This window comes from Girardinichthys multiradiatus, chromosome 12, assembly GCF_021462225.1.
Source record: "Girardinichthys multiradiatus isolate DD_20200921_A chromosome 12, DD_fGirMul_XY1, whole genome shotgun sequence".
In the NCBI taxonomy this organism is placed as follows: Eukaryota; Metazoa; Chordata; class Actinopteri; order Cyprinodontiformes; family Goodeidae; genus Girardinichthys; species Girardinichthys multiradiatus.
The window spans coordinates 25,118,821-25,171,165 of record NC_061805.1 but is presented as its reverse complement, the minus strand read 5'-3'; the positions used below and the strand labels follow the sequence as shown (position 1 = coordinate 25,171,165).

Here is a 52,345-nt window from a genome sequence, read left to right as displayed (position 1 = left end):
TTAGCTGGTTTATTTTTTCAGTCATCCATCTCATGAACATTTTAAGTGCTTAAACTGGAGGTAACAAGACTTCTATCATTTCTAGAAGATGTTTTACTTTTCTCACAAAGGGCTGCTTCAGTTCTGAACATAGTCGAAGAATCAGGCTTATAAGTTGCAGTCAGAAAAATTACACTATAGTTACATTAGTCACATTAGTTCATTGTAAGCAGACCGGAGCAGATTCACTGTCACCCAGGACATGACAATCTGAGAGGATTTTTCAAGTGTCAACAAGTATGGGAAGATATAAAGTAGTTTCTGAAATATTCAAGACAGTAACACCTGAAAACTCTTGAACATTAAATTAAATGAGTAGACGTTATTTTAAAAAGGTTTTTTTTACCTAGTAGTCTCCAGTTTGTATTCCGCACAGATATTTCTGCACACCATACTGGCTACTTGGTTATGGTGTTGCATGAATTCCTTTCCTGCCAGTATCTCACATCCTGTTGTGAGATGCTGGATAGTTTCTGGGGCCTCTTTGCTAAGCCAGCACCTGGGATCCGCCTGGTGTGGTAGATATGGGCCTCTATTGTTCTGGTGCACAAAGCCTGCTCCTGCACTGCCATGATCAGTGCTTCCTTGCTGTCCTTCAGACCTGTCTTCTGTAGCTATTGGTAGTATTTAATCATGTCAGCCACTCATCATCTATCTGTAGTACATTCCATGGAGGGGATTTTTCTCCCAAGGTGGTTCCTCCAGCTCCTTCTCTTCCAGTTTCCATTGTTTGAGAAATTCACTGATAGCTTCATTCCTTGGGGCCATCTTCCTAATGTATTCTTGGAGCATGGATGTTTTATGTTGGATAGGAGCTCTGATGGTCACTAGTCTTCTGCCTCCTTTTATGCCCTTAGTGTATACCCTCTGGATACTAGGTTTGGGGTGGAATAAACCATACATGGTGAGAAGCTTTCATGTTTAAACATTGGTAGTGTGAATTTCTTCCTGTGGTCAACTTATTATCCCAGCAGGGTATCTGATTACTATTGAGCCATTTAGGTGTTGATTGCCTGAACCTTGTTGTTATCAATGAGCCAACTTCTAAGAACTTGCCTTAATCGTTGTATGTATTTGGCTGTTGCTGCTGTCCTTGTAGCTTCTTCATAGTTGCTATTTTCCTGTGGTAATTCAAGGTACCTTCAGCTCTCCTCAACACAATCTATTACCTCATCTGGGAGCGCAATTCCATCCACATAGATAACCTTCCTTCTCTTTGCCACCATACGGCTACATTTCTCCAGCCCGAATAACATTTCAGCTTCCCTTCTGTAGATCCTGGTTTTGTGGATCAGTGAGTCGAGGTCTCACTCTCTCTAAGCATACAGATTGATGTCATACATGTGGAGAAGGTGACCGATGGTGGCCCCATGTCTGAGTTGGTATTCATAGCAAATCTTGTTGATCAGTTGGCTGAGGGGGTTCAGGCCTATTCAGAAAAGCAGTGGGGACAGAACACCTTCTTGGTATATGCCACATTTGACAGAGATTTGCGGAAGTAGCTTGAAGTTAGCTTCAAGGGTGGTTTTCCACAGCTTCATGGAGTTTGTGTAGACTCTTAGAGTAATGTTGAACTTGTACAGCTTCAGGGGTTCCACGTGTGTGGCATTGAATTGTAGGCTTTCTTGTAATCAATCCAGGCAGTGTACAGATTTGTTTTTCTGTTTTGGCAGTCTAAGGCAAATCGTTTGTGAACCAGCAGCCAGTGCTTTTCTGGCATTTTTACCTATGCATTCTTGTGCTTTTGCTATGTATTGATATATGTACCTATGATGCCAGACAAGAGCTTCAGTGTTGTTATTGTCCAATAGTTGTATGGGATTGTTCAGTAGTTGGTTGGTCAGCTTCTTGAGCCAGTAGATGTACGGGTCTGGTGCTGTCTAGTTTTTTATACCTGAGACTCTTTGTTGGATGTCTGCCACTCTGATGTTCACTGGACTTTGTTCACGGAGATTAGTGTGGTCTGCTCTTAGGTCTATTAGCCACTGTGAATTGTTGTTGTGTGATACTTATCTTCCCAGTACTGTTAAGTCTACAGCCTTGGTGGATTCCCTCATGTCTTATTACCCTGCCATTGGAAGTACACTTTAGCTGGTTTGGTGGAAAATGGGCAGTAAAATGTATTTCTCAATATATAAACTTTACTCAAGTCAAGTCAAGTTTATTTATATAGCGCTTTTCAGCAACAAGGCATTCAAAGCGCTGTACATGAGGAAAATCATTACAATGGTACAGAGAAAAACAAATCAAATGACATTAATAATCCTTGGGAGTTTACTGGTAAGAGCTGGTTCTAATCCAGTCTTTCTAATAGAGGTAATTAGCTCATTAAGTCCTCTGTGGTAAGCAATTCATCCTGTGCTAGAAGAAAAATGATAATATTCATTGCTTTGTTAATGAATATAACAAAGCAACATCCAGCTGTTTGTATTGTAACATCTCAATTCAATTCAATTCAGTTTTATTTATATAGCGCCAATTCACAACACGTTGTCTCAAGGCACTTCACAACAGTCAGGTACATACATTCCAATTAATCCTAACAATTGAACAGTGCAGTCGAAGTTAGCTTTTTATTCAAATTGGATAAAAAAGTTTTTCTATCTAAGGAAACCCAGCAGATTGCATCCAGTCAATGACTTGCAGCATTACCTCCTCCCGGATGAGCATGTAGAGACAGTGGACAGTCACTGGCGTTGACTTTGCAGCAATCCCTCATACTGAGCATGCATGTAGCGACAGCGGAGAGGAAAAACTCCCTTTTAACAGGAAGAAACCTCCCGCAGAACCAGGCTCAGTGTGAGCGGCCATCTGCCACAACCGACTGGGGGTTTGAGAGAACAGAGCAGAGACACAAAGAGAACAAAGAAGCACTGATCCAGGAGTACTTTCTATGGGAAGGAAAAGTAAATGTTAATGGATGTTGATCCTTTAGTCGTTCCACCTAGAAAGAAAGAACAGATAAACTCTGAGCCAGTTTTCAAGGTTAGAGTCTGAAAGAGAGCACATATAATTAGTTACAGTAAAAGCTCAGTCAATTTCCATTTCTAGGAGAGAGAAAGGGTTAAACACTAAAAGACAGGGCTATGTGGATCATCTGTAGAGGGTGAGCATTAAGTTGTTGCCAGCAGAAGCTTGGACAATTCCCTTCTCCAGAAAGGTGTCACAGGCAGACACAGAGCCAGGCCAGGTGTAGCTTCTAGGAAGAGAATAGAGAGAACAAGGTTAAAAGCTGAAATAACAGCAAACAATGCAAAATTGGAGAGTAGTGTGAGAATGTAGCGAAGAGGGTGAAAGTGGTCGTTATGTCCTCCAGCAGCCTAAGCCTATAGCAGCATAACTACACAGATAGTTTCAGTTCGGATTATTTAGTTAAACGGCGCTTATTTACAACAATGTCGTCTCAAGGCACCTCACAAAGGTTCCCACTGATGGTCATTGTTATACTAAAAACCACAAGGATTGGGATACCTCCCTCTGTCACACTGATTATAACAATTGGAAAAGAGAAGGGGTCATACAGGTAGCAGAAATGGAGGGTGTGTTTGCACCTCAACCATAACTGAGCCGGTTTATGCTAAACCTGCCTCCCCCTTACTCCAACCAACAGGGAGGGAAGAAGACGGAGGTAAAAAATAAGGAAGATAGCTCAGGATAAACTAAGCCACTCTAACTATAAGCTTTATCAAAAAGGAAGGTTTTAAGTCTAGCCAGTTGTTTCAAACATTTCTTCAACATAAAAATGTTTAACTGACTCTCCGGTGTAATGCACAAATTAAAACCCAGCCATGTTGTTAGCTGCAAAAGACAAGCCCCTAACAGGCCCAGATGCTTCCTCACATTAGAAGTATTCCCACCGCTGGTCTTGCACTTCGCGTCACAAATATTGCAGTGAGCATAATCAGCATCACATTTTAAAAAGCGGAGCCATACTTTCGAGTGCATTCTATCAGCCATGCTTTGTTGACTGTAGCTACTGATGTCATTACGTTCTTGTGGGTGCAATGCTGTGTTCATGTCCGGCATGGCAAATCACCCACTCTTCCACTCCCTCAGTGTCACAATGATACATTTAGGTACCAAAACATAGTACCCTTTGATTTTACGTGAATCGGTACTCGGTAGTACTGACAGAATTCGGTACTTTTATAGGTACCGACCAAATTCTGTATACCATCCCTAATGGCCAGTCTGTGATCTTGTTGAAGGCATTGTACTTAGTGCTGTATTCACATCATCTAGGAGACCCTCTGGAGGTACTTCAACTTTGCTAGACTGTGTTGAAACGGGTACTAAACTTAGCCATGATCTTGTCTCTCAGGTAAGTTGCTCTCACAACCATTTCTGTCATTGTTGATTGGTACCCAATTGAGAGTTGTTGATGTTAGGTACCCTATCTGACCCAGTGTCCTGGCTCCCCCTTGGCGTAGCATTAATTTGTTGTCCTGAATTTCAAGTTCTGAAAGCAACTACAGTTTGTGGATGTTAAAACATGGGTTGCTAAGGGTTGCTATTTTAAAAAGGTACTTTTCATCAGACAAATAGGTCTTGTCGGAACATATATTTTAATTCCATATGACTGTATATTATTGGATAGGAATTAGACCTGTTTGTCTTGTAAAGGGCCTTTAGATTAAATTAAATGTATATATTTCGGAGTGTTACTAGTCTACACAATATACAAGAAGTTTACAAGTATAATTTACCAGTGACATTGCAGGTTAAACAGTTCCTCAAAAAAATTTTTAGCATTCCAAAAAGGATTACCATAGGGTGTATTCACCCCTGCCACTTTTGGTCCACTTTAAATGGACAAGTAGAGTAGACTTTCCTCCAAGTATCTGTGCTGGTTGGGAATTTGTTGGACACAAGGAATGTGTAAGTTGCAGCCAATGTCCAGGACATGCCTGTGTGTGGTAATCCTTGCAGCACTGAGTGGAGTCCATGCCAAGCAGTGCTGTGTACTTGGGAATCAGAGCTCATAGCTGGGAATGACATTGCACCCTCTGGTTGCATGTCAGAAAACAGCAGGACTTCCGGTTTGTTGTGGTGGTAACTAACATTTTTTTGTTTAAACACAAGTGAAATATGTTCACAAATGGATCACAGCACAATATGCACCACTGGTTTGAAGAGATACAGACATAATGCTTATAATTAAATTATATTGGCCTCCTTCATTGCATTTTATATGGGTAGGGTTGGGGTGGGCAGCCATATTGAAAACCAAACTTGAGGTTGCTTGGCTAGTTCCAACACTCAAGTTAGAACTGTAACTTCAACTAGCCTTATTGCTGCATTTCTCACAGGGAACTTGGAAAATCTGACTTTTGAGAGCAAGGAGAATGCATAATAAAGGCTCCCACAGTCTGTGTGTGTACGGTGAGCAGCGCGGACTCCGCGCACACTGTCTGTGGACGTTTGAGATTTCATTGTCGAGCATACCAATTTCCTACATTTCTCATGACAAATTTCTACATTTCCCATACTTTCTGCCATGGCGTCCTCGAACAAGGAGGAAGTGATAATTTGCCTTGTGAAAAACAAAAGAAAAGAAGGTAGTATATAAGGCCATTAAATAAGGACCAAAAAAGGGAATACAAAACAATTGGGCTTCGGACATGTCTGGCAGATTCAATTATTCCTGACTCTGTGCAAGCCTTAGGTCTCCCCTGAACGCTTAAATGGGTTTTTCATGACAATTTCAAGGATTTGATTATTTCTCTTACTTGTGCACATTCTATCACTTTTTCCTTCCACTCAATTTTCCAGTCACCCTGATCAGCAATATACATCTGTTGTTTACCCTGCCTATAGAGGATGTCAGTGACTTTCTATATGATATAAAACTTTTGATGATATTCCGATATACTGAGCTGCACCTGTATATAGGATAAGATAAGATAAGACTTTCTTTTTCTCCAAGGGAATTGTCACAGCAGGAAGACAGAGTAAAAGGTGCATATTTAGGAAGATAATTTAAAGAAAATGATTAATAAAAACAAATAGTGCAAGCAAAGCACCAAAAAAAAATTTATAAACACTAAATATAAAAAAAAATGCTATATCCAAAATAAAGTTACGATATACATATACATATATATATATATATATATATATAGAGAGAGAGAGAGAGAGAGAGAGAGAGAGAAAGAGAGAGCACAGCACAATAAGTAAATCTCGGTTCAATTTAAAAGTTTAAAGTGCTACAGTTTAATCCTCACAGACTTGGAGTCATTTTGATTGGGCAATAGTCTAGTCTTTTTAGAGTTTCCTTTAGGGGTCTGGCTTGATGGGCCCTATTAGTATTCCCGTCCCACGGGTGCGCAGTGTTGCCAACCACAGAGCCACGTCAGGCCTGTAGCAAATGCTCGTCTTCTTTCTGCCTCGCCAAGGTTAGAGATAGGCCCGCCCGACAGGCAGGAAACACTAAAAGAAAAAGAAAAAGATACTCAGAGCCGGACTGAAACTCCCGACGCCAGGGATCAGCTTCAGATTTTTTCTCCTAAAAGTGTAGGCTGCGACTTATTTTCTCGGCGCACATACACACATACGGCGTTATTTTGTCCGCATAGAACAGGAGCTGTACAGGAGGAAAATATTTTTTATCGCCCAGTACTTGATGGAAACGCACAATCATAAAAAATGGTTGCATTTGGAGACCGTCTGTGAATGCGATCTGACATCTGTACGTGAGAAAGAACACTTCTGCAAGCTGGACTCCTTTCGGGCGTGAAAAGTCCTCGCTGTACACCTTTATAGCGGCTCGGGATTGAAGGTGACTTGAGCCCCGACGCAGTCAAGGCAATGCGGAGAGGAGCCACAGGCGCTCATCCTCTACCTTTCCTTTGCCCTCAGGCTCGTCTGGGATTTTTTTTCTCCCCCTCCCACAATGAATAAAGGTAGCGACAAAGAGCAATAAGAATTAACCGAGCTTCAGTTGGCGAAGGTGAACCTAGTCTGTAAGGACAGAATAAGGTGAACGGTAAAGGGTGCAGGGTGGTCAGGTAGGAGGAGAACAGCGGTGGAGGAGTTTTTTGTTGTATTTGTTATATTAGTGCCTGGGATCGGACAGAATCGTTCCGTCTTGGGGCTGTTTTAATAGTGGATGTGTATGCATGAGTTCTGCATCGAATGGGCGCAAAAACCGCCCCAGATCCGCCGGGAACATCTTCCAGATCGGCAAACCTCCGTACCGAGACCAGCAGCGGAGGGAGAGCACCGAGAGTACCCGCAAAGCCCAGCGCGCCGTGGCCGACTGCAGAATGGTAGGTCTGCGGCACCTCGGGGTCTGCGCGGTGCCTCTAATAAAAGAGTGCCAATATTTCCTTGTTGTTAGACGATTGAATATCCTGTGTATGAAGCACGCAAAAAGAGTGACTCTACCCAGGTCTGCATAGAAATAGCCCTATGCATTGACATTGAAGCCAAACAGAACACCTCGGCGAGCAGACGGGCTGTGTGATTTGTATTTAGTGAGGAAGAAAGAAAGGGGCTTATTATTTAAGGCTGATTTGTAGAAAATAAAAATACTTGAACTACACAAACATGTTTGAAGATGTTCGTAATTATGGCACGGTCGTCCTGTGTTTTACCAGAAATCATAAAGCATTTCATACATCACTAATCGTCATGCACTCTGTTCGTTTGCAGGCAGGATGGCATGCAGAGCACGAGCAAAAACACGTTTCCCAATGCGCTTAGGCTCTTATTTTTGCAGACAACTAAATTAAATTCATAGATGAGCTTTACATGCTTTTCTAAGGTAACGATGCGTCACTTTGTCTTCAGTCACGTTTTCCTGACTTTGTAACTGCAGGTGTTCAATTCTGCCCATTTTTTGTTTCCTTATTGTAGCTGCCGTTGCTGGGTGTCGTTGCTCATCATTTTCCACCATATGGAACATCTCAGACTTTTCTGCTGCAGTGACAGGACAGAAGCAGGGGAAATACACTGGGTTTAGTTAAGTTAAGGTGGAGTTGACCCATGAGCATAAGGCAGTTTTAGTGCCCTCCTCTCATAATTTTATTTTATTCATGCTAATTACAGATTATTAGTAAGAAGCACGTCAACCTCAAGGTTTATAGGCATTATCCAATATATATATATATATATATATATATATATATATATATATATATATATATTTTACAAATCATCTTTATATTTGTCCTTTTTTAAAAGTTACTTATAAACACAGCATATTTTTCTTTGGATGTCTTCATTCATACAGAAACACCAAATGTGTAGTAACTATTACAGGCCTGTATGTAGTGCTGTAATATAGTCACTAAAATGTATATAAAAAAGAAGAAGGCGTGGAATAGCTTGCTGTCTTTCGTCTGTGCTTAGGGTGGAGGGTTTGGTTAGAGGCGGGACTATGATATAGTGGTCAAATTGTTGCGTATTGGAATAAAAGTCCAAATATTTAGAACATGTAATCTTGATCTTGCTTTTTAAAATTTCCAGCACTTCCCCCTGCAAGGTTGATGCTAGTCTCCAGTGGTCATTGGGCAGGAGGCAGTGTACACCTAGGACCAGTTGCCAGTCCATTATAGGAGGGCACAGAGATAAACATGACAAACAACCATGCACGCAGTCCCAAGGAAAATTTAGAGAGACCAGTTAACCTGACACACATTATTTTGGACTGCAGGAGGAAGTTAGAGTACACTATAGTTGTGTGAAGCCATTATATAAAAAAAGTTTGTTTGCAAAACATCTATTTGTTAAAAAAACAAAAAAAAGTTTATTTTGGTGTCCCAAAAACCTTAAAGGTGACATATCATGCAAAATCCACTTTTTTAGCCTTTAAATACAATTAGTTGTGTACTTGGAGTCTGTAGGAGTGCAGAAAAGTTGAATTTAGTCTCTCCAGGTGTTGCAAAGATATCTTTATATTCTTTTTGGGTCATATTTTTCAGTCCGTTCAGTTTTCTCTATCAGCTGTTACGTTTTTCCAACTGTTATGTCACAGTATTTTCTGTGGAACAGCTAAATAAGGTCATGGACTTCCAGCAATTTCACATATCTGCCATATTTATTTCTCACTGTGATTTTATAGTTCAAGCTCAAGTATGCCGTGCCTGGTTAAATTTTATTTTTCATGGAAACGTACCCAAATCACTTCAAGGACAAGTTCTTCAGCAACCTCTGCCAGTATCAAGAAGAATTTCCTGAAAGACTTCATCCAATTAGGGGTCAGTACCTTCTGTCTATGGAAACAACGGACACAGCAAAGCAGTAAGCTGCAAATAACACTAAAATGACAACAAACTTTATTTTAGACATGAAGTTATTGGGTGTTGATCTGACGTCCTGGCCATTGTTTTGATAGAAGTAGCATCTGCTTATGTAAGCGCTCTGTGCTGCTATTAGCTCCTTGAGGACATAACTGTACTGCATGTTTTGAATATTATTATTACACAAACAATTTGGCATGATTTTTGTTGTTTTTGTCTTGTTTCTGCGGCGCTAGACAATTGTTATCAAACTACAAAAATGGCGGAACAAGTTAAAGTGGAGCGTTCTTTGAACTGGAGGGGAGCGGGGTGTGAAGTGCCTCAGTAGCATTTAAATAGACGGTACCAAAACGAGTTGTTCTCAGATGTACTCAGAAGAGGGGGTAAAAGAGGAGCCTGTAGAGCAACAATAACAAGAAATTCAAACCAAAGCATTGCCGTTCCACTTTATATAGACCATCACTGAATGAAGTGTGAAAAGAATGAATTTAAAAGCATAATATGTCCCCTTTAAGGATCTAGACTACTGCCCTGGTTAACCCCTGCTACAGTTCGTCCTGGGGTTGTAAATCAAAAGTAAACATAACAGAATTTTAGGAGTTTAAAGTAGGATGTTGATGTGGTGGAACTTGAAATATCTATTAAAAAACAAAAAAAAAAAAAAATCCTGATCCTCCTTGATATTATTTTAATTGCACAAAAAAGTCTGTTTTCAAATACCTATATATCAGATATATGGTGTGTCAGAAAGCCCCTGGAAATTGAATGTCCATAATTTTCAAATACTGTAAATCTTAATTTTTTATCTAAATATGTAATCCTGATATCATGTGAGGGTGAGGCCAGGTGACAAACGAAAAACGCTGAAGGACTAATCACATTATTATAAATATTTGCCGCAATTTATGTAAGCTGGCCTCTTCTTTTACATTCCTGCATATAACAGTTTGACTGTTATATTGTCTGGATGGTGGGGGGTGTGGGCATTGCCTCCTCTGCTCACCCCCCAGGTTCCACCACTGGAAAGGAGATCTCAATCGAACAAAGGTTTTCTCTTACAGTACAGGTGTGCTGCCTTTTAACATGGGACTTCATGCTCAGATTATGTTTTGTGATCCTTTTTGTCTCATTTTTAACTCAGATTGTTCAAGAATTCAACACACTTGTGGCTTTGTACCGTGAGCTGGTCATCTCCATCGGTGAAATCACTGTTGACTGTCCTTCTTTGCGAGCCGAAATGTTGAAGACCCGAACCAAAGGCTGTGAAATGGCGAGAGCAGCACACCAGAGTCTCTCCTTGATTTCTGGGTGAGTGGGCTGTCCGTGGTGCTGAAAATGATTGCATTGAGCACTGCTGCCCTGCTGGAATTTGGAGTGTGATTTTCTTTTTTTCTTTAAAGTAAATCTCTCATTTGCTTAAGTATCAATATATGTGGCTGGTGTGTTTTGTTTATCTAAGCCCCTGTAACAGAGACAGCAGCTGTTTATGGCCCAGAGGCCCAAAATGTACTAGACTTCTCACAAAGACTACAGATAAAACTTAAAATTTGTTGTCGTGTTTCTAAAACATGAACACACATTTAAATCAGTTTGAGAATGTAAGAATAGAAAATTATTAAAATATGTTTAAGATTTAAAAGAACTGATATATGTACTTGGTGTACAAATGTATAACATATATTTGCATATAATTGCAGCTATTTAAAATGAAAAGCAATAATTACTCTTACTGCTGCTACAATTATATGATATATTGTTTTTACAATTATAAAATTTATATCAGTAGCATTTATTTACCGTTATTTTAATTTTGAAACATAGACTTAAGCAAAAATATAAAATTAAAGGCTGCTAAATTTAGTTATGAATTCAAAATCTTATTGCATAGAGTAGTTTACCCTTTTGCCATTCTGCCCTTTAGAGAATAACACTGGGATCATGCAAGCTGATGTTAGTTGGTTAAATAGTCGGGGTAGAGCCTGCTGTTGGCAGCTGAACAGAAATGCTGCTTGTAACTTGCTAACTGTAGTCTTAAAACTGCATTACTGTAATGAGCATGAGAGGGGGCATTTCTTTATTTTCCACACCTTCACTGTCTTTGTTTTCCAGCCAAAAATATTCCCATAATGCTGAATTTATTGTTCAGGTAATCAAGGAAAAGGTGCATTAGCCTTCTATCAGCCATCTAATGAGCTGAGCACCAGGCGAGGAAAGGGCAACACTGAGTTGTTCATTGTTTCAAACAACAGGGAAAACTTCCACTCACTCCGGCACTTTTTCTGACATGGCTTTAAAAGAATTTTAGACCACAGGAAGGGGAGGACGAAATATTTTGCAGTTTTAAAAACCCTAATATACTCTGATATCGGAATTGGTCCATGCCAAGTTACCTACTAGGAAGGCTTTACGTGTTTGTAGTGATAGATCTATGGCCAAAAAGACTGATAATTTTTGCTCTTACAGTCATTTCAATAAATACCACCAAATGATGTGATTGAAATTCAATCACATCATTTGGTGTGATTGAATATAGTAAATATATTGTATACCTATTGGATTTAATTCTATTAAAAGTCATTATTTAATTTGCTCATCCTTTGCAATCATATCTGCTGCTTGTATCTGTACTGGAGTCACATTTTATGTACAATGTAACAGCAGAGTAATCAGCAAGTAAAGTTTCATGTATGCCTATAAGCATTATTAATTAGGTTGTTCCCTGTTTCTTAACTGCTACCATTAAATGTTGCACTCTGGACATGAAGGCCAGAACAAATACATAATGCCTTAGACTTTACAATGTATTTACTGCTACTCATTTAATAACTAATGTAAAGTGAACAAGATAAAGGCAAACAAACACATTCTGTTATTAAGTCAGTTTACCTGTTGGCTTAATGGTAAACCATTAAATTGAAGGGTGTTGACACACAAATAATCAAGCTTGCAAAAGCTAAAATATATTTTATTTCTGCGGTATTGGCTGGTGGATAACTGGCTTAAGTTGGAGTGGGGCCTCAACAAAAATTCTGCTCAGGACCCCATGCCTTCTTGAGATTGTTAATATCTTTACTCTGTTCTGGAAAGATACAAGCATTAGCCCACTCCATTAAACATACTAAGATGGGGGAAAAACAGAACATGAGATCAGCTTTTAAAAATCATGACATCTCTAATTTGCAAGCGGAAGAGCGATCACCAACACCATGCTGTAAATAATCTCTTCCATTTAGCTGTAGTTAATGCACAAAGTGGAGTGGCAGTGGATTGCTTCCCTGGATGAATATGTGAGATGATATTATCAATGGTGTGTAACCAATTTTTTTTTTATGCTTTTAATACATTGTAAGTGTGCTCTGTGATTTCTGTTAGGAAATAACCACTTAAGTGCCTAATTTCCTAGCACTTAAGTGGTCATTATAATACAAAACTTCGGTATCTTTTGTTCTAGCATGATGATAATAATGGAAACATCAATGCTAATTGGTCAGATTTTACATTAGTTTTCTTTTTGTTGATTCAAACACATTTTTATTCTATATGTACATTTTTAAATAAATCTAGAGAAACTGTTGGGGATAGGAGGCTAGAAAGACCTGGCCGGGACCAAAGAATCTCGATACTACCGCACTTCTGCCAGTGAACAGGGGGATTTTTCAGATCCTCTGTGGGGCTAAGATGCCAGTTAACTTGGCACTATCCAACTTACTTAAACAACAACTGGACAGATTGCAGCCAGTAGTCGGTAAGAGAAGAGATATTTGGAGGATGTCTGCAGTGGGGGCTCCTTGCCAAAGCCCAGTCAATGTTGGAATAGCCCCAGTATTAAGTTTATTGTTTTAATACAGCCCGTATTCCTGCCTCCCTGTGTTTGGCATGCACGTACACAAACTGTTTTTGGAGGTCTGTCAAATTAGTGAACTTTCATTATAGTTAGTATCTTACTTTACAAATTACAAACTAAACTTGTCATTTGGATATTTTAAATCAGGGCTGCACAGTGGAGTAGTTTTTAGTTTGTTAGCTTTGTTACAGGAAGGTTGCAGGTGCAAACTTTTTTCTGTGAGACCTTTGTATTTTCTCAGTATGCATGTAAGCATGTATTTTCTAATAATAACTCGGTTGCTTCAAATAGGGCAAAATTAAGTTCCGTGTTATTGGTCCCTCTAAATTGCCCTTAGTGTACATGTATGGTTGGTTGCCCTGTGATGAATTTGCAAACTTTCCAGGGTGTTCACCACCTCTTGTCCACTGACCACAGGATACAGCAGGTATAGGAAATGGGTTAATGGGTATTTTGATCATACAAAAAGTGCATTGGCATACTTTTATAATCATCTTCTAAAAACCCAGAATTAAATCATTAGCTATATAATGCAGAAAATGTACACTATTTTCAGAAAGTGGTATATTTGTAAATAATAAACCTTTAAATGAATAGAACTAACTATTATACAGTAGTTTTTAATTTCCTGTTGTTAGATTTTCTGAATAGAGAGGACATGTCAGCTTTTTGGAGGGAACTTCTTGCTGACATCAGCATTAACCTTTTCTTTCTGTAAATATCCTTTGATACAAGTGTGTTTGGAAAATATGTAGGTAATTTCTGTCCCATGTCTATTTGTATCTCAAATACACAGAGTTACGTTAGACCCCAAAGATTGTTTTCCTCCCTGCAATAGTGGTACAGAGTGGCACTGTCCAAAGTACCAAAGGAAGGCTGACAGGCATGAAGGAGAAAGTTATTATCAGTTGAAAGGCATATTACGATTTTCTTTGTTTTAAAAGAAATTATTTTGCAAGGTTACACTGAGTAAATATTAAATCATTTCAAGTCCCCTTGAAAATCATATTTGTTTAGTTGTGATAGTGCCATTATTCACAAGCTCTGGTGGTTAGCTCAAGCTAAACAAAGAATCATGAGATCAGCTAAGATATTGTTAGCTGGGTACATACAGTACTGATCCAGTCTACATACTGATCCAGTCACATAAATCCGCTCAGATATATTGAATAATTAGTTGATCATTGCCTTTTTCAAACCTTTTATAAGTTGTGTAACAAATTGCAAAAAATCTCTCTGATCAACTAATTCCTTTAATAAATGCATTGAAAGTCTAAAACAGCTCTGCTAAACTTTATACTTGTGGCCATTAACAATTTCAGTTACTTTATATAGTTTTCATAAAGTTTGCATGTTCTCCTTGTAAATCTTGTGTTCTCTCCGGATTCTCCGGCTTCCACCAGCAGTCCAAAAACATGCAGGTTAATTCTCAATTCAGGCAACAGCCCAGTGCAATTCTTCAAAAATACGGGGGGTCTAGACAATGGATGGACGGATGACATAGAGACCCATTTCTCTTAGTCACAATATTGGAAGGACAAACAAATTAGGCAGATGTTTGTTCATCTTCATTAATCAGAAAATCACTACAAGAAAGTATTTGCTTAAACTTCAGCCAGAACAATAATTAAAACTGGAACTATCACAAACCAGGTTGGACAATAACCCTGGTTTATCTTGCCACCACACAGAGTGAGGATGATAATAACAAAGGTAACAAAATCTCAGAATTAAAAGACACTAAAGTATATCATTGTAAACTTTTGCACCTCAGGAACAAGAATGGACTCAGAAAATCACAGATAACTGATGTGATTAAATGATGATGAATATTTACTTCCAGCTTAAACCAAGCTGTGCATCAGAAGCACAGTCTGAATGGCTCGGAGAGGCAGTTGAAAGATGGATTGAGATGAGTAATTGTTTAAGGCAATAAAATTTAATGTTCAGCAGATCGAAGGGATATATAAAAAGCTAATTCTGCTTAACAGAATTAGGGCATAAAACATCTAATAGGAAAAAAAAAGCAACAAGTGACACTCAAAGACACTCATAATGTAGCGAAGAGGCACCAGATGCATGAGCAGAACTCCATCAAACATAGAACAAATAATTATAATTTAATTAGGAAATCTGGTTGGTTCTATAACTAAATCTGTCAGGATCTGGGTTGTGTTTGTGTGTTTTGTGCTTGCAACTTGTGTCTCAGTGTTTCCAGACTGTGCTGAAGTTCTCAGATGTCCTGGGTGACAGGTGCGACTTATCCTGCTGATTGCTTGGTGGAGTATTTAAGCAGGAGGCTGCCAGTACTTCGACGCCAGAGTGTTTGCCTTCTGTGGTAACAAGCTCAGCCAATGCAAAGTCTATGCTTCGTCTCTCGTTTTTGGATTAACTTTGTTCATGTGTTTTTGCAGACCAAGTACCAGGACCTTTTGGAATTATGTCTTTGAACCACGGACTCTGTGAGTTAAGTGTTTCCTGGTTAAACTTCGTTTTGTGGATTTCGTTCTCTACTTCGTTTTCGTCTGGATCTTCGACCAAGCTGGCAGTTTTCTGCAACCTTCATCTCCTGGACCAAGAACTAAGGGTAACCTGTCCACCCTCCACCGCAAGTATCAGCACAAGGAAACAACCTCACCTTTTCACCAAGCACAATTAAATCACAACCAAGTAATCAACTAAGTAGACTGGACTTCAACAACCCGAATCCCTCTATCCCTGGTGACCTGACCACATCCATTCAGTAAGCCATTTATGTTTCCTTCCCGAAATTTCTTGTTTATTGCCATCTACGTCTGTTCCCTGTATTTACCAGTTCTCTTCACCTCTTCCCCAACAGTTGGAGTTTCGCCTGTTTTCGTTCCATATTCATTTTGTTCCCAAATAAACAACCTTTATTACTTTTCATTCTTTCTCTGGAGTGTTCTCTGTATGTGGGTCAGAGCTATTTTGAAAATAATGACAAAATCAGCTTCTGAGGTAATTAACAATTCAGATCAATGACAAAGGTATTACTTTTCTCTACATTTTTTAAATTTAAGCAGAGCTTAATTTAGACCCTGTTATCTTTTGTATAATCATATAATGAGATATGGTGACTTACTGGGTGGAAATCTAATCACTGTGCAAGGGTCTGAGACCTGGGCACAAAGCCAGGGGCATGCCACCATTAGCAGCTCATGCTGGTTCCTTCTCCAGTACCACAGATATGCTCAGAATACCATCACAGCAGGCTCCCGCCATACAATAACACACCCTTCTTTGGCTTTTGTAGATGCAGGAACTGAGAGTGCTGGTTCACCAGCTCAGTTCTTGTTCTTAGGCAGCACTCAGGTCATTAAGCCATGCACGGAAAAAATCAGTGCCCAGAGAAAGTTGAAGAGGTTTTCAATTCTCCTGGCATATTCAGGCAAAAGAGTTTTGGTTTAAAAATTATTTAAAGATTAATTCTGGAGTTTTAAGAACAAGGATTTGTGAAAAGTAAGAGAGTTAGAGTTGGGAGACGGGACACCACATAGGGCTTGATCCGGGACACGTGGAAGGTAGGGTGAACTTTCATGGCATGAGGCAGACGTAAACGAACAGCTACAGGATTGATGATGTTGGATATGGGAAAGGGTCCCACAACGAGGTGCCAGCTTACGGGAGTCAACCAGAAGTGGGAGGTCCTTGGTGGACAGCCAAACCTTCTGTCCTACCTGGTAGCTTGGAGCAGGGATTCTCTGACGATTTGCTGTGCGTACCTGCACCTCCGACATTCTGATCATAGACCTTCTTGCCTTCCTCCAGATGCGCTGACATCTTAGGGCCGTGGCCTGAGCAGACGGAACCTCAGCTTCTTTCTCCTGGACTGTGAACAAGGGTGGCTGAAAACCAAACACAACTTGGAAAGGGGATAACCCCGTGGCACTAGCCGGGAGGGTGTTGAAAGCATATTCAACCCAGGGTAAATTTTGAGACCATTTAGTTGCGTCTGACTCACAGTGCGCGAAGTTTGGTCTCCACTTCCTGGTTGGCCCTCTCCGTCTGTCCATCCGACTGTGGGTGAAATCCTGAAGACAAACTAACAGTAATCCCCAGCAAGGAACAAAACTCTTTCCAGAAACGTGACACAAACTGGGGCCCTCTGTCTGAGGGCGAAAAACCTCACGTGCCAGAATGTCCCCCGTTTCCTTGGCTGAAGGCAGCTTCTTGAGAGGAACTAGGTGAACCATCTTTGAAAATCTGTCGATGACAGTTAACAGAACTGTGAAGCCATTAGAAACTGGCAAACCTGTGACAAAGTCCATGGCTATGTGTGACCAGGGACGAGGAGGAATGGGTACGGGATGCAAGAGTCCAGCAGGAGGGCGACGAGAAGACTTGGCTTGGGAACATTGAGAATCAGAATCAGAATCAGAAAAGCTTTATTGCCAAGTACGTTTTTGGACATACAAGGAATTTGTTTTGGCGTAGTCGGTGCAATACAGTACAAATTAAACAGTATAAACATATCTACAATATAATATAATATACAGGCCATCTTTGACAAGAGATGGCCATCAAAACTGAGTCCGGACCATCTGCAACGTCCTGCTGATACCAGGATGACAGAACAGACGTGAATTATGGCATGAATTAAGTACCTTGGGTACAAGACACTCCGGGACAAAACACTGGTGGGCATGAAGTTGGGATAGGGAGGTCTTTGGTGGCATCTCTAACCTCTCCCTCCAACTCCAACATGGTGACAGAGAGTCTCACTGATTCCGGGAGAATAAATTAATCCTGCCCAGAGGCTTGTGACTCGGAGGGTTCCTGTATTCTGGACAGGGAATCCGGTTTGCCATTTTTGACTCCAGGTCTGAAAGACAGAGAGAAGTTGAATCTTCCAAAGAATAAAGCCCACCTTGCCTGCTTGGGATTAAGGCGCTTTGCTGATCTCAGGTACTCCAGGTTCTTATGATCTGTCCATACAAGAAACGGTTCCTTAGCCCCCTTTAGCCAATGCCTCCACTCCTCGAGAGCCAACTTGACTGCTAACAGTTCTCGGTCCCCCACATCATAATTGCGCTCTGCTTGGGACCATAGAACAGGAGCAGATGTAAATAATCCTTTGAGCTTGACAAATGCTCTTTTTGCTGTCTCGTTCCAAACAAACCTTGTCTTACACGATGTGAGAGCATTAAGAGGGGCTGCTACGAGGCTATAATTCCTGATGAATCATCTGTAACAATTAGCAAACCCCAGAAACCTTTGAAGCTGTTTGCGGTCTGTAGGAGAAGGCTATTCCAAGACCGCCTTGACTTTGGAGGGGTCCACTGTGACTTGGTGTGGAGAAATTATGAATCCAAGGAATGAAGTGGTAGTGGTGTGAAACTCACACTTTTCAGCTTTGACAAACAGATGATTTTGAAGAAGACGGAGGAGAACGGTCCGAACATGACTTCTGTGAGTTTCCAGATCCTGGGAATAAATCAGAATGTTGTCAAGGTAAACAAAAACAAACTGTCCAACCATGTCCCTCAGGACATCATTCACCAATGCCTGAAAAACTGCAGGGGCATTGGTTAAAACAAAAGGCATTACACAGTACTCATAGTGACCAGAAGGGAGTGTTAAATGCCGTCTTCCATTCATCCCCCTCCTTGATATGAACAAGGTGGTAAGCGTTTCTCAAATCCAACTTAGAGAAGATCTTGGCGCCTTGAATCTAGTCAAAAGCAGTGTTCATAAGTGGTAGAGGGTATCGGTTCTTGATGGTGATGTTGTTTAAACCCCTGTAGTCGATACATGGTCTCAAGGAATCATCCTATTTTCCCACAAAGAGGAAGCCTGCCCCTGCTTGAGAAGAAGAAAGTCTGATAATACCAGCTTTTAGTGACTCATCAACATACTTCCTCATGGCTTGGTTCTCTGGTCCTGATAATGAATACAATTGACCCCTAGGGGGAGAAGTGCCTGGTAGGAGCTCAATGGCGCAGTCATAGGGTCTATGAGGTGGAAGTGTCGTGGCCCTGGACCTGTTCAAAACCTCCTTAAATGCATGATATTCGGGAAGCACCTTAGACAGATTGGGGTATGTCTCCTCAATGTCATTTTCCGGAATAATATCTGTAGAGGCAGAAGACAGACAAGTGGCCAAGCAGGACTTATCCCAGCCCAATATCTCTTTGGCTTGCCAGTCAATGTGGTGGTTGTGCTTTTGTAGCCAGGAGGCCCCTAAAACAATGGGTAGTTTAGGCGAGTTGATGATCCTGAATGTGACTTCGTCCTGATGTTTGCCCCCCAGTGTGAGTCTTATTACCTCTGTTTTGTAGTGTGAACTGTTGATACTATGCCCATCCAATGCCAGAACATTACGGTTGTCAGCCGTGGGAAGGAGCTTGATGTCATGGTCCCTGGCGAACGACTCATCCATAAACTCTGTGTCCGCCTCCGAGTTAATGAACACTGACACCTGATGAGAAGTAGAAGACACTTGAATGGTTGCAGGAAATGAGCATGAGGAGACAGACAGTTGACTTCGGCTCAGTAGAGTTCTCCTCACCTCTACTGAGCCTAGGCTTTTAACGGACACTTGAAGACAACATGACCCTGTCCACCACAATAAAAACACAAGTTATTCTTCCTTCATCGATCACGCTCCCTCGCAGAAATCTTTGAACTGCATGGGCTCCGTGTCACAATGGTGATCAGAAGGGGGTGGAAGACCCTTGGGTTCTAAGTGGGGAACAGGACTGTGAGCTGAAGAAGGTTTAACCCCCCTAGGAAGCCTCTCCCTCCTCCTTTCTGTGAGCCGCAAATTGATGCGGGTTGCCAGGTCCTGAAGTTGGTGAAGGGGAGGCAGGGTAGTCCCAGGTAGCCAGTTTGTCCTTGATGTTCTCACGAAGACCTTGCATGAAAGCATCCATTTTAGCATGCTCATTCCGAGAACTGTCTGCTGCCAATAAATGAAAGTCAATGATATAAGATGTGACGCTTCTCTCTCCCTGTTTAATAGAGAGTACACCTTTGGCAGCTTCACGACTAGGAAGAACTGGATCAAAAACCTTGATGAGCTCCTTGGAGAATGCAGAATAAGAAGCACACGTGACCGAACCCTTTTGCCACTCAGCAGTGCCCCATTGCTTAGCCTTTTCAGAGAGCAGGGAAATAACAAACGCTACCTTAGAGCGCTCAGAAGGAAACAAAGATGGCTGAAGCTCAAAATGAATCTCACACTAAGTAAGAAAAGCACGGCACTGGTCAGGATCTCCCTTAAACAGCTCAGGAGGTGTGAGTCTAGGTTCTCTTACCACAGCGGAAAGATCAGGAACTCTGGGGGCAACAGGCTGTGAGGGCGCTGACGTGGAGGCAGGAAACATGGAGCGCAGCATAGAAATTATTTCCTTCATGCCAGAATCTAGACGGGCAATAGAGTGATCAACATTAGTGCGCCACTGCTGTGGTGGCGATGGGTCCATCTTTTGGCCAGATTTTACTATCACGACCAGAGACAGAGAACCCAAATTCAGCCAAACACAAAGTGATAAGTTAAAAGGTTTATTCAGAAACTCAGGATCAGAAAGCAGGAGAACAGCAGACAGCTTCCAGGAACCACTGAGAACAGAGAGACTAGTTAGTGGCTGAATAAAACTCAGGATTTGCAAGGAGTTAGATAAAGCCACTAACCTTTTCAGTCTGGGTATGAGGCACAGAATCCAGAGGAGGAAGTGATCCAGACAGTTAATGAGAAAGCGTCCAACAGACTGAAGTCAGATTGCCGACTGATCCAAATCCTCCGGGGAATCAGCTGAAACTGTGACAGGAACACAGAGCTGTGATTGTCCTCTTGACAGTAATTCCAGGCGGACTTGAGAGCCAGACGGGCTCAGGCTGAATAAACCAGTGGCTAGGCTGAGGCGTAAATCCAGGGACAGAAACAGGGTCGAATTCCAGGGCTAGAGGCGTCAGACAAGGGGCAGGCAGAGGCATAAAACCAGAGTCCAGAAATCCAATCCGTCAGACAAGGGGCAGGCAAGAAGGCAAAATCCGTGAGGCAAGGCAAGGTCAGAGAACAAGATCAGTCAGGAAGGAACACTGGATAACTACTCACAAATGTTTTCGAAAATCTGGCACCGTCTGCCTGTCAGATGGCTGCATATAACTACAGTTCCACAGGTGTGTGGCAGGACGGTGATTGCGCAGCAGCGCAGCAGCAGAGAGTTGAAGCAGATGAGTTGATTGCATGAGTGAGAGCAGAGAAGGCAGACGGGCCAGAATCATAACAATTATGACACTCCCACCACTCGAAAGATTTGTTAAATTGACATCCGAACAGATGAGTAGAAACACATGTTCAACTTCCAGCAGGCAGTGTTTCATTCCAAAAAGAAAATGAAATAAAATTAGATATTTTTGCTGCCACTTAGTGGCATTTAAATAAATTAAATAGCTACTAGGAATATTATTCTTAGCATATTTAGAAGATATTTCAAAAATGAAATTGCCATTTGTCAATTGTCTTCGTCTTGTCTGTGATGCAGCATGGAAGGTACGCAACATGGATTCTTTACGCATCTCTTCAACATGTTATACACTGACACTTTAATACTGCCATGTTCAGCAGTCAGCTCTCTAAATGTGAGAGCATTTAGCATTTTCCTTTCCCTACTCTTTCTTTATGTGACTTAATGCCACATGGTGCCCATAAACATATTGATCTAGGACCATTAAGTTGACATAATGTCAGCTTTAGCCAGTAATTCTCCTTCGCTTTCACTATTTGCCTTCATAGGCCAGAGGACGGGGAAATCCACCCTGAGATCTGCAGGCTCTTCATCCAGCTGCAGTGCTGTCTGGAGATGTACATCACAGAGATGCTGAAATCTATTTGCCTGCTGGGATCCCTGCAGCTCCATAGAAAAGGTATATACACACATTGGCTGCATGGCAGTTTATGGGTCGCATGCTTTGTTTTATTAAAATGAAATGATTAAGCATGAAACATATAAATGGCTGTAGATATGCAGATCAGATGATTTTGCAACTTTCTTTTTCATGTTTGTACCAATAAACATCTTTAACTTCTGTTACATTAACTTAATGTTTACCTGTAAATTATAGTAATTAAGTGATCAGATTGCTAACTTTTGATCACCTGATGTCTCGTGACATTTTACATTTTGGGTATTAAATACACAGTTTATTGTCTTTGTATTTTAGGTAAAGATTCATGTTGTCCTCCTGGAGTGGACATCAAGACTGAGGACTCTGACATCCCCATCCTGGAGGACACCTCTTCCTCACCCACTGATTGTCCTCAGGTGTGCTGGCTGGTGGCCACTGACATAGAAAACATTGAAAAGTAGGTAAAAGAAATATTATCTGACACAAACCTATTTTTCTTATTAATATTTTTTATTATTTCCCTATGAGTACTGTACGGTAATTTTTATAATATATTGGTGTTACAATGAACTGTGACAGTCTGAATAGTTTTGTGTGAAAGAACCAGAATGTAGTTGGCAGAACAGATAAAAATATGTCATCTAAGGTTAATTTTTTCTATTACTACAAGACTTTACTCTTCCACAGCTATGCTTTCACAAGTTACTTTAAAAAAACAAAAAACAAAGCTGCAATAGTCCCAGTGTCTCATGCAGGGGCAGGGTGTTTGTTGCTATAGAATCTGAAATTACTTTAGTTAAGCTAATATGGGCTCATTTTAGATGCCGTAAATGTGAGGAACGTGTCTAAAACTGTAGGTATGAGCTGTTTGTTAAGTTTTAACTGGATCTATGCGTGTTGATGTTAATTGCACAATCCCAACATATAACATTGCTTAAATGTTTAACCCTGTGAACTTTTTATGCTTTTTTACAAATGTATTCCAAAATATTTCAATATTTAGACCCTAAAAGTGAAGAAATAATGTGAATTTTTAGCTTAACCATTTTATTTAAATGTAGAGGGAGAAAAAGCTTTCAAAGACACTATGTAAAGGTGTTTGTTGGAGACCAGTTTTATTTAAAGAGAGTTCTGATAAAGTCTAAGCTCTGAAAAGCATCATCAGAGTAACATAAAAGAACAACGAATATTTGTTTGGATAAAATAAGGGATAAACAATAAAAACTGACGAAAATACTTTTTTTTTAAACTTTTCTGTAAAATATAAGGGCTTGCAATTTATGTTAGGGAATAAATTACAACATCCACCCATTACTCATGGGCATATCATACCAGGTACACATGATGAGAACATAATTATTCAGTATTTTGAAGGTGGTTCACTCTATTCTAACCTCGGACATGTAGTGTGGTGAGCTCCTGGCTGTTGAAGTGAAACTGGACACCATGATAAGATCAAAAGAGCTGTCAGAGGCCTTCAGGAATACAATTGTAGTAGCTTATCGGTCTGGTAAAGGATTTAAATGGTCCCTAAAGAATATGAAATCAGCTTTTCCGATGAACAAAAAAATATTTACAAGTGGAGCACATTCAAAGTTACTCCCAACATGCCTATTTCTGGTGGTACAAGCAAAATGCTAAAAGTAGACTCCAAAAAACCTGAAATATCACACATGACAGGGTGGTGCTACTGTTGATATGAAAGTAAATGCACCTTAGCAACTAAATGAAACATACGTTGTTGCATTAAGGGCCATTAGAGACAATTCAGCTGGGCAAATATATATAATTGGGTTCCAGACTGTAAATCCATTCCACATGAAATATATTTCACATGAAATAGAGTAGAATATATACATGAAGACCAGACCATAACTTTGGAGAGAGAATGTGGTCAAAAACCAGGACTTTTAGAAAAATGTTCTTTGGACAAATTAGTCTAAAATTTAGTTAACAAGTCACCAGAACAGAGGACATGTTTGGCATAGACCAAATACAGGATTTTAGGAAAAGAACCTCATCCCAAGTAAGAAGCATGGAGGTAGATGTTTCATGATTTGGGGATTCTTTGCTGCAGTAGGACCTGCTCACCATGATAGAATCCACCATTATTTCTGCTGTCAGAGGGTGCTTAAAGAGAGTGTAAAAAAAACTTAAGCAGAACTGGCCCCTGCAACATGACGATGACCCAAAACATACCAGTAAATCCTGCAAAGACTAGCTGGGAATTAAGAAATACAAAATCCTGGACAGAGTCAAAGGTCAGATCTTGACTTAGCTAAGATGCTGTGGGGTGACTTGGAATAGGAAGAAGAAACCCTTCAAACATCCAACAGCTAAAAGTGCGGAGTGGGGTAAACTTTCCTAAGATCAGTATCAGAGACTGGTAGATGGCTACATGAAGCATCTCACTTTTAGCCAGTGAAAGTAACACTAGCTATTAAGGCGTATGGTGACATTGCATTTTTTATAGTTAGAATAACATTTTTTAATAAAACAAGGTGAATTTTGGTATTTACCTGCAGTTCAGTTGATTTTCCAGAGATAAATAGGAAATAGGATTAGAAATTGATACGTGAACATTTCTTTTGTAACAACCCAATAGTTAATGAATTTTCCTATGTTTTTACATGATTGTAAAGACAGACTGCGTACCAAGGAAAGGAAATTCAGTACTGTTGTTACCCTCGCAAGGAGAAATCAGCCAATAAATTACTCCATGTGTAAGGTCTGTCGTAGTCTTTGATGTGTCTAAAGTACCAAACGGGAATCACCAAAGCAACTAAAGGGCACATTCACTGTGGAGTGTAGCTTTCAGGTGTATGGCTGCATCAAGAGGCACTGAACAGCAATAATGTTCATAAAATAGGCTCCAAGTGTCATAATCTTACTGTGTTAGGTGTTTTGAGTTTGTGTTCTGTCTGCTTTCTTAGCACTGCCATGTTCTTCATTATGCGTTATTTCAGTTCATTCATGTTGATTAAATTAATCATTCATTCCTGTGTTTAGATTACTTTCTTGGATTCCTGCATTAGATATTTTTGTTTGTATATCATTTTAGATCTGTTCCTCCGTGATGAAGTTAGTTCCATTGTTTACTTATTTCTGTTCACGTAGATGTTTTGGTTATTGCCATGCATTCCTGCTCATTTGTGTCAATTAGCCTCCCTCCTCCAGTTGCCTGCATATTCTCTCCCACCAGCTGCTCCTGATTCCTCTATGATTAGCTCCCGTTGTTCATTGGTCCATTGTCTACCCTACCTCAGTACCTACCTCTAGTTTTTATTGTTCTCCACTGGTTCCTCCTGTTTGCTGCCTGCTCCATGCCCCTTGACTCCACAATCCTGTTTTCTTCCTGCTTCATGTTCCTCACCATGCCTGTGCTGCGAGTTCTGTATCAGCCTTGTAAGTCTGATGATTATTATTATTAAATCCAATCTTACTCACCTTGTGGCTCCCCCGCCATTGTCTGCATATTGGTCCAACAATCAACTCATGACACCAAGAGGAGAACCTCAGTTCTCCAACAAGAATACCTCTATGTGGGTAGGACTGAGGTCTTTTGGAAAATCTCTCCACTAACTTAACGTCAAGAGAAGCCACCCAAAGAATTTCAGAAATTAATGTGTTAAATTAGGCAGTATTAGACAGACCAGAGGGCATGCATTTGATGAGAAATGTTTATTTCAATCAATAGAGATTTGACACTTAATTTGGACTTGGGGCAAAAACATTTGAGACTTGTCCTTGTCTTTAGAAAAATGATTTGTAAACATTTCTGGTGTTTGCAGGGATTCAAAATCTGTATCAGCCTGGCAGGGTCAATTCAGTGCTTAGTCAAAGGCTGAAGCTGTCAATTTGTTATTAAATTAATACTTCCACTCTTACCCATGATCATGTGCTGAGAACCTCAGCTATTCAAGTAGGCTTCTGAGTAAAGTTGCAAATTCTGTAAATACACAACTTCAAAGTGGTTCAGACCTTTGGTGTAAGGCACTTTATTGATAAAAGGAGACTGGGTGGAGGGATTATTTACTTTTTGGTGCCCCCTTTGGAAGACCTGGACAAAGTAGCTTCTCCACTGGCTGGCTGGCTGGCTGAGATTGCACAAAGTGTTTAAAACCTCAAAGAAAACCAGAGAGTGTTTTAAGTTGCATGTTTTACTTACTTAGACCTTTGTATTTTTACAGAGATATGAGAGATATGAAGAACCTTCTAAGTAAACTCAGGGAGACAATGCCTTTACCACTGAAGAACCAAGGTAAGGAAAAAAAGATGCCCTAGGCATATGGACATCAAGTTCATGGAGTAGAAAACAGTATAAAAACATAAACAAAATACAGAATCCATCCAATCTTGAAAAGTCTCGACAAGCATTGGAGGCTTTACCAGGTGTTAAAAGCATTGCATTTAGCCTGGTTATATGCTTCAAGATGTCAATGATCCTCTTTGGTACGCTGCTTGTAATAGCATAACTGCACATTAAAAAAAAGCCAATTGACTTTCAATTTGATACTTGAAACCAGAAAAATGGCAATATTTAAAACACTGAATAAAAAACAGAAAACAAGAAAAAGTTAAACTGAGCCAGACAATTGAAGAAATGATAAGTAAAAGGAACTTACAAACACATTTACACTTGTCACATCTTTTGATACCCCTGGTAAAATGTGTAAAACACCCTAAAATAAATTATTCTTTATTCAGTTAAAGAATTAACTTCCATATTCAATAAATTATAATATGAATTCCAATGAGTCACATTTGTCAGATTAAACGTACTTTTTTACAAATGACAACCTTTAAGCAGGTGTTACACATACTTTTAATTAAGCCAACATTTTTGTATTAAACATTTTGTTCATTTTTGGTCTGAAGCAATATTTTTATCTTAAATGTTTTGTTTTTATGAGCTATAATCTGAAAGCATCATAGTTACCAGAAATAAAGGCCTGGAAACATCAGTATGTGGTTAATTCATGTATATAATGTGTTTCAGTTAGTGAATTGAGTTACTGAAATATTGACAATATTCTGATTTATTGAATGGGTCTATATACACACTGCTCAAAAAATTAAATAAACAACATTTAAATAGAGTTTAATATCAAATCAGTTAAACATCTGAAATATTGATCTGGTCAGTTAACTAGTTGAGGGGGTTAATCAGGATTAACAGTTTGAATGTTAATGAATTTACCAACAGGTGCACTAAATGGGGCAACAATGAGATGACCTCAAAAACAGAAATGGTTTTGCAAGTGAAGGCCACAGAGATCTTTTATTCCTCATTTCTTTTGACTGTTTTGCATTTGACCAGGGTCAGTGTGTCATGGAGTGACATTTTGGACTTTGTGGGTTCTTGTGATGGTTTATTTTGTAATTTAGATTTTCCTTATGGCTCTTTGTTTATTTCTTAGGTTATTGTTTCTATGTTCCCCTCTAGTTTCTCTGTTTACTTTAGTTCATAGTTATTCTAGTTCTTTATTTCCTCCTCTGATTTATTCTCCTGCTTAGTTTGTGTTTTCTGTTGTTTATTTAGTCCTTTCACTCTTCCTCAGCCTTTGTATTTGTTTCACCTGTTCCTGCTGCTTCCCTGCCTCCTTGTCGCACCTGTTCTCAGTTCCCTTGATTACCTGCCTTTGTCTTTCCCCAGCATATTAGTTGGTTTGGTGTCTCTGTTCGTCGCTGGTTCCTTGTGTCTGTTACTACCCCGTTCCCTACCACGTCTATGCTTTGTTCATGCTTCGCTTGGATTTTATGCTACGTTTTGCCATTAGTACCTGCAGAGTTTTGTATTTTGGACTCTGATTCATATCTGTAGTGTTTTTATTACGTTTTTGCCTTTGAGGAATAAACTATGATGCGGCTACCAAGCTCTTGTCTGCACTTTGGTCCAACCCAAGATCCTCCCCCGAAATAGTGTCACTACTGGTAGCATGAGGCAATACATGGACCCTACAGAGGTTGCATGTTAGACTGTCCAGGGGCTCAGTAATGCCCTGGTCAGGTTCTGGGAGGAGATCCTCCAGGACACCATCGTTCATCTCATAAGGAGCATGCATATCAGCACGTGGGGGCCATACAAACTACTGAGTACCATTTTGAGTTGCTGCTAGGACATTTCAGTAATATTTTTTTTCAGTTTAAATTTCTCAATGACTTCGGATTAAACCATTTGTGGGTTGATAATTTTCATTTTTATCAGTGATGTGGCATCCTCTTGTTTCTAGAACACTACCCATTCCATGCCAATATGAATGTCAAGCATGATTTTTGGTTTCCTCTCCAAAGGTCCCGGTAATGTTTTTAGAGTTAATAGCATCTGTTGGAGCTTGGTTCTGCTGGAGGTTTCTTCCTGTTAAAATGGAGTTTTTCCTCTCCACTGTCATGCATGCTCAGTATGAGGGATTTCTGCATAGTCAAAGCCAGTGACAGTCCACTGTCGCTACATGCTCATCCAGGAGGAGTGACTGCTACAAGTCACTGACTCGATGCAATCTGCTGGGTTTCCTTAGATAGAAAAACGTTTTAACCAATTTGAATAAATAACTGAATCTGGCTGCACTGTTTGATAGTTAGAATTAATTGGAATGTATGTACCTGACTTGAAACCTATATGATTTGATGGAATTGACTTTGTGAAGTGCCTTGTGACATGTGTTGTGAATTGGCCCTATATAAATAAAACTGAAATGAATTGAATTGAACTATAATCAAAAGTTCACATGAAACAAAATAAACCTTCTTCTTTCAGGGTCATATAAGTTTCCAGATCTAAACCCTGTAGAAAACCTATGCATTGAGTTAAGAAATGAAGAGCATAGAAAAGGACCCAGGATTCAGAGCTACAAAAGATACAATTTCCACTATGTGATTATACCACTGTAATGAAATGTGGTCAGCACTGTAATATTTAGCTTTTGGTTTGTTTTTAGTTATTATCTTTAGGCCTTATTGGTCGCATCTGCTATCCACAATAACATTAATAGACTAAGTTACAATAATGTTTTTATGTTTAGTCTGGTTAAAAAAATCTGCCAGACATACAAGACATACAACTTACCAGTGATATGACTGTTTTCTTTTGCACAGATGACAGCAGCTTGCTGAACCTGACTCCCTACCCTCTTGTCCGACAGAGGAAAAGGCGCTTCTTTGGGCTCTGCTGTCTGGTAACCAGCTAAAGTCCCCACCTTCTTGTGTAGGAGGCGACAACAAAGACACCATCACCCACTGTCTGTCACCAGTCGTGTCTCCCATCGATCTACTACTGCCACTTTCAAATGTATTCTCTCTCTTTTTTTCAAGGCTGCCCATTTTCTAATTTTATTTTGTTATACAAATGAAAATTGTAACTGCAATGTAATAATATAAAACATAATCATATATTTTAAGATATTTTGCAGAAGCTTTTTCCATTTTTTGGCTTGCCTTGTCTAACTTAAAAAAAGAATGAAAGATCATCTAAAACAATGTCACTGTTCGATTATTACTACTGTCCCGAATAAGTGAGATACGGATTCATGTTTCAAAAAGGGAATTTAAATGTCTGTGCTGTCAGGAATAATGTGATAATGCATGAATAAATGCAATATGAAGGCTAAAGGCCACATTCCCAGAGACAAAGGGATGCTTTCGTTGAATATTAGATGACAGGTTTGTGCAGAAACGTTTGTTGTGTACTACAGTCTCCGTTTTCTGTTTCTTGCTGTTTTTCCTTCTTACTGTGCTTAATTTACAGTCTTCCATAAATTAAGAATCTGTATCCAACTTTCCAGCTTCAAAATGAAATATATGATACATTACTCAAAGGAAAACATATTTGCACACAATATCTATCTATAAAGGCATTAGACTTGTACATACACATACTCTTTACACAAGGTTCTCAATTATTTTCAAAGCTGGAGTTGGTTAGCAAAGATTACTAGTTTTGGGATGGTAACTGAAGGGAGGATCTCCTGACTGAGGCAGCTGTGCACTTAATAAAATAACAAATAAGGATAGGGTAATAGAAGCTGTAATAGGTCATTTTACATTGTTAATAAAACTTTGTTATTGAAACCACTTAACTGGTGTGTGTGCCTTTTATCTTACATGTAAGACATCATAGCGTCCACTGGGTGGAGACAGAGAAATTTGACGGTCAATAATTGGAAAAGATGTACCATAGGGCACTTTGCTATGAAAGTTATTGTTGATACACAATGACAACTGAATGATTAGAAGCTGTGATGCTCTTTAGCACTTTTATGATGGATTTAATAAAGAACTCACTTCAGCAGGTGGTGGCAGAAACACTCATGAACAGGCAGGCAAGACAGGCTTGGCATAAACAGCATGAACTGAAAACTGTGATAGAGAGAAGTGATCCGTAACGTTTTTGCAATTGGTAGACAAAATGATGGTGAATATAAAGAGCATGGAACAGGTGAAACAAGGAGACAGATTGCTTAGTGCAGGTGGACCGAATGATGTTGATTACTATAGCTGACAGAGCCCGGGAGAACAAGACGTGACTGGAGCAAAACATAAATTTGGACTTTTTAATTAGCTATGAAAAGGGCTACACAGTGCTGTAGTTAGCATATTTTTTAAGTTATTTCAGTAACTCAATTCACAAGTGAAACATATATAGAACAACTGCAACTTTTCAAGTCTTGACTTCGGTTAATTTTGATGATTGTCTGCTTACAGCAAATGAAATCACATAAAAAAGGTTTTTGTAGATTAGAATATTAAATCAGACCAATAAAAACATTTTAAATCAGAAATGTGTGCATAATTAAAAGTTTGTTTTATACCTGCTTATAGGATATTACTTTTAATCTGACAAAGGAGTCTCATCAGAACACATATTCTAATTTATTGAATATGACTGCAGATATACAACATTTCTATGTGATTCTGACACACATGGTTTCACAGTGTGAGAAGGCAGCGAGCCAGTAGAAAGAATCGACTGCCAGCAGGGGTGTTTTTGGCAGCATCTGCACTTTCTATTATAGTAAACACCTGACTCCTCATGAAATACATTTCAATTCTTAATACTAACAGTAAAACTTACATTTTACATCTTATGGGGCAATTTTACATTTGCTTTCCTGAGGTAAATTACTTACATGCCATAAGACAGTCAGTCATGTTTAAAAAAATACAGTTTGAAAGTTAATATTACCACTCTCTACTTACATTTGTTTGTCTCCAATATTTAGAGTAGATGTTTGAAAGCATTTATTGCATGCTCAGTAGGAGTCTAAGAATGAGGATTAAACTCGGGCTCTGTGTTGACTTTCTAATAGTGTACACTATAGTTCTATTTGGGTTGATATGTGGGGAGTAAAACACTTTAAACAATTTAGTTTAAATATTTTATTCAACAAAATAAAAAAGTAAAAAAGAGTAGATACAAAATATTTGTCAGTCAGCTTTTTCTCTGACCCTTTGAGCTTCTGTAACATTTCTAAACCTTCCACTTACACTATGTTGCCAAAAATATTGATTTCCAATTTTCTTACGAGTCGATAGCCACAGATCACGTAACCTAACATTAGCTTCAACCATTTCATCCAGCAAGCAAACCAGTGGACAAAGCAAGGTGCATAAAGACATGAATGAGTTTGGTATGTAAGAAATTAACTGGCTTGACTCCTCATCCTAACTTGATAGAAGACATTTGGGATTATTCAAAACTAACACTGCGAGCCAGGCCTTCTCCTCCTATATTATTGTCTGACCTCTCCAATGTGCTTTTGTACGAATATCTTAAAAAATTCTCATAAACCTGATGGAAAGCCATGCCAGAAGAGTTGAAGTTGTTTTAGCTGCAAAGAGGGCACACATTACATCTGTAAAATATGTGTGAAAGCACAAGATAGGATACTTTTGGCAACATAGTACGAATGTGATGTACCTCTATTTTGTATATTGTGTAGTATGGAATCAAGGGCTGATGTTCATTACTTCTCTGTTAGAACGGTATGAGCTACTGTTGCCTCCCTCTTGAGTCTGTTTTTCCTTTATACCTAGTGGTCACCTGAGCGTCTTGGGAAGAAAGCTCACTGATCTAGTCTGTGAGTGCCGCCAAGTGGTCAAATAATTTTAAGCAACTTCAAGCATTTGACTTGTTAAAGTAAGTGTATTTTCATCAGTGCGTATGTAGTAGGAGATTCATTAATGTTATTATTAAGTCAATGTTTTCCCAGCTGAGTATCACTTGTATAAAATCTGTAGCACTGGTACATATGTGAGTTATATATAGTTGTGATGTTTATGCCACCAAATGTTTGACACCGAAATCTGTGGTAGCCTGGTTTAGAGAACAAACTACGTATACTAATAGGATCAGATAGGCGAGGCTGGAGCAGTATTTACTTAAAGTCATATATTTTTAACTGCCACTGAAGCACAAGGTAGATAAACAGGTAGGTATTAGGAAGCACATGGCAGGAGACTGACAACCTTCACCTTCTCCCCTTTACATCTTCGAAGTCCTGCTTCACACTCGCTCATGGTTTGTGGAGCAACCGACACATCCTCACCAACACGGACACACACATTTAATCCCAGAGTCAAGCAATCTGCAGACTCCTTACAGTGACACTGGTTGCTTTGATCTAACAAGATGGTGTAAGAATAAAAGGAATGATTGGTTAAAACCTAAAAACGACATACATCATAGTGAAATGTTTGTGACATTCTATACTCCTACCATCACAGTTTTCCCACATTTGACATGTTTCTTGCACGCCACATGTCGTGCTACGCTGTGGCCGCTTGCAGTTGCTGTCCTCTGCTATCTCAAAGTTTTTCCCGATACATTGGATTGCCCGCATTTTGCACACAGTCAAGGGAACAAATTGTCCATTGAGTGGAGATAAGGCACACAACTCCAGTGAAGAACTGATAAAAAAGAAAATAAATACATTTAATCAATTCAACTAAATAGCAAAATGATGGATAAAACATTGGTGATTAGCACAGCAAAAATACCTGCACTCATGAGGCATTTTGCAGACACATTTTCCCCTAAATGGCTTCTCCCATTCTTTGCATTGCACTGTGGAAGCAGTGGGCTGCTGCCTTCGTTCAGCTGTGGGATACATAAAAGTTTTCATTTAAGCTGATAAAGAACAGTGAAGAACCACAATGAGTAAAAAACATTGTACTGCACTGATCTTAACTCTCAGCAGTGTACCAGCTTTTTAAAAATGTACCTAGAATAGGAGGACAACAATACCTTGGATGCACCTTGTTTGAGCTGGGTTTGGAGAAAAATTTAAACTGGAATCACAAGTAGCTGTTGCTTCACCTTCTAATGCACTACCATGTGGACAGGACAAGGTAACTGAATCCCCTAGCTGATAAGCCTCCTGTAAAGGAGATGCTATGACATCCTCGGCAAGTGAAGGAAGCTTGCAAACTGAAACTAAGTGGGGAAAAAACAAAAATGGAGTTTATACCACAGTTAATTAACTGTGACATTGTAATTCACACTCATTCTAAATGTAGTTACCTGCACAGAGTCCAGGGTTCGCGGACCAGGTCTGATCAGCAGTGCATTCTAGGAGACTTTTTCCAACAAGATAAAAACCGGCGGTGCAGGTGTATTCCACCTTATTACCCACATAGTAGTTGTCCTTGGGATCCTGTGCAACATGTGCAGAGAAACAATTTTGCCCTGTAAATAGACTTGGTAAAAAGCTAGAAAACAAACTAAAAACATCTTTATGTTTCCATTTCTTAATTTATGTTTCCACTTAACTGGGTATGGCAAAGTTTACCACGTATAGTTTTCTGATTAAATAAACATGTCAGAGATTAAATCAGGAAAGTATCAGATCAGATTCCACTAATTGCATTTTTAATTCATCAGTATTGGTCTACTACCTGTGATTATGTTAGCCATAACCCCAGTGAAACATTTAATCACAGCTTATTTTTGAGTGTATGAATGCTCCCTGTCCAAAAGCACTCACAGATGGCCCAGTCTTTACTGGATGGAGATGTTCTTCCCTAGGTGTCCAGAATGCAAATGACATGCCCATGACTGAAGCCGGCAGCGGTTGATGCTCTTACAGTCAAGGCAGGATTTAAATAAAAAAATATTTTTGTCTAAAATAGAACACTGTGCTAAAATAAATCACTGCATTTCAATATTTTTGCTTGATTTAGATTGTTCATGTACCTGTTTACAAAATTAATAAAAAAATAAATAATAAATTATGTTTAACTGTGATTTGTTGTAGGCTTTTAAGTGAAGCATAAGGCTGAAAACCAAATCAGACCTAAGATAACCAAAGTAAAGAAAATTAGCCAATTAATAATTGGAAAATCAACCAAAATAGTCAGAGCTTGAAAAATTTTATTTTTTATTTTTTATTTTTAGAATTGTGATGTTAAAAAACATCAGACAAAAGTTCATTTATAGTTTTAAACAGTTCTAATTTCTCTCTGTGTCAATTAAAATTGCATTCATAGAGCAAACTATGAAAATTAAGTGATTTGCTACTATTAGCCTAGCACTAAACAAGATGGTTTATCAAATGTTAAAGCTTCTTAAGTCAATTTTGATAACCAGTTAAGCCCAAAATTATTTATTCCCTAGTAGATTCAAATTTGAAGTTATTTTAATTGAACCAAGATGTATTTGTTTAAATGAGACAGGCATCCCTCAGGAGCTTATAAAACAATGTTAAAGCAGTATTGATTTAGAAAAATATACATACTGTATTTTTTATTTAAATTTTTGCCACCCTTGGCATCATCCTAATCTTTAGCTCTCTGCTCAGATTCTCTATCAGATTCAAGTCAAAACTCTGGGTTGGCCACTCAAAACATTAATATTCCATGTTGGCAAAAGAAAAGACTAATTTTAAACCTAAATCTGCCAGGCATGTGAATACTGTGGTGCTTAACTGTATATTTAAAACTAATGATAAAATGATGTGTACTTTAGTTAATCCATGTGGTCTATGTGTCCAGCAGAAACTTCGATTGGGCCAAAATATCCTTTGCTATGAAAGAAAATCTAAAATAGGAAAGACTGTAGTCTCCAAAGTAAGAAGTGAGTGAGTTGTAATACTGGTTAAATTTGTGATATTTTTCCTGAACTTTAATTTAAATACAGTTTTCAAGCCTACACATGGCACTGGTTACATTAACCTAAATTAAGTATCAGACATGGACTCAGTAGGTTAAAGGGAGGCCTCGATGCATGACACGAAAGCAAACAAAAAAAAAGCATTATGAATTTTGTATATTTTCAATGTACAGTAATTTTACGCTCAGCTTCATTTTACCAGAATGTAGCCGTTGATTAAACTGGGTGGAGTCTCACATTTCTGAAGTGGTGGCAAAGTTTTATCAAAGCACTGAGGCTCCATAGTTCTGAGGAAATGTTGAAATAGAAAGTTGTATTAGTGTATTAAAACATAACATCATCTCTTTGAAAGTTGAGCACAATCACATAGTGATTGTCTAAAACTAATATTACATAAATTGATATAGCATAAAATTAATTGTATTTGCCCTGACTTTAAGTACTGCAGCTCCTCTTGTTCTTCACAGCCAGAAGTCTCACTTGATTCTCCAATACAGTGATGCCCACCGTTCTGAGGAAAGGGGTTAGAGCAGGAGCGACTCCGCAAACTCCGACCCTCAGAACACAAAGACCAGGCGGACCAACAGGACCAACTACCATGGATCACACCTTCATTTAGGATATTGTAGGAGAAAAATAAAAGCATTTATACTATTTCATTTTGCAACCACTTATAAAGAGTAAAACAAGTTGTATGAAAGGCAAACACTCACCCTGTTGGCCCTCTGCCTCAACTCCATGCTCACAAGCCACCCCTGATGTGCCGGTTTTGCAAATGCATTTGCATTTGTCTCCATCCATGACAGCCAGGCCATTGTTTCTGCAGGGTTGGCAGTGGCAGGGATGGCTCTCAAACTGGTATTGTTCTATGGCTTTACGTAGGTAGAGCTTCTTCACCCCAGTGCACTGAACTTCCTTAACCAGTTCTGAAAGAGGTCGAAGCTATCACAACAAGAGAATTACAGGGTCAAATTCTAAAGAAAACATTGAAACTTTTAAATAGGGTACAGCGTTAGTTTTCTTCACCTTTTTCTTTGTGACCACAGGAAATGAGCTAATAGAGTCAGCCCAATTGGAGTACATTTCCCAGTTCTTGTCTAAATTACCAAGCTGGACATTCTCCAAGGCTGCAATATGTGATGGACCTCCTCCCAGCACCTTCACGTTTGCATGGTTGTTAGACCTGCTGCTTCCTGTTTAAAAACATTTGTATGGATTTAAAAAAACAGAAATCTCAAAAAATTTGGGATTTCTTTATAAGCTCAAAAAACAGAAGTTTTACCACTGCTCCATGAGAATGATTGGCTATCTGATGAACATTCCACTCTTGTGATAGGGAAGAACAGAAACCAGCGTTTTTTCTTTTCACATTCACGATACTGGAAGCTCATACTTGCTTTAAAACAGAGGGGGAAAAACAATGCAAAAATGTAAAACCTCTCTAATTTATTTTTTCAATGTTTATCTTTAGACAATTTTCTGTCCTGTTTCTGCAACTGCCCAGGACAGATTACTTAGCAGCACATTTTATTGATGTAAAATTAAATTTATAATGAATATGTTATGTACTGTTTTTGTCATTGTAAATGAAACAAGAAATATGAAAAGGAAAAACATTTTCATGGTTATATTTTTATTAATTTGTCCTAATTTCTCAACATTGTTTTAATAAATGATAACTTTTCAGATTCCCTGAATGTCATGAGCTACACAAAATCCCTCCTCTTAATTAACTGGATATTGTTCAAGAAATATCAAGTTGCGGCAGGATATATCATTTGTGCCAAGTTAAGATTCTCAATCAAAGTTCAACAAATTGTTGTGTCCATGAAACAGCAGAGTGCCACTGAAGATCCACTGTAAAAGATTACAAGGACCACTTGGAAGGGAAATATTAAGGTAAGCCTAAATAACTGCACAGTAGCCTACTGGTTTTGAAAAAAAGGTTGCCTTTTTGAAAGCTGGATTTGTTAAGAAATTCTAGAATTTAAAGACCATTACAGCACAGTCTGGCATCTTAATAGCAAACATTAGAGAAATTAGATTATAACTCAACCGTCTTGCCCATTATTGTATGCAGACAGAAATTATTGTTTTTTGGTCTATTTATATATCTTTTGTCTATTTTTTACCCTATTTATCTATAAGACAATATTTATTAAGCCCTCACCTGTAGCAGCTGATTTAAAGTGAAACTAATTCTTTCTCAAACCACCTGGATGAAATAAATTTCACAATGTGTCATAGTTCATTAGGGTCCTGCAGGTATCTCACCAATCTGTTGTATGAATTTTGTGGAATATGCCTCTAATACATGCACCATGACAAAACTGTCTTTGAAACTGTGATGACAAAGACAAAACAGCCAAAAATCACGTATATAACCATGAGTTTATGAAGGACAATCGATCAGATAAAGTGTGACAAGCTAAGACAAAGGTCGATAATAATTAATTAAATCGCAGAAATTTATATGCGTTTTAGCCTTGCCGCAAAATCACCTCCAAGCAAAATTTCAATTATTCTATTGTTAGCCTCACTCTAAAAAAAAAATTTTAGTTGTTTTCTAAACCAATTGTGATTTATAAATCCTTACTGATGCTCTTTTCAGTTTCTTCGTCGATTAAAACAATGGCGTTCAGGGAGCCCCCCAAGCTTCCCTCAGATATGTAGTGTGTTCCAAACCTCTCCAAAATCTTCCTGTACGCTGAGTAGTCATAAACAGATGGGAGTTTGGCAAGCTCCTTCCAGAACACTTCAGATATTGGGAGGTACCTAGGAGAGTTACTCTGGAACTGAGTTACCTCTATCTCATTCTTTAACACCACAAGTCTTTTAGTCTATCGGAAAAGAAAAAAAAAAAATTTGTTAAACAAATGTGATAGGGTTTAGTTTTCCAACAAATAGTCTTACGATTTTCTGTTGAAATGGCAAAATGTGAGATTCCAACATACTTCAGATGAGTCATATTTCATATGAAAGTCAAAATTGCGATATCCTGTTGTTGTCCCGGTTACTGTCTCTCTGTTGACAATATCTTTAGCATAGTGCCATTGGCTGGCAAACATCTCATCACTGAAGTCATTCTGGACCTTAACCTGAGAAAATAACAGCATTAACAATGTTTGTATTTCAAAGTATACAAAATAATTCTCAAATGTATTCAATAAAAAATAAAACTACACCACAGTGGCCTAAATTTTTCAAGTGATAGAAGAGAATTTCTGAAAAGCAGTCCTGTCATGTTGCTGTCAGCAGTACGTTACTTGAAGTAGGTAGCTGTCTGAACAGCCTCAGTTTGGGGAAACAGAATATTTGTTCTAAATAAAGAGTTAGGCAAACAGAGTAGGAACGGCAGCAAAGCAGATATTTGTAATCTTGGGAACATTTCTATAAACCTAAAGATTGTGTCCTAACTGTTTCTCATTTTAAAAAACCCTAAGCAGTGTTTTGCAAGTTCACCATTTAAAAATAACAGGTTCTAAGTTCATGTCCAGTTCATTAGTTCATAAGTTCTTACATACTTTCATTGCTTCATGAAATAAAGTTCACCAATTCGAATACTAAATAAGTCATTGTGTAGCATTTGCCTCCTCACCTTTGCCTGCCTGTTTACATCTGTTTAATTTTCTCCTGTTCTCTTTGTTCACATTGCTTAGCAAATTGTTGTCATATTGCCATTAGCCAGACCCTGAAGCAAGCAAGAACTATGGACACCAGAAGCAGTTTTCAAGAGATTTATTAAAAGCCACAAAAATGTAGAGCGGCGAGTATCTTCATGGAGGCTTCGGGGAATTGTGCCTATGTTGGCTGGGGGCTTTGCATTTAGGTGGGCCTGACTTTTTTGGTCGGGTGTGGCTTATTGGCCGCCTCGGTGTTGGTGTGTTTTTTTTGCCCCGCTGGCCTGTTTGTGGCTGCGGTCAGGTGCTGACCTGAGGAGCATCGGGGGACTGGGCGCTCTGTTGGCTCTGAGCCGTAGGTTCGGAGGTGCTTGGCCATGATGGTCGTGCGCCCTCCTTTGTGTGGTGTACTCTTGTTGCGGTGGGCCAGCTGGTCTTCTCTTTGTTGGGGGTCGGTGGCTTCTTCAGTCGGGTTCGGGTGGTTCAGGGGGGACAGGGATGTAGGTCCTGATTTTGGGTTGGTTCTCGTGGCCCGGTGCCTGTCCCTGGCCTTGGGCTCGGTGGATGTGCCAGTGCCTCTCTCCTCTGTTGGAACTCGACAAACTGGTGCCTATTGAGGTCAGCCGGGGAGCTGGCTCCCTGGTAGAGCATTACGCACCCCAGTGGGTGGGGCGATGGGGCATGTCTTGTTCCTGCACCATGCTGTTGGGTAGTGCTGAGGGGTTGTAGCGTGTGAGGTGAGGGGTCTTTTTGCATTTGTAGTCACCGGCATTTGAATCAGCTGAGCGGTGACAGTGGAGCTGAGCTGGTTGGTGTTTCTCCCAGCGATGTGGTTGGAGTGGTGGTGATGTGGTGTGTTTGTGTGGTTGCCGGTTTAGGAACCGCTGGCAGTAGACGGTTGCCAGTGAGGCTTGGGGGGGGGGGGGGCTGCAGTACTCCCAGTGGTGGTCCTACAAGGGTTCCTGTGCTCTGGTGGGCCTTAGGATGTCTGTGGCTCGGACCTCCTCCATGTCTGTCTCAGGTCCAGGGGGGCAGGTCTGTGGCTCCTCACACTCGCTATTGCATATTTTTATGGAGAAACCTTATATACAGAAGCGTGTTCACACCTATACCCACAGGTGTTTGGAATCGGTTGGGCTTCTTGCCAATCAGACCACAGTTCTGAGTGCTACTCTGCTAGACGGGATATGTTAAAAAAAAAAAAAAAGGGTCAGAATACATTATCTCTAGTGGATCAGCAGGCCCATCTGGACTCACTACTATGGGCACCAGGCTGCATCATCGAGAACTACGCATGCAGACACAACTCCATATGTCAGTAATAATGTTTATGGCATGAGCCTTTACTTTTTACTATTAAACTGAAAGGGAAAAAGAAGGATTTATAGTCATGCCATATAAAATAATACATCTTTACAAACACAGATATTTTCAAAACAGCCTGAACTATGCCCATGCATACTCACATATGGCAGTCATCAAGATCTTGCCTTTGAAGGAAAATGTCAAGACTCTTTTCTACAAGTTCCTTCCTTTTATAAAGTTGTAAAGTTGGCCCGTTTTTAATTTATTAACAAATACAGCACCACCTATGACACCAGTGCCAGCTGCACTCAGTTAATTTAACAAACAGGCATTGTGCACAGGCTCGTTTGAACATGGTTGTGGATAACATTGACCATAAGTTTCTACTTAAATAACCACTTTACTCAAATGAATTGGTAAAAAAAAAATAAAATAGAATGTGCATTAACAGCTATAAAAGTTTTTTAATAAAAGCATCTTTTGAAAAAAAATCATTTTGGATATTTCCCCACTAAAAGCAGGAATAAGCTAAACTATCTGGTGAAAACAAATCTCTGTTTCTCCAAGTTAAGGTCATTCAGAAAGAAATCGACAACTTATAAAATACCGACCGCGTGAAACAATTTTGTGGAAGCCCACTTCCGGACTGGGGTGTTGAGGCGTATTATGATGTATGGTGGAATTATTTTACCTCAACAAACTCTAAACTATCTCTTTAAAGATAATTTAAGTTGTCTGAATCTTTCTGTTGTGTTAAGTTTATTGAAGTGAGGACGGGAAACAACTGCAAACTGATGAGAATATTTGAACAACATAACAGGAGAAAGGATGACACACTTCAAAATGTATCCCAGAAAAAAAATAATTTAGGGACAAATAGCTTACCAAAAACAACCATAATTATTAGTCATTTTTACAATACAACACTGGAAAGTTTTACATCACCCCAAACTAACTCAGCTGGGAATGAGAGAGTCTGATAATGCATTCACACCAAACGCCATTCCAGCAAATATTTTGCCTCATTGGCACACTGTTGCTTGCCTGATGTTTTGCCAGCAATTTGCATGGCCAACAGGCAACAACGCTTCACTTGCTTCACCGCATCATCAAATAGGAAGAGCTTCTATCTGCTGCTTGCCGGTTTGCTCGCTGCCGACGTCGACGTCCTTGGATTAACCAGAGACGGAACCAGTTTGGCACACCACCACCTAGTCCTAGTCCAGGAGCTGTGTCTGGTTGACAGTTGCTTTTAGTGGTACTTTCTTCTATCCAGGACCCAGTTTGAGGATCTGCTGTCCCACGTTGGGGGACAAATCAGCCTCTGGGACACCAACTACAGGCGGTGTATCCCTGCTGCAGAACTCCTGTTCATCTGTCTTCGATGAGTAAATAAATCTCAGCTCAAAAGAAAAGCAGCCAAATTGTATTGTCCATATCTTCTAAATATAATAAATGTCTTTGTGCCTAAACATATGGATGAGGACCACCAAAATACACCAGGCAAGAGCTGATATGACAACAGAATGTAGCGTGTCAGCCATAAGTATTGAGTAATTATGTAGTTTATATAACGGCTGATTGATGACCTAGAAATCAGGCTTGCTGACATATGCATCTGAAAATTAAATACTTATGAATAAAATATAATTTCCTACATGAACATAGATGTACCCTATGCAACTGCTGTGAGTTTCATACTTGTATGACAACTGTTGGGCTTAAAAGAGGGCTATAGACACGACATGAATTGACAAAATAGTTCAGTTTATTCAACTTCAGCGAAATTCGCTTTGTGTCCATTGTAGGTTTCGCTTCGCTCTATTCGTCCTAATCGCGTCGCTCGCATCGCTAGAAATGCGTCCTTCGCATCGCTTTGCTCCTGATCGCTTCATTCCTGATCGCGCCTCTGCAAAGGAATAACATTTAAATTACATGCTCCTGTCGCATCATTCGCGTTTGGTCTGAAAGCACCAAGAGAGACATAACTCGCTATTCGGGTTATATACAAGAAGCAAAAGAGAGAAGGCCAATTTCAATCCACTAACCTACTCCTACTAACCAGAAAGTTGTACTTAAGAGTGCTGAGTGGAAGCCGATAAAAAGTGTTGTGGACACCACTAAAGACAGGTCGACACTGGCCCCCAAAGCTCTTTGTGTTGATGACACTTCCTCTGCTCTTTCCAGATACCACATCAAACCTACAGAAACAAAAAAACTGTAAAGTAAACAACTGTCTACAGTGCCTTGTGGAAATCCTCATGCCCCTTGAACTTTTTTTTTTTTAACGTTTTGTCACGTTACAACCGCAGTCTACTAAAGTATTTTCTCTACAGCTTTAACCCAGATCTGTCCGCTATGTTATTTGGTATTCATTATACTATTTGCTCATTAATGTTCTCTGATAAATCTTTGAGGCTTTCACAGAACAGCTGTATTTATTCTTAGATTAAATTATACACAGACATACTATATTTACTCATTTGCTCGTGTCTGAGGGCAATTAGTGGTACTAAATTTTATTTATGAATCTCACAGCAAAGGCAACTTAATTCTTCTGCATGCCACACTTTTTTAAAATTGCAATTAGTGAAAGGTTTTAAAAACTATGTAGCATTTTCTTTCAATTTCACAGTTATGCACTACTTTGTGTTGGTCTAATACATAAATGCTAAAGAATACATAGAATTTTGTGGTTGTGAAGACACAAAAGGTTGAAAACTGCAAGGGGTTTGAATACCATTAGAAGGCACATTATGCTTTTTCCACTGGCTGACAGCAAAAAAATCTATGCAAAAAATTTCTCACTGACCCATTTCCAAGTAGCTCTACTTGAGGCGGGGGAACCGTATGTAGGCATGTACTGAACTTTCTACTCGCACAGCCCTGTTCATCTAGTCCATCTTCCTCACAGTCCTGATCGCCATTACACAACAGAGACTTGCTAACACACTTCCCTGCAGGTCAAAGGAAGAACAGATCAATAGAAGAAAATGTATTTAATTTCGTTTGACTTTTCTAAGTAATGTCTTATTTGTAACCTGATCGACAACGGAACCTGTCTCCACATCCATCAACCAATGGACAAGCTTGTGTGGTTTCGCAGGACCTGGTGTTGGTCCGGTCACCATCACAGGGGTTCCCATCAAACTGAGCATAGACAGCCATGGCACGGCTTCTCGTCTATAATGCAAAATGTTAAAGATCAGCTTTATGATTTGCAAGACTTTACAAATGGCAAAACAAATTAGCAAAAGCATTTAAAACTTGTTCAAACCTGTAATTTGGTACAGGGATCACAATCTGACCAGCTTCCATAAAGCCCCCACTGGCAATGAACTCTCTGCACACAGAACCTTAAAAATGCAATTAAAATCTAGCAATTTAGCACATTAAAGGTACATGAAAAAGCTGCAACACATCACATTTCTGTTTGTTTTTTACCATGCATTCATGGTGAAACAGTAAAGAGAACAAAGACTTACACTCTGGTCAAGAACAGGGTGAAGAGCAGCAGCAGCACTGTTGCACAGAGTTGCATAATATTCTGATAAGAGAAGATAAAAGACAACCATTAAAAAAGTATGAAAAGTAAATAAAAAATACTTTCTTGTTAACATCACATACACATGCTACACATCTGTGTTTGTACCTTCTCTGTTACCAAGAACAAAATGTACTTGCCTTCATGATGTTCAAAGCTGAGCAAACAGGAGTGTTATGTGCAGGCGTTCACACTGGGCAAGTTTATTAGGGGGAGTGTCACTGATGGAATGATGCTCCAAGGAATTCAGTGGATTTCATGGTGAAAAGTGTGTGAGGGTGGGAGCAAGGAGGAAGGTTTTTTTTTGTGCTGTGTGTGTGTGTGTGGTGGGGGTGCAGTTGGTGGGGGGATGGGTTCTGTGTGTGTGTGTGTGTGTGTGTGTGTGTGTGTGTGTGTGTGTGTGTGTGTGGGTGTGTGTGTGTGCTTCTTAGGAAAATAGTTTGCTGGCTTCTCCTGCCAAAAAGCTTGTGCAACAATTCATTCCAAATCCCGAGTTTGCTCAGTTACATTAAATGAGCAGTTGTGGTCTAAGGTTGAACTGTTGTTTATATGAATACCTCCATGTTTTTTAGGGCCTGTATAATGCTAGTAAGTGTTAATTGTAACTTCCTACTGTATTTAGAATGACATTTGTCAAACCTGTGACTGAGAAATAGAATATCTGCTTGTAGAAAGATTTGTTTCCTCAGCAGAACTAAATAGTTCTTAAGTAATCATCTGCCAAACTATTCAAATCAAACTAAGAGTTTTTGTCACTTCAAACTGATCACCACTACAACTGAATAAAAGCTGGCAAACAGCTTCTTGTCTATTTCCACCTTACCTTTACAACTCTCCACAGTATAATTACGTATTACATGTAATCCAGTTATTTTTGTACTCCTGCTTGGATTGTGGGGCCTGGAACATATCCCACCCTTTAACAGGAAAAAGCCAGGGGACACTTCAGGCATGTTTCCAGCCCAAAACAACACAGTGCCAACACTGAGACACATTTGACAAACAATCATCCACACGGACAATAATACCTAAGGTAACCTGTGGAATGTAACTAGAGGAAACATTTGCATTAAAAAGCCCCTCACAGAAAGACCTGCACAATACACGTTCCTACTGGACATCTTGCTATGGGACAGGCTACAGTGTTAACCACTGTGATTTGTAGCCTGACTTGTGAGTTGTTTTGAATGAAAGCATCTCAGTGTGACATAAAAGTATACAGTTCACAGCATAAAAGCAACACTAAAGTGAAGACTTCTTCCAGTTTTACATTGACCCACTTGTGCGGCACCTGTGGCTCAGTGGAAAGCATGGATTCAATTGAAAAGTGTTGTTGATGTGCCGCTGAGCAAGGCTCTGAACCTAAAGTTCCTGATACACTAGTATATGAGTATGTACAGGTCCTTCTCAAAATATTAGCATATTGTGATAAAGTTCATTATTTTCCATAATGTCATGATGAAAATTTAACATTCATATATTTTAGATTCATTGCACACTAACTGAAATATTTCAGGTCTTTATTGTCTTAATATGGATGATTTTGGCATACAGCTCATAAAAACCCAAAATTCCTATCTCACAAAATTAGCATATCATTAAAAGGGTCTCTAAACGAGCTATGAACCTAATCATCTGAATCAACGAGTTAACTCTAAACACCTGCAAAAGATTCTTGAGGCCTTTAAAACTCACAGCCTGGTTCATCACTCAAAACCCCAATCATGGGTAAGACTGCCGACCTGACTGCTGTCCAGAAGGCCACTATTGACACCCTCAAGCAAGAGGGTAAGACACAGAAAGAAATTTCTGAACGAATAGGCTGTTCCCAGAGTGCTGTATCAAGGCACCTCAGTGGGAAGTCTGTGGGAAGGAAAAAGTGTGGCAGAAAACGCTGCACAACGAGAAGAGGTGACCGGACCCTGAGGAAGATTGTGGAGAAGGGCCGATTCCAGACCTTGGGGGACCTGCGGAAGCAGTGGACTGAGTCTGGAGTAGAAACATCCAGAGCCACCGTGCACAGGTGTGTGCAGGAAATGGGCTACAGGTGCCGCATTCCCCAGGTCAAGCCACTTTTGAACCAGAAACAGCGGCAGAAGCGCCTGACCTGGGCTACAGAGAAGCAGCACTGGACTGTTGCTCAGTGGTCCAAAGTACTTTTTTCGGATGAAAGCAAATTCTGCATGTCATTCGGAAATCAAGGTGCCAGAGTCTGGAGGAAGACTGGGGAGAAGGAAATGCCAAAATGCCAGAAGTCCAGTGTCAAGTACCCACAGTCAGTGATGGTCTGGGGTGCCGTGTCAGCTGCTGGTGTTGGTCCACTGTGTTTTATCAAGGGCAGGGTCAATGCAGCTAGCTATCAGGAGATTTTGGAGCACTTCATGCTTCCATCTGCTGAAAAGCTTTATGGAGATGAAGATTTCATTTTTCAGCACGACCTGGCACCTGCTCACAGTGCCAAAACCACTGGTAAATGGTTTACTGACCATGGTATCACTGTGCTCAATTGGCCTGCCAACTCTCCTGACCTGAACCCCATAGAAAATCTGTGGGATATTGTGAAGAGAAAGTTGAGAGACTCAAGACCCAACACTCTGGATGATCTAAAGGCCGCGATCGAAGCATCCTGGGCCTCCATAAGACCTCAGCAGTGCCACAGGCAGATTGCCTCCATGCCACGCCGCATTGAAGCAGTCATTTCTGCAAAAGGATTCCCGACCAAGTATTGAGTGCATAACTGTACATGATTATTTGAAGGTTGACGTTTTTTGTATTAAAAACACTTTTCTTTTATTGGTCGGATGAAATATGCTAATTTTGTGAGATAGGAATTTTGGGTTTTCATGAGCTGTATGCCAAAATCATCCGTATTAAGACAATAAAAGACCTGAAATATTTCAGTTAGTGTGCAATGAATCTAAAATATATGAATGTTAAATTTTCATCATTACATTATGGAAAATAATTAACTTTATCACAATATGCTAATTTTTTGAGAAGGACCTGTATGTGTTGATAGTGTGGCTGGCTGAAAATAGCTCTTGTGTGAAAGCTTTGAGTTGTCATCATAATCAGAAAAAGTGCTTTATAGGTTCATTCTATATATCATTAACCTTCTCTTCAAAACTATAGGAAAAGCCTGAGTCAGCTACAAAAACTAACTTTGACTGGTTTGATTGTGCATCAGCAGGGGACTAGCACAAACTACACAAAGTTAGAAGCTTCTGTAGGTTTTATTTTTTGTCAAACCTTCAACAGAAAAGTTAGATATAACTATTTTTGTTTAGGAATATTTTCTGCTTATTTTATATTACACAACACTTTTCTTGTAATTTCACAGTAGTGGAACTACTCTGCAGATATTCTGAATTATTTCCTTACAACAGTGAAGCAGATATTGCAGACCTAGACAATGTGTGTATTTATTTATCTATCCCACCCTAGTTCTCTATACATTATGTAGTGTTAAATGCATTTAGAAAGCGAAAAGAAAGAAAGTAAGTGGATTCTTTCATTAATTTTCTATTCCTGCTTATTTTTTGCAGGGGTTTATTTGTGTTAACCTCAGGGGTAATGTTAGTTTTGATGAAAAATGCAACAAAGTTTCTGAAAATAAAGGCAGATTGAAGTTACAGCCTTTTACCTTTAATTAGAATGCACCAGTTTTCACATGTTATATGTTGTCATTACATAATGCACAGAGTTATCTGTCCTTTTAAGTATATTTAGCATCACAAATTGTCCAGATTAGTTTTAATTTAGACATTGAGCAGTTTGTTTTTAATTTAGTCCAAGCATTCCCCCAGCGGAAAAGTTAAAAACACAGAAGCGACCCATTTAGTTGGTCTTTAGTTGAAATTGCAAATGCCAGGAATGTCCTTCTAGCAATGCTGAACTTTATTTCTGGCTCTATTCTGTTTGACAACAAGTGTGTACCCAATAAGACTGAATGTAAAAGTTCTTCCACAAAGTTTCAATTTTAGGGCGTACACACTTATGCAACAATATTGCACCTTTTTAACTTTTTTTCAAATACATTTGTCTTTAAGCTGAAACAAATATGGCATAGGTCACATAAAAGTTGGAAAATGCTTTAAAACAATCACAAAGAATTATGTTTAAACAAGGGTGTAAAGACTTTTGAGAGCCACTGAATTGATCATTTGTCTTTCACTTCACAGTTATGCACAAGTTTGGGTCTGTCACATAAAATTCCAATAAAATGCTTTGATGTTTGTGGTTGCTGCAAAAAATGGGAAACATTTCCTTGGGTTGGAATACTGTTTTTAGGCAGTATTTACACTGATGGGGTTATCTGTTTTCTTTAAGGATTTTGCTCATCATGTGGGTAAATTCTGCATCTATAAATTTATATTCAAACATTCAGCTTAGCTCAGAAGTACAGTATGTGGGTGTTGAGATATCTGCATATATCCTGCCTGAGATCAGTGAAAGCTGAAGATGTGTGTCAGCGATTATTTTCAACACAAGTAACTGTTTGGATTTATTTATTTTTTATTTTATTAGAAGAAAGAATTTTTTGTGACAGTAAATTTTTATAAAAATTAGAATTTTATTTGAATCTCTTATGAGAGTATTACTTGAATGTACTGTATTAGTAAATCCAATGATTAGTTGTGATTAAGTTGAGCAAACACTGGAGGGCAACAGAGGTTTGAAATGCTTTTCTGTTCCATGCTTAAAATGAGATGCAACGCAACATACCTGTGAGTATTTTGGGTAACTCAAAAAATGAAAATGTTTTTATCAGCTTAACTAGCATGTAAATAATCCTTATATATACAAATGTTGAGAGAAAGATAAAGCTCACTTATGTGACAAGCAGTTGTATGTTTTCAGTCCAGCTTGGCATTTTCAGTTGTGTATTTCCCATATTTGTCTTTGTGATCCTCAGTCATCATGCACTGGCGGCTCAAGAGGCAATACTCAGAGCTAAGTGGATTTTATTTATGTATTTGTATTTTTTTTTGGGGGGGGGGGTTCAGGGAAGACGAGGTAGTCTTGTCACTCATTTCAGCTGTTCATCATTTCTACAAATAACCCAGGAGCCATTTTGTCATGCCTACAACAAATTTCAGATATCATATTAATGTATAGCCTGCAGTTAAAAATGTGCTGAAAAAACTCATGAAATGAGCACTTTTAGAACTGCTTGGTTTACAATTTAGGAATACATTTTGGGTTTGATATAAGACAGGAAATAAGGAAAGTAAGCTCAAACAAAAGTGTTGTGATCACAACCTCTGCTGTTAATTTTCATTAAAAAAGTCTTAGAGTTAAATATTTATCGAAAATCAGTGATGCAGGTGTACCGATTTTTACAACACAAAAGAAATTAGTTGTTCTTTACCTGCCAATATTTTTATGTGGGGCTAATATGTGTAGAAATTGATATAAAAAAAATGGATCTCTACATGGCATAACCCATTTGCCAGAGCGCTAGTTTAAACCCCCATGTAGGCTTGATGCAACTAACCTTTGGGCATTTGAATACCTTCATGTGTTTAATGAATTACACGAAATATATGTCTTAGACCATCACGTTTCTTTATAAAATTGTGTTGTATACTGGTGTTGGTGGTGCACATTTAACAACTAGCATGTAATATGATGTAATGTTTGTTACAATGAAACTAGTGGGCTTGTCACTGCTCAAGGCAATGACAAATGACATTGAAAAAATACATTGTTTTGTGTGTATTTCCGGCTCTATCATGATGCAAATTCAAGACAATCACATCTTGAGTCATGGGCATTCTCTTTACCAACTGAAATAATGAATGCAGAAATTGTTTCTTTTTATTTCTGAACTTGCTCCCCTCAGTGCTGCATGACTTAGCAACTGTACAACAGCAGGCTAATTTCCAGAGCCTCCAGCTGGAACAGCACTTCAGTTCAGACAAGAGGCCACCAGAGCGTGCCCTCCATTAGTTCTTTCTCTGTGGGTTTATGATATACAGAAGGCCATCTTTGACCACCATCTGTCCTGGAAGTTTAACTTGACGAGGATCAAATACTCAAATTTAGGAGTTTCAGATGCTTTTGTGCAAAAACATATCTTCATGAATGTATTCATATATTCAGTATGCAAGATCTGTTTACTTGCACAGCTTTAGAAATGGCTGTGGGTGCTCAAATTATTACATGTTTCTGTCTGTTGGGCTAATGATTAATGATTATCTTGTTATTTACATCCATTATAAATGTTGTTTAAATTTAATTTTAGCATATTTTTAGACTGGCTTTTTGAACATCTTTCCTGCAGTCTTCTGCTTCAACTTCTTTTTCCACAGCATCTCCAGCAGTCTTCACCATAAGGTTTGTGGAACTGACCTAATGTCAGGGCTAGGTTATTGGAACATATTCTAATAGCGTTTCTTCCTGTATTGCAGCATTTACCTCCACCCATCTTCCCAACAACTCTGACCAGCTTCTGTTCACCCGCTGAAGAAAAGTATCCTAACAACATGATGCTCCCACCACAAAGAGGATAGTGTTCTTGGGTTTTGCGGTTGAAATCGGGTTTGCAGTTGTGCCATGCTATTTGTGCGATTTTCCAGGAACTAAACAGCACTCTGTGAGACGCTCAAAGCTCTGGAAATTATTTTCTAAAATAACTCTGCTTTAAATTCCCCCACAACTTTATACCTGATCTGCCCAGTGTGTTATTAGGTTCATGATGATGTTGGTTCACTGATGCTCTCCAGCAAACTACCGAGGCCTTCACAGAACAAGAAGAATTTTTCCTTACACTTGGTCCGACACACAAAATCTCAATAAAATAGATTGATGTTTCTGGTTTTAATGTATTAAATAAAATAAAAAAGTTAAACTTTTAAGCTCACCAGCATAGTAGACTTTGAAGTTCAACATTGAGATGTTTCTTTACATTGGATCAGATGGTGAGATACTGTTACTAGTTCTGATATGTGGATCGTTTTGAAAGAGTCTTGAGCGTTAGGGAGGGCTGGTGGAGTAGTGGACATTTAGGAAATGGAGGAAAACACCTGAGCAGGTCATCTATCACAGGTTATGGTTTATTTAAGCCAAAACAACTAATTCTTTTTGTGATGAAATCGCACACTGTAGCCGGAATAGCTGTCACCCTGTGCACACGTGTACCTTAACAAGTAGACAAGTAGAGACAGAAGTACCTAGAAAAATTACTCCTCCTCCTCCACACATTCCAAACTTTTATGAAACTGCACATCTCGCCACTGCCCCTCTTTAAACTGTCTGAATGCCATCATCTATCTCTTCCTCCCACACCTCTACCTCCTCTTCACTGCTGTGCATGCGTGACAGAAAAAGACAGACACTCGCTTAAAACAAATCATTTGCAGTTTCTCATTTTTTTCAGCAAATGGCCATTTGCACGGAACCTTGTATTACAGGAATTTTGTTAGTTTTATTTTGATTTTATTTTATTAATGACCAACAAAAAACAAAAATGGACAAAATTTAAGGAAACCTCAAATTGTGTCTCAATGTATTACATTTTGTGAAAACCAGTGTTAATAAAGTTATCACAGTGAGAAGCTTTACACATCAATGATAAGATGCTGAAATCTAACTCTGTGATTTGTCATGAAAGTTGTTCAGTGGGTCAGAATAAAATAAGTGAAAATCTCAAATTTGCTGTAAAATTATGCACACAAAAAGGAAAACATTGAGTTATTGTTTCTTCTTCAGCACCTGGCTGCTGAACGTCTGACAGTGAAACACAAGCTCGGCAAGGTCACACTAGGTGCCACTGCCCACCCTCTGTCTCTCTGCTCATCACCCTGGAAACAGGATAGAAGAATGCTTTTCTGCACAGACAGGGAGGGAGATGCTACCATGCTTGCTTAAAAGCTAAAAAGATATCTGAGTCAAATCCTGAGTAATTGCTAATTGCTCATTAAATTAAATTATAGCCTTATTGTGCTTGTTAACATAATAATTTTTTCAGTCAAGCACCTAACCAAGCAAGCGACCACCCAGCCAGCGGCAAACTGCTCAAGAAATGACACTTTACTCAGAGGCATAGAAGCTTTATTTGATTGGCCATTTTCCACTTAGAACAGTCACCTTAATTTGAGCAACATGGTTTTGAGGTTCACAACAGCAAAGGACTCTTTTCACATCAAAAAACAAAGGCAATGACAACAGTTTGGACCAGGGTAAGACACAAATATCCTTACAACACAATCTGCAACCTTCTCATTGGTGGGGTAGGTGACAATGCACTGAGTAAAAAATAAACAGATTTTTGCCTTAGAAGATAGAAACATTTCCAGTTAAAATTCACACATGCTTTTCAGAGTAAAAACACAAGAATGAAAGTACGTGTACCAGATGGATTCTAGATTCTAGATGGATTCTAGAAGTTTCATTCATGCACAATGTGAAATAGCAAATAGGTTTGAAAATTAAGAGCAGCTCAGTTAAGATACCAGTTATAAGAGAATATTTAAGTAGTTTACAAATTTTCTGCGGTCACAGAATGTAAAAATGTTCCACAATATAAAATGTCTGACATGACATGAAACCACACAAAACTGAAAGCGTTGGAGCAGATAATACAAACGTGTTCTGTCTGAAACTCAGTCACTGATATGAGACTTTTTAACAAATCACACATTTACTCACAAAACACATGCATTCAGCTATTCAAAGAGCTGAGTATCCTTTTTTTAAACAATATCAAACTTTACCAGAACATCCTGACAGTTTACATTCCCAACAGAAAATGCCACATTGTTCAAAAGGTTT

At 39.2% G+C, this 52,345-nt stretch overlaps 2 protein-coding genes and 1 long non-coding RNA gene across 7 annotated transcripts; 2 read left to right on the top strand and 1 right to left on the bottom strand.

Annotated features, from left to right (window-relative positions):
* Positions 1 to 6,271: 6,271 nt before the first annotated feature.
* On the top strand, positions 6,272 to 30,066 carry rgs7bpa (regulator of G protein signaling 7 binding protein a). Of its 4 annotated transcripts, XM_047380550.1 has the most exons (7): positions 6,291 to 7,307; positions 9,104 to 9,239; positions 10,423 to 10,589; positions 21,884 to 22,014; positions 22,312 to 22,453; positions 26,187 to 26,257; positions 29,092 to 30,066. In XM_047380550.1, exons 1-7 carry the CDS (start codon positions 7,174 to 7,176, stop codon positions 29,181 to 29,183), a joined length of 873 nt encoding a protein of 290 aa, XP_047236506.1. In that variant the 5' UTR covers positions 6,291 to 7,173; the 3' UTR covers positions 29,184 to 30,066. The 4 variants fall into 4 exon arrangements, with proteins under 4 accessions (XP_047236508.1, XP_047236509.1, XP_047236507.1 ...); XM_047380552.1 differs by lacking the exon at positions 26,187 to 26,257 and having other exon boundaries at positions 6,272 to 7,307; XM_047380551.1 differs by lacking the exon at positions 9,104 to 9,239 and having other exon boundaries at positions 6,290 to 7,307.
* Positions 11,895 to 16,032, top strand: LOC124877405. The gene is made up of 2 exons (XR_007040505.1): positions 11,895 to 15,463; positions 15,540 to 16,032. It is a non-coding gene; the product is annotated as an uncharacterized LOC124877405 (long non-coding RNA).
* A 1,290-nt stretch (positions 30,067 to 31,356) lies between the features above and the next one.
* Positions 31,357 to 43,796, bottom strand: c7a (complement component 7a). Of its 2 annotated transcripts, none has more exons than XM_047380548.1 (18): positions 43,711 to 43,796; positions 43,512 to 43,573; positions 43,304 to 43,382; positions 43,068 to 43,209; positions 42,839 to 42,983; positions 42,089 to 42,227; positions 38,056 to 38,199; positions 37,698 to 37,941; positions 36,384 to 36,497; positions 36,128 to 36,294; positions 35,815 to 36,043; positions 35,536 to 35,710; positions 35,301 to 35,388; positions 33,515 to 33,647; positions 33,239 to 33,427; positions 32,992 to 33,091; positions 32,711 to 32,901; positions 31,357 to 32,615 (listed from the first exon to the last, which is right to left on the bottom strand). In XM_047380548.1, the coding sequence occupies exons 1-18, from the start codon at positions 43,714 to 43,716 to the stop codon at positions 32,431 to 32,433; spliced, it is 2,532 nt and encodes an 843-aa protein (XP_047236504.1). In that variant the 5' UTR covers positions 43,717 to 43,796; the 3' UTR covers positions 31,357 to 32,430. The 2 variants fall into 2 exon arrangements, with proteins under 2 accessions (XP_047236504.1, XP_047236505.1); XM_047380549.1 differs by having other exon boundaries at positions 43,679 to 43,721.
* Positions 43,797 to 52,345: the final 8,549 nt, after the last annotated feature.

Coding starts and splice junctions, on each gene's coding strand:
- rgs7bpa (XM_047380550.1), top strand. CDS start 7,174: ATGGGCGCAAAAACCGCCCCAGATCCGCCGGGAACATCTTCCAGATCG. Junction 9,240..10,422: donor AAGACTTCATCCAATTAGGG/GTCAGTACCTTC, acceptor TTTTTAACTCAG/ATTGTTCAAGAATTCAACAC. Junction 10,590..21,883: donor AGTCTCTCCTTGATTTCTGG/GTGAGTGGGCTG, acceptor TTGCCTTCATAG/GCCAGAGGACGGGGAAATCC.
- c7a (XM_047380548.1), bottom strand. Junction 36,295..36,383: donor ATCATTCTCATGGAGCAGTG/GTAAAACTTCTG, acceptor GTTTTTAAACAG/GAAGCAGCAGGTCTAACAAC. Junction 33,648..35,300: donor TAATCAACGGCTACATTCTG/GTAAAATGAAGC, acceptor CATGTTGCACAG/GATCCCAAGGACAACTACTA.